This window comes from Hyaena hyaena, unplaced genomic scaffold (assembly GCF_003009895.1).
Source record: "Hyaena hyaena isolate Hyena2069 unplaced genomic scaffold, ASM300989v1 scaffold_1274, whole genome shotgun sequence".
Classification (NCBI taxonomy): Eukaryota; Metazoa; Chordata; class Mammalia; order Carnivora; family Hyaenidae; genus Hyaena; species Hyaena hyaena.
Window position 1 is genome coordinate 5,359 of NW_024081907.1, and position 72,089 is coordinate 77,447.

The following is a 72,089-nucleotide window of genomic DNA, read 5'->3' on the forward strand; positions in this document are numbered from 1 at the left end:
ATCCTGTTTGTGGTACTTTGTTATGGCATCCCTAGGAAACTAATAACTGAATCTCTGACCTAATACTGTCCTCATTACTGGTTTGTTTACTGCTAACCAAATGGCTTCTATCTGTTTCGTTTTGTAACTCTCCGTGACTTGTAATATTAGCAATAACAATACAAATAGTTACAGCTAATTTTCTGAGCACTTACCATATTCTGAGCTCTGTTTTGATCATTTCTGACCAACTGAGATGAATGGGGAATAAAGGAAAAGATTTTCAATGTGGAAAAAATAATTTTGTTACTTTATTAAGCACTAATGATTAACACTAAGTTTTATTAAGCCATTGAGTGTTTGGGGATGGGTTTCAAGGAGCTTTCGTTACTTACCCTAATATAGAAATTGTTATCTTGAAGTGGGGTGTGATTCTACAAAATCTGAAAGCCTGAAGCCTGAGGTTAATGGCATGTGATGAGGAAACTGATACTTAATGGCTGGAAAAATGGTGAAATCTTTGCTAAAAATCATTGCCTAGTCTACTTTAGCAAGAAGATGACATGTCTCCTAATCATTCTAGTTAGATGCTGAAGTGCCTCATAGCCCTACAGTGTGTTGTCTGTTATTAGACATTCAACATTTTTCAAGGTTGGAAAACCCAGCTGCTTGTAAAAATTGAACTACAAAGACTTTGAGTGACAACATACAATAAGAAAAACTTTCCAGCTGAATAGGGACAAAGGTCAGAGTAGGGTGTGGCTGGACTACAATTGTTCAAAGAACCCAATGGCAGTCACAATTAAGTTGAGAAGGAAAGAGGCATGAGGCTGAGGAAGCAGTCATGTACAATAAATTTGGGCATTATTTTTAGGAAATAATTTTGGGTATGGTAATTGGCTATCTCAAACTGGCTGAAGCAAATAAATCAGAAGTCTACAGACTTTATGAGGGAATTGTATTGTCCAGGAAACCACAAGGACACTCTTGAAAAAAGTCTTTATTTTTCGATTCAAACGCTAACATCAATTCTTGTACTCCCACATACAGAAAGCAGCCTTGGAAAGCCTCTTCCAAGGAAGGCATGGCCTCCCAAACTCTTTATAGATGCAGCTAAGAAAAATAATGATGAGGAAGTGGTTCCAAGAGGTTATTGCCAGGGGCCACGGAGAAGTGATAACGTAATTCACCTCAAAGAGTAGAATCAGGGCTTAGTCTAACAACCTCCTCCTCTCTACTTCACCCCTACATCTAATGTGAGACCTTCCCAGTTTCTTTGCAAATCACTAAAGAACAATGACTATTGTGTATCTGTTATTCTTCCTCTTCCCAATTCTTGGTATTCATTGTAGATGTCGTGGATGTGGATGTGAGGTGGGGGTACAGATAGGTTATGTTGTTCTTCCTGTGTCACCTAACCATGAGGAGCCACACGTAGATCTGATAGAGAAAATGGAGAACCTGGATTCTGAGATGGATGCAGTGAAAAAGGAGCACTGGATTATTTTCTCTGGGGAGACAGGGAACAGATGTGAATTTCTTTGATACACAGGATGAAGCATAAGGCATTTGGTTGACCAGAATTTGGACTATGGATAAGACTTTGTTATGTGTTGAACACACTGTTTTCTCTTCCTGGGCTCATGCATATGTTATTCTCCCATGGAAATATATTGGGAACTATGTGACTTATTTAGTTCAATAGAATGTATGCAGAAATAATGTAAGACATTTTTATACTCAGCCTTTAAAGCAATACTGCACAATTCTCTAATTCTGTATTTGCCTTCAATGTTAACCTAATATGTTTTTTCAGATACACTAAAAGACAGAAGCATCTTTGGTCCCTGAGTCACCACTTGGAGGGGAGCTGATAAGGAGACCTGCCTACATCTGCATCAGACTGTGACCTGAATGAAAAATAAATAGAAATTCCAAGGTCTTTTTATTATCACACAGCCAAGTCTATACAGCCTGAAACAGATACCGTAAGGACATTGCAGCCGAGGCCAAGCCCAGTTCTATTCAGGTTTGCAACTGGTAAAAGAAAGTCTAGAGAAATATAATTCAAAATGTAGTTCAGCTTTGCATCCTGAGTACAAACAAGGGCACTATGTCCCAAATTACCCTGGGTCATAACTGTTCTAGTGTGCAGTTTCTCTGCTGAAACCAGAATTAAGTTTTCTTTAAAGACTAGACAGAAGGATGTTATAATGTCTATAGAAATAAGTAGTAGAGTTTTAAAGATATTTCATAGTGTAGCCAGAAGAGTTTTATATTTCACACTTATGTTTATCTGATGTATCTCTGAGCATCAGTTTTTCCAGTTTCCATGAGTTCTTCTCTAAATTCTCATACAGAGGGAGCAGCCAGGGTTGTCCTTTTCTTTCCCTCAATTCTGCAGATACAGATATCAAAAAGACAATACAGCTAAAGAAAGTCATCAATTCTACTCCGTGATGGCCTCTCGTCTGGTGTCCTTTTCCTTATTCCCCCATAGCATTCTCTAGAAGGAGCTAAAAATTATGCTAAAGTTAGACCTGGTTACCAATCTAGCATTTGGCAAGTAGTTAACTCTCACTACTCTCCTTATTTTGCAATGGTTCTAGACAAGATGTGCTCAGTTTTCTTCTATCATATTTCCCACTATTTTTTAAAACTGATATATGAAATTCTTTATATGCAATGAGAGGAAAGCTTTTTTTCCCACATGTACTACATTTTCTCAGTTGCCTTTTTCCTTTTGATTTTGCCTATTTTTATAATTTTGGTTTTTCTTTGTGTTTTTATATGAAGATCTTCTCCCTTCCTTGATTATAAAAACATCTACCAATTATTCATGTAAATAATTTTATTTCCTCAAATTTTAGAAATTTAAATCTTTGATCCATCTGGGCTTAATTTTACTATAAAATGTGCAATGGAATCACAATTTTTAAAGTATTTATTTATTTAAAGAAAGAGAAAAAAAGAGAGGGTGAGAGAGAGTGAGCATGAGTGGGGGAGGGGCAGAGAAAGAGAATCCTAAGCAGGCTCTGCACTATCAGCTTAGAGCCCAACACGCAACTGGATCTCATGAATTAAGAGATCATGACTTGAGTCAAGATCAAGAGTCAAACGCTCAACCAACTGAGCCACTCAGACATCCCTGAATTCAATTTTTTTTCAAATGGCTAAGTGGTAGTCGCAACAATGTATTTTGGAATAGAGTTTTGCTTGTAACCCTGTCAATTTATTATTCCCCTATTAAATTCCCATTTGTACTTGTTGCTATTTCTAGAGTTTCAATTATTTTCATCCTTTATTTAAAAATATATTCTCATGTACCTTTAACTTTTTTCATGGTTTTCCTCTTACTGATTTAATTATTCTTTGTTTTGCTGATGTTTATTCATTTGCCTTGAATGTTGGTATTACCACTTTGGTCCGTTCTCCTTCCATTTTTTATGTTTCTCCTAGAAAGTCACATTGAAGTTGGTAATTTCAAATAATATTCTTTAGAAAGGACTCTAAAATTAAAATTCTTGGTCTGGGTTCTCTCTAAAGTGCCAGAATAGTTACCTACTCTGTGTGTCTCTTTATCCTATGATCATATTAAATTTGATATATCTAAAATGGGAGCTCATCATTCCTACTATCTCTCTCTTTTTCAGATTGAATCTGCTCTTTTTTTTTTCATCTTTCTTACTTTACCCAAAAGCAACACTGTACCACTGAATGATCAAAATGGGAAATTCAGATTCATATATCTGATTAATAAATAAAGTATTTTGTATCACCCTTAATTCATAATTTTCTTGTTAATTAAAGCTAAGAAACATTTCTCAAATACACATTCTACCCCATCCATTAATTCAGGATTTGCCTTTTATTTAGACCAAGCCAAAAGCCTCTTTATTAGTTTCTCTTTCTTCAATATCTGCACTTTGACCCATTCATCCTTAAGATAGTTTCCAGAGATATAATTTAAATCATAGATCTGATCATTGCACTCTCCTACTTTAAAGCATTATGTTTCTCTATAATACCAAATTTCTAAGCATTTCAACATTCTTCATTTTTGTCTTCACTCTGTCTAGTTCTGTCTTTCACTACAAACCTTGTGTTACTAGCTATTTGGGTTGCTTACTTCCACCAAACATGCAATTCATGTTCAAAAACCTCCTTTCACATTTCCCAACAATTGCCCTCAATCCAATTTTCCTTCTTTGTCTTCTTATCATGTACCTATGTATCTGTCATGGCCTATCTAATTGGTAGTTTACTTTTACCTTTCCAGGTATTCTATTTTTGTCCTTATTCACTTTAAACAAACTTTCACAATAACATCTTGTAAAAAATATTAAAGTTACTTATTTGAATGGCTGCCCTTGAGGACAATTCTTTTCTTATTCATATTCTTATCCACAGCATCTAGCAAGGTACATGCCATATAGTATATATTCAAAAATTCTCTTTCAAATTGAATTCAAACTGGAAGAAAATTTCTAGTAACATTTGACTGTATTTTTAATGCAAAAGCATACATTCCATGTACCTCATCCAAATTGGTAATCATTTCAGTGAATTATTCTTCATTATTGATTACAGTCTTGCTGGGGGAGTAATTCTAGGTCCCTCTTTGCTGTGACTTGGGATAATGGGTTCACTTTCTTCTCTGTGTCTTTTGGAACAGCCAGGGAAGGGAGACAGCATAATACAAGGACCAGAGCAAATGATAAAAAGAATAGAATGAATTATACAGTGACTGAGGAACTACCTGGAGGTCACTCATTTCCTCACCATCAACAGCATTCCAACTAGAGTGTGAGAAGGAGCTTGATTGCTTCTTATTCTTGACTACACAAAAGCTTCTGTATTGAATTAAATGTCACCTCTACCTTAATCAATCCATTTGAAATTATAATCTCTACAAACGCCTGATCCCCTTACTTTGCTCAACTTCTAAAAAATTTACACAGTACTGCTTATCTTTTAACATAGTACATCATTTATTTGTTAATAAATTTATCCACTCTAGGCTTTTTGTGTTTACTATTTTCATGGTATACCTTTTTTCCACCCATTTACTTTCAATCTGTCTGTGTCTTTATATTCAAAAGATGTCTCTCATAGAAAACATATTGTTGGAACATACTTCTTCTCTATTCTGAAAATTTCTACTTTTTATGGAAAGTTTATGTTGTTAACATGTAATACACTTATTGATGTAGTTGGATTGGGTCTACCATTTTATTATTTGTCTTCTCTCTGTCTCCATTGTTTCTCTTTGTACTCCTATGACTGACTTATCACTTAGTATATCTTTAAGATTTTTTATTTTAATTCATCCATTGGCTTTTAAGTTATGCCTATTCACATATTTTTAAGTCTACTCTAGGATTAAAGTATGCATACTATCTATTCACAGTCTATTTGGAATTGATATTGTGCTTGCTCATATAAAATATATATAGGCATACATACTAGAAACATACAGGTTCATTAATCTCCAAATCCCTTATGTATAATTATCACACATATTACATTAACATACATTATAACCCCCAAGAGAAAGTGCTATAATTTTTGCTTTAATCAGTACTATATACTTCAAAAAAAAAAAAAAACTAAATTGAAAGTAATGGTTTTTGTATGTGTCCAGATACTTAACATTTTTTATTCTCTTCATTCTATCCTGAAAATACAAGCGTTCATTGGGTATCGTTTTCCTTCGTACTGAGCAAATTCCTTTAGCAAAGGGCTAGCGACAAATTTTTGTAGTGTTATTTGCAAACATTCTTTTTTTCTTCTTCATTCTAAACAAAATTGTACCCACTGGATATAGAATTCTAGATTGATCATGTTTTCATATTAAAAAAATTAAGATATTGTTCCCAATGCCTTCTGATCTTCATATTTTACAATGAGAAGTCAGAAATAATTCACATTGTTGTTCCCCTCTGTGTAATGCGTTATCTTGCTACTTTCAGGATTTTCTCTTTATTGTTAATTTTTAGAATGATTCTGTTAATTTTGGTACTGCTTTAAGCTCACTGAGCTTCCTGAGTCTATCAATGTATTGCTTTCATAAAATTTGGGGAGATCTGAGTCATTGTTTATTTTACCTGCTATATTCTATTTCTCCCTGCATTATTGGACTCCAATTGCACATATATTCGAACTTTTCATATTGTCCCACAGATACCTTTTTCAATTCTTTTCAATATTTTTCTCTGTTTATTAGATTAGATGACTTCTATTAATATACCTTCAAGTTCAAAGATTCATTCCTCTATTATCTCCATTATCTAGTAATAACCATCTAGTAAATATTTTTCAGTAGCTGAATATTTCATCTAAAGGGTCTTCTTTGATTTCTTTATAGATTTGAAAGATTTTCTCTATTGAAATATTTTATTTTTTGTACTACAAGCATATTTTCCTTTACCTTACTAAAAGTAGTTGTAATAGTTGCTTTATAAAGATGTTGTTTACTAATTTAAACATCTGAACCATTTCAGGGCAGAACCCCATTGGCCGTATTTTCTTTTGAAAAAATGGATTCTTCATATGTTGAGTGACTTTAAGCTATAGTGTGGACACTGTAAATGATATTTTTTGGAGGCCACAGATCCTGTTATAGTCTTCTGAACAATATTTATATTTCTGTTTTAGTAGGCAATTTACTTAGTAAAAGTACAAACATTGACTTTATCAGAAATATCAGTCTCGATGCAGTTACTTTTCTCCCCATGGTAGGCTGCTTGCAATCTGTTCTGTTCTTATATAAGTCAGAGATCAGCCAGAGATTTGGGCAGCACTGGTCAAACTTTGAGTTTTCTCTTTTGCTTTTCCCTTTACAATACTGTCCACCAATTGTGGTTGCCCTAAACTCTGTGTCCTGGTTCATGAAGCTAGAATGACTATATGATTTCAGTGTTTTACCTGCCTTATATGGAGCCACTGGCCTCCTGTATCAGTTTGGTCTCAAGCTAAAGGATATGACAACAAGAAATGCATCCTGTCCGTTTTTCTTGTTTTGAGTCTCCATCATAATATATATGCTTTTCTTCTCTCTTCAAAGCCTTTAAGTAGTTCAGTTCAGTTGTTGAACAGAGTTTGTAGTCATTAGCTTTGGGAGGGACAGGTGGTTTGAAACTTACTCAAACTCATTGGAGCAGAACTTCTATCATTTATTTACCCACTTTGTTATTATTATTGCCTGTGTACTTGGGACAAGGATCATTCCTTTTTTAATGTTCCCAAATGTTTGCAACATAATACTGAATATACGTTTGTAAAATGAATGAATGCAATAGAGGTACCTAAGAGTGGCTTTAAGTAATAAGATAAATATGTATGGAAAAATATAAAAATGTATTGAAAGGTACTAAGTAGTATTGCCAAAAATGGAAAAACGCAATCTAAAAATGCATTAGTTATTCATAAATGAATTGGCACATAAAATTACACTAAAAATCATAACTGGGTACCTTTTATGGACATCGATCAGCTGAGTCTACAAATTTATAAGGAAGAACAAAAAGCCATGACAAGCAGGGACAGTTTTGGAAAAGGAAAAAGCAAACTGTACTTCATTGACAATTTAAAAACTTACATAAACCATATAATTAATTTAGTATGCTCTTTGCACAAAATAGAAAAATATTAATTAAATATAAGATAAAGACAAGCAGAGCCATATATATATATGGGTATTTCACATATGACATGTGATAAAGAATCAGTAAATTCTTTAATAAACGGTGATAAGAAAGTTAATTATCTGCACATAAAAATAATATTTCCTCACTTGTCTAACATAAATTCCAGAAAGATGAAGAACTAATTATCTACAAAAATCAAAACTTGAATTCATTAAAATAATAATAGTTGATATCTGTATAACTTTGTGGTTAAAAATTTCATAAATTAGAAAGCAAAGGCACAAATTTCAAAGAAAAAATAATAAATTTCAATTTTTTTAATTTAAAAGGGTTGAACTTCAAAAAAAATCTTTTCAGTCCCTAAGATTGTAAAAGAATTCTTATTCTGACAATTTAACAAGCTATTAGGAATCAATAAGGGAAAGACAAAGACTCTAGTATGCTAGGTGGAAATCCATATGGAAGGCAATTAACAGATGAAAAAATGCACAATCAAAATTGAAAAATATGTACAACATCACCAAGAATCAGGAAGATACAAATTTTAAAGATGTGATATCCATTCACTCTCATAAGCTTGGCAAAAATTAAATTCTGATAATACCCAGCATTGAAAAACATGTAGGGAAATGGAAACTCACACACTATTAGTAGGAGTATAAGTTAGTCACTATTAGACAGTAATTTTCAATATCTAGGAAAGTTGAAGGTGTGTATATTTTAAATCTTAGAAATTCTACTAGGACATAGAAAAACATTAGCACTTATGCACAAAGAAACAAATACAAAAATGTACATAAATATTTGCAATAAGAGATTTATAATAAACGACAAGCTCATAAACATGAGACTGTAAATAAAATGCAGTATGTTTATACAAAGGCATATTATAAAGCAGTATAAATGAATGAAACAGAGATACATGTTTTACCTTGGAAAAGTTTGAGAACACACAATTAAACGGACAGATGGATAGATGGATATACATAGCATGGTACCATTTATGTATGCATTTTAAGGTGGAAAAGCAAGGCGCTCAGTAGGTTAAGCATCTGACTTTGGCTTGGCTCTCACAGTTTGTGGGTTTGAGCCCCGCATCTGGCTCTGTGCTGACAGCTAGGAGCCTGCTTAGGATTCATTATCTCCCTCTCTCTCTGCCTCTCCTCTGCTTGCCCTCTGACTCTTTCTCTCTCTAAAAAATAAACAAACATTAATTTTTTTAAAAGTTGAAAAAGTAATATTATATATATCTTTATAGCCCTATGCCATGTCATAGATACACATAAACTGCATGGGAATGATATATAGTAAATTCAAATGAGTAACTAACTGAGGGCCATTTCTTAGGTGGATGGCATCTATGTGGATATTTATTATATTATAATCTTCGTGTTTTATAATGCATACATGACTATAATATTTAATATAAGATGGGAATAATAATACTACTTTGGAAATAGTATTGTTTGGGAATTAAGTGAGGTAATAAAAATAACTTCACTAAAATAATAAAAAAATTGATGGGGCACTGATAATTTTTCTATGAAATCACAACAGCTACAAGTAATGAAAAGATACATTATGAAAATATCTAGCAATATCAATAATGGAAACATTACAAATGTAAAGAATGAGACCCATGCTAAAATTCACTCTATTAGCAGGATAGACAAACACCAATTCAAATAAATGAAAAGATAAACTGAGTCCCTAGATAAGAAGATTCAAATTTGTAAAGGTGTTACTCCTTTAAAAATCTATTTATATGTTAATCATATCCTAAAGAAACTTAAAGGTAAATTACTACCAGAAAAGTATATTTTCAAACAATTTGGCATAGTGATAATACTAGAATAAGGGCTCTTCCTTTTATTAAGTTTATTAATTTAGTAAGAGACAGAGCGAGACAGAGCAGAGGAGGGGCAAACAGAGGGAGAGAATCCCAAGAATGGCCTGAAACAGGGCTGGGACTCACGAACCGTGAGATCATGACATAGGCCGGTATCAAAAGTCAAATGGTTAACTAATTGAGCCACCCAGCTGCCCTGAGTAAGAACCTAGATCAATAAGGAAAAAATAAGACTACAGAATTTTAAAATAGTTAAAAGAAATGAGCTGGTAATTTACAAGTGATGAAATATAAATAGCCAAAAAACACACAGAAAATGCTCAATTGTACCAGTAATCTGAATTACAATATTTAAAAAGCAGTAAATTTCACTTTATTAAATTAGCAAACCCTTTTTAAATAATCAAATAATACTGACATGGGCAAAATTTCCATAATAGTGGCAAGAAAAAGTCACGGGATTCTTCCAGAAATAAACAATTATAAACATGGGCAAAAATACTAAAAAACTACCAGTTGAAGGCACCAGAAAATATCAAAAGGCGAAAATTTGAAAAATATTTATTCTAGAAAGAGTGCCACTGCAATGGGCAAGAACTCCAACTTTGTGGTTGGTTTTCTGGACTGGGGAAGCTCCACTATGAACCCTAAGTGAGATGGTAAGAAACCACAAACTTAATAACTTGAAGTGGCGCATAACAGAATTCAGATCTATAGAAGACTTGGTAATTATATACTCCAAAATCTGAACAGACTCCACCCAAATCCCTGGCAGACTTCTAGATTAATGTTTCAAGATTGAAAAATAAATAAATAATAGTATACAGTAATGATAGAATAATATGATTAGAACATACCTGAAGAAACTTAACCTAAAATAATGCTATGTTGAAATTCTAAGGTTCAAAATTGTATGTACAGTGTGTGCTCATTTTAGCAGGGAGAAAAAAAGGAAAGGGAGGAGAGGAGAAAGAAAAGAAGGATTTATTCTCTCTTTTGTCGGTTGTCTTTTTTGTTGTCTTGTTTCTTGCTACAAGAGGACACAGTTTTTTAAGTTTCTTGCTACAAGAGGGAAACAGAGAGAGAGAGAGAAGAGCAGGGGGAGGGGGCAGAGATGGAGGGAGAGAGAGAATCCCAGTGCAGGTCTCTAACTCAGAAACCATGAGATTATAACCTGAACCAAAATCAAGAGTTGGATGCTTAACCAACCGAGCCACCTAGGTGCCCCAAGGGCATTGATATCTTTAAGAAAATTCACTTCCAGATCTTCACTTCCTTTAATGTGTATTCTCTCATAACACAGGTCTGTCTGAAAATAAGTTGAGAAATATTTTGGATTCTTTTCCTACTACCACCGTCATTGCTAAAGAAGATCCTCATGACTTTTTTTTTAGTGGATGATAGTAGGTATCAAGCTGCTATTATACTTAGGTTTTATAAGGTATAATAAATCATAGTTCTATTTTAAAATGTCAATACTTGCTACTTGTCAGAAATTAAATGTTTTTAAGCTACTTACACATGATAAAAAAATGTCTGATGTGAACCTAAAAATGCTCTCACGATCTTTCAAATAGTATTCTAAAGCACATAAACCAAAAATATGAAGACCACTGCCTAAAGAATCTTGTCAAACAACAACGTTAGTGAAAAGTATAGATTTTACTGAAGATCTTACAGGGAAAACAGCTCAGTGGACAATTTAAAAATGTTTTACTAGACATTTCTGTTTTCCCAGCATTTTTAGAGTACATGGCCACGGGCGTTTTTAATTTGCTTTCTCCTGTTCCCTCATACTTACAGATTTACAGGCTCTTTTCTCTGCTCTTATGTACTGCCCCTGCTTCTCCCTCTAGACTTTTGTACCTAAATTTACATCTATGTTTCATGCTATGGAACATTCATCCTTTTCAGAAACCATCTTTGTTTACTTGAGCCTGATTTGGGGCTGTTCCTTTGTAAACATAACAGTATCCTTTGTAAAAATATACATATGACTAGCAGACATTTCTCCAAAATTTTAATGTTTATGGGGAATTTTCATTTTCTTCTTTGTGTTTTTCTGTGTATTTTCCCCAAAATTTCCACAAGTACCTTGTTGCTTTACAATAAAAAAAGAAATTAGGGAAAACTGAGACATAAAAACTAAAAGAAATGGGATAAAGATTTATGGGAGCTTAAAAATGATAAAGGAACCTTCACAAGTCAATGGCAAAGGGATGGATTATTTTTTTAAATGCTATTGGGAACATTTAGAAAATACACGTTGTCGATTCTTACTTCATACTATATTTGATAAATTTCAAGTACAGAGTTCAATGTAACAGATAAAACAATATTTTTAAAAACCTGAAGGAAAATAAAGTTAATGTTTAATAACGAGAGGACATTCTGGATATAGAGATGGTTGAAAGAAATATACTACAGAGATACTCAAAGATTCAGCAGATCAAATGGTTCCATAAAAATTATAAAATGCTGTTGATAATAATATAACTTAAATCTCCAGATTCTATAGTTAGATGCCATTTTTGTGGTATCTAAAAAGTTGCTGCACATAAGACAAATATATTAATAACTTTAAATGCTTTAAATGTCTGGAAGTTGAAGAAAACAACCAAACATATTATTTGGAAACCTAACACAGTTTAAAACTGTATTTGTGTCCTGTTTCCCAATTCTGTGGACGCCCTTTTCAGTTCACATGTAGGAAAACTAAGTTTTAGAGAGTGGCCTGTTTTCATGGAGTGATGCGGCCCTCCCGGGAGGCCCCTGTAATCCACTGTTTTAATCCAGGGCTCTCTGTCATTAAGACCTTTGTTCAGCAAAGCACACAGTTGTCTGCCTAGTTTTGTTCAAAAACCAATGGTCAGAGAGTTGGGAAACTGAGCAAAGATGAGCCCAAGCAAAAAGGAACTACTACAAATTATATCCTCCACTCCACCTTCAATCCAAATTCATTCCTTTTGCTTGTTAAACATATAGGGGTACCAAGTCAGGTTCTGTTTGATAAGTTTGCCATTACAAATAGAGACAAGTTTGAGAAATGTGTACTATTGTAAACATTCATATACCAGTTATGGCCATTTCTTTAAAAATTATGCTTAAATTCACTAAACCAGAAGATATCTTCCTATCTTTGCAATTTGATGTGAATCAGAAAGTACAAAACAATAACTGTATTCCCAATTAAGTACTCAACAAATACATAACAAAAATTTCTTAAGTGTGCAGAGTTCCAGAAGGCTTTCCCAATAAAAGGCCATTTAGCCTTTGTTGAATTTTGCCAATGAGAATGTAATTCCGTAGAGAATATTTTTTCCAGTAGTAGTTTCTACTGCAACCTAACCTTGGTTTCTCACAGAGGAAATGGATGTATGCTGAGCATTTAGGCAAATAAGTAAAAGCCTTTTAAAATTTGTCCGTAGTAGGTTTCAATATTTCTCTTATAAGTGATAAGCCTACCACTACAGTATTTCATTTAAAAGTATAGGTTTTCCCTGCGGTGCCTGGGTGGGTCAGGCGCTTAAGCATCCGACTTTGGCTCAGGTCATGATCTCAGTTTGTGCGTTGGAGCCCCGCGTCAGGCTCTGTGCTGACAGCTCAGAGCCTTGACCCTGCTTCAGATTCTGTGCCTCCCTCTTTCTCTGCCTCTGCCCTGCTTGCACTCTCTCAACAATAAATAAATGTAAAACAAAAAACCAAAAAAAACCCCAAAGGTACAGGTTTTCCAAAAGCCAAAGTTATTGATGGGAAGTAACTCTTTCTTTCTATTTTTTAGGGGGGGGGGGCAGAGGGAAAATTGACTATTTTAATATGTTTATACAATTTTTTAAATATTGTAACATATAACACAAATAGAAATAAATCTAAGTAGTGCCAAATTCTTTCAGCAGAGAGCTTACCCGAATTTATCATTTTAGGACATAGAATCTTAACTCAGTCAAGGTAGTCTCTGTTCAGGTGTGTGTATTTAAATAACCCTGGGATTCTTTCCCTTGGACAAGAGGTATATTGATGTATGAAAGCCTAAAAGTGAGTATAAGGACACATTACAGTAAAATTCATATAGCCCTTACTATATGCCAAGCATTTTAGGCCATTCATAGGTCATCTTTACAGCAGCATTAAGAGAAAGGTATCATTCTTATCTCCTGTTGAAAGATAAAGACACTAATTCAAGTGAAGGCTGATAACTTCTCAAGTTCACATAGTTATTTAGTGCTGAAGTCAAGATTTAAAGCCACATGGCCAAACTCTAGTTCTGTCTAATAAGTACTTTAATTTACTGCCTCAAATGGACATGGACACTTGGACAATAGAGATAGTTTGACTTTCATTTAGGAATTTATAAAGTACATAAAGATATTCTGATATCAAAATCCTGAACTTAGCTGAAGAAATCTTGAACAAGAACAAAGCTGGAGACCTTATACCTCCTTACTACAAAATATATCACAAAGCTTTAGCAATCAAAAAAGTGTGGTCCTGGCATAAGAACAGATACATAGACCAATGGAACCGAATTGCGAGACTGGAAATAAACCTCTGAATATGCTGTCGACTAATCTTCAATGAAGGCACCAAGAATACAAAATAAGGAAAAGATCGCCTTCACGTGTTGGAAAAACTCAAATGGATTAGAAACTTAAATGTAAGATCTGAAACTATAAAACTTCTAGAAGAAAGCATGGTAGAAAAGTTCCTTGGTATTGGTGTTGGCAATGATTTTATGAATCTGACACCAAAAGCAAGAAAAGCAAAAATAAACAAGTGGGACTGTATTAAACCAAAATGTTTCCCCACAGGCAAAGGAACCATCAATCAAATGAAAAGACAATCGGTGGTTTGGGAGAAAATATTTGCAAACCACCTATCTAATAAGAAGCTAATATCCAAAATATATAAAGAAACTCCTCTAACTCAATAGCAAAAACAAAAAAAACAAAAAAACCAAAAACCCCAAACCAACAAACAAAAACACCCCTCATATTTGCTATTCCTCCATTTAAAATGTGAGCAAAAGACCTGAATAGAAATTTATGCAAAGTAGACATACAAATGGCCAATAGGTACTTGAGGAAGTGCCCAAAACCATCAATCATCAGTGCAATGCAAATCAAAATTACTATGGGATTACCTCATACTTGTTAGGATGGCTATTATTAAAATTAAATTGGAGTAAAGGATGATCACTGTTGATAACCAAATTAATGACCTGGAACATCAAAAGATTAGTGTCAGAAGAAAAAAGGCAAAGGGGCACCTGGGCGGCTCAGTCTGTTAAGCCTCTGACTTCGGCTCAGGTCATGATCTCGCAGTTCATGGGTTCAAGTCCCATGTCAGAGCCTGGAGCCTGCTTCAGCTTCTGTGTCTCCCCCTCTCTTTGCATCTCCCCCACTCATGCTCTGTCTCTGTCTCTCTCAAAAGTTAATAAATATATTTTTTTTAAAAAAAAGAGAAAATGCAAGAGGGGCTTACTGATTGTTATGGGCATATTACATGAAAAAAGATGCATATATGTCCTGGAAGCACTTTGAAATCCAAGAAAAAGAGAAAAATCTCACAAACAAGTAATCCATAAATGAAAAGCATCACACTTTTCATCTGCAAAATTTGAAGCTAAAAGACAGTGGAATAATGTCTACTAGTACTTGAAAGAATGACTGAACCCACCCATGATATTACTTAGCAGTGAGAGTAAAAGAAAGTTCAGAGTTTCGAATACATTGTTAGGTGAGCTTTCCAGCGAAAATAATGATGAAATATTAACAAACTAACCAAAACAAACAAACAAGCAAGCAAAACACCAGAACCAAAACTGCATAATAAAAGATGGGAAGAAAGAGCGGTGATCAACAAATAGCTATAAATAACATAGTTAATTAAATGTCTGGGAATGGTCAACATGGATTATACTCTATACTGAAAGGGAATTTTTGATAAATTTTTTGATATAATTTTTGATAAAAAAGTACAGACGTGAGCATTAAATTTTCTGAAATAAAATATTGATGTGAAGGTGAAGGCAGAGAGAGGAAAGAAGTCAAAAGATGCCAAAGTTCTCACTTTGGGTAAAGATGGGGGGAGGAGGAGGAAAAAGAGAACAGAAGCAACATTTTACAATAGTTTCACTTGAGAGCTTTGCTGAATTCCTTGGTACTTGCTTTCTGATACTGTTAGTGACTGGACTTTTCAGCTGTTTCTCAGAAGGTTACAGAAGAATCACTTCATAACCAATAGTGCGTGGATCACAACACTAGAAACTACTATTATACCATTTGCCTCACCAGTTTCTCCACTTCTGGAAAGCACCTTGGAAACTTTAACAAATGAAGAGCTGTTTTATTCAGTAAACCATGAATGAGTGACAAAGCCTTCTTATATTCAATGGGTTTTCCCTACATGCTTTGTTTCTTTTGGCTGTTACCAAAATTGCTATTGTTGGTGGTTGTAACCGTGTGGCCTCCAAACTCCTAAGAGCTTCTTCCCAATAGAGGGAAGGCTGGGACTGCAGCAGCCCAAGGAAAGTACCTGTGATGACCCTTTAGTGCTGCGGAGCACCAGGTAGTGTCAATTCTCACAATCCTTAGCCTTCGTGTTGTGATCTGTGTTCTCTGGAGTTCTGGCACTTCTGCCCAGTGTATGTGTTTCTCTCTGCCAACTGTTTTGGATCCCTGTCTCCACTACAGCTGTGTAGGATGTGCAGTAACTCTTGGCTCCTGACTCTTTTGCCTCATCGCTGTATCCCCTACATACCCGCAAGGCTGTAGCCCTGGCCAGCGCCTCAGTCTCCCTTTTGCCCTGAAAGTGAGTTCAGACAAATTGCAACTACTACCAAATAGCATCAACAACTTTATCAAAGCCCTCTAGATCATCTTTTCCCCTGAGGGATTACTTTCTCAAGCGGAATCTTATTTAGAATCTTGAAAACAGCATGTTTCTTATTAGAGAAGTCCAGGGCAGCAAGAACCCAAGGACTCATCCTTCTAATCTTCTGAAGACCTTCAGGAGAATATTTTCCAAACTTAAACCCTGTGTGTATACCTACACTTCTAGTTTATTTAGTGATATTCTTTAAGTAGGATGATTTGTATTCTTAAATAAATTTAAGTTAAAATAAGTTAAAAAATAAAAATGTAGATGTGAAAGTAGGAAGGGCCACAACTCCAGATGGAAGAGTGGCTCTTAGAGCTGAGGGAGGAAGATTTCAGTTGTCAAAGTGGAACCTAGAGAGGTGGTCTGGGGCTGGCCGTCAAGATTCCAGGGCCTAGAACACCAGAAAGGAAGAAGACATTAAGAGAGGGAGGTGCATGAGCACTGGGTGTTATATGGAAAGCAACTTGACAATAAACTATTTGTAAAATAAATAAATAAATAAATAAATAAATAGATAGATAGATAGATAAATAAAGTATATAGAAAGGTCAAAAAAAAAAAAGAGAGGGAGGTGCAGCTGGCCCTTCTAATTATCCATTCAACATCTGGAAGAGACAAGTTGGGAAGGGAACATTGCATAAAAGAGAAGAAAGAAGAGAGGAAATTGGAGGCCAGGGAATCTGAGATCAACAGGGAGATAATGAAGCTGCAGGATCTGTAGACTCACAGAGACCATCCACCACAAATACTGACAAAGGGATTCTGGAAATGCGGAGGAGGTAGAAGCTGTGTGAACGTACATGGTAGGGGGTGGGGGGTGGGTTGATGAAATGGGACCCTGTGCACTAAGGTTCAGGCTGTGCAGTTGTTTGGGAAAGACAAGCAGTTTTCTCTCAGTTCTACCTCATCTTCTCTAGTTGGCTTTGTGATGCTGGGCTGATACTCTGCAAATTACATTTCTCCTTTGCCATATGGCTCCCTGTTACGCTTGGCCAATTGTTGGGTACCATGGAGAAGCTAAAAGACAGGAGAGGGAAGAAAGAACTTGCTCCTTTCTATTTGCTTGCTATTCCTGTGTCTGTCATTCACCAATGGCTCTTCCCTCTGATTCTAGAAACAATATGTTCCACTTTTAGGATTCTTCTGCCATTCTTAGAATCAACCTCATGGATTCTAAAATGTGAGCACAAGCTGAATAGTGTCCATCCCTCAGAAGTCTGGGTCTCAGCTCTGGTTGGATCCCTGAGAAACCTCTTGTAGGCTTCTAGGTTCTAAAAATCTCATCCATCTCCCTTTGTTAAGAATGGACAAACCTAGGGCTAGTGGCTGTTTCTAAGCCTACTAGATCTGTGTTGCTTCGAGTTCCCATTTGAAGCTGCCGGTCCTCAAATACCTAACTAATATTTAACCTCCAACAATTTAACCTTAATTGATTAACCAATTTCTTGTAGTAAGTTATCTGATTAAAAAAACTAGTGTGATTTTTGTGACTGAATTCTGGCTAATTTAGAGAGGTAAAGGTCTGCAGTGAATTATATGGAAAGCTTCTTACAATGCTCTTTTAAGTCTACCTCTTTCCAAATGGTTCTCCTTGTGGTTGTTAAGTATCAGTCCATCCATGGCCAGTCAGCTATCCTGTCTCATGAGCCACCCTTGAGAGCTGTCACCCCACTCCCAACCCACCACACTCACATATGCATTTCAAAAACACAGCTGTATGACTCTTTCCCTTGGGAAAATCATATACGGGGTATTCATCTATCTCTCCCTTTGAATGTTTATCTCCTCTTTCTCAAAAATCAGCCACTTTAGAATTCTTTTGGAAAAGCAACATTGTCACCTCGTTAAGTCTTTTGCTCAGTTAAATCTTTGTGGTCTTTCATAAAGACATACTTTATATTTTCTTTCAATATTTTATAGTTCAGGTCTTACATTTAAGCCTTTGATCTATTTTGAGTTGAATTTTGTGTATGATGCAATGTAAGGGTCCGACTGCATTCTTTTGCATATGATTGTTCAGTTTCCTCAAATCCATTTTTTAAAGAGACTAACCTTTCCCCATTAAGTATTGTTGGCTTCCATGTCAAGTATTAGTTGGCCTTATATGTAAGGGTTTTATTTCTGGGCTCTTGATTCTGTTCCATTGGTCTGTGTTTCTGCTTTTATGCAGTACCATACTAGTTAGATTACTATAGCTTTGTAAAATAGCTTGAAATTGGAATTGTGATACCTCTAGCTTTGTTCTTCCTTCACAGGATTGCTTTGGTTATTCAGAGTTTTTTAGGGTTCTGTTTGAACCTTAGAAATTTTTTTCTATTTTTCTAAATAATGACATTGGAATCTTAATAGGGATTGTTTAACATCTATAAGATGACCTTAGGTAGTATATACATATTAACATATTAGTTTTTCCAACTTGTGAACACAGGATACATTTCTACTTATTTGTGTCTTCTTCAGTTTTTTTTTCACCAATGTCAGAACAATTTTCAGTGTAGAGCTGTTTCACCTCTTGAGTCAAATGTATTGTTTTTTTTTTTTTTAACGTATATTTATTTTTAGAGAAAGAGAGAGAGAGAGAGAAAGCACAAGCAGGGGAGGGGCAGAGAAAGAGGGAGATATGGAATCTGAAGCAGGCTCCAGGCTCTGGAGCAACACAGGGCTCAAACTCAGGAACTGTGAGATTATGACCTGACCTGAGCCGAAGTCAGACGCTTAACCAACTGAGCTACCCAGGCACCTTCAAATGTATTGTTTTTGATGCTACTGTAAATGAGATTGTTTTCTTTATTTTTTCTCAGATAATCCATAATTATTAGACTTCTATTAATTTTTCTATGTTGATTTTGTATCCTATGAATTTATTGAATTTTTTAAAATTAGATCTAACAGTATTTGGGTGGGATTTTAGTACTTTCTCTATATAAAATCATCTTATCTGCACATGGAATCAGTTTACTTCTTACTTTCTGAATTGGATACCTTTTATTTCTTTTTCCTACTTGATTGTTCTAATACTTCCAGTACTATGTCGAATAGGAATGGTGAAAGTGGGCACCATTGTCTTGTTTGTGATCTTAGAAGGGAAGTTTTCAACATATGTTGAACCATCCTTGCATCCAGGGATAAATCCCACACGATCATGGTGCATAATGCTTTTAATATTTTGTTGAATTTGATTTGCTAATGTACTGATGACAATATTTACTTTTATATTCACAAAGGTATCAGTTTATTGTTTTTTTTTTTTCCTTGTAATGACCTTATCTGGCTTTAAAATCAGGGTAATGCTGACCTTGTAAAATGAGTTTATAAATAATCCCTCCTCCCCATCTTATTTTTGAGGGGGCAGGATAGTTTGAAAAGAATTGTATTATTATTCTTTAAATGTTTGGTATAACTCACCAGTGAAATTATCTGGTCTTGGGCTTTATGTCTTGGGAAATTTTGATTGCTGATTCAATCTCCTTACATGTTATTGGTTTGTTCAGATAGTCTATGTCTTTATGATTCAGTCTTGGCAGGTTATAGGTGTCTAGGAATATATCCATTTCTTCTATGTTTTCTAATTTGTTGGCATATAATTATCTGCAGTAGTCCCTTAGGATCCTTTATTTCTGTAGTATCAGTTAAAATGTTTTCTCTTTCATGTATAATTTTATTTATTTGAGTATTTTTTCTTAGTTTAGCTAAAGGTTTATCAATTTTTTTTTTATCTTTTCATGAAGTTAGCTCCTCAGTAAAATACTTCCCAATCTTATTAACCAGCTGCTTCTTGGTGCTTGAATACATGGTAAGTCAGTCAATCCTATGGATATTAACCCATTGCCTCACTATTTTTTGTTATAAAAATACGTTCCTTGATCAGAAGCAATGTTGAGTGGGACACCATGTCAATAGATAAAGCTATCTCACATGTCCACAAATGACGCTGATGGCAAAAATTTTGCTTGTAGGAAAGTCAATGGAGATTAGTCTCTGCAACCTCTGTGATAGGCAGGGTTCATTGTAATCAATCTTCTGTGATTAGCTGGCTAGTCTACCTAGAAAATGATATCTTAATGGAGATTTAACATTGGTCTGATTTGGGTAGGTTGGGTACTCATCTAATGTTATTATTAGTACATCACTGGCAAGGGGAGGCCCATGTTATTCAATACAAAAATAATTTACATGCTGTCATCATGGCATTTGGTTCATAAACCCATTTAGTTAGCACTGTAGTGAATAGGGAGAATGACTGGCCGACATGTATAGCATGCTCCACACTGAGCTCACACGAGACACAATTATCCTCTCACTTTGTGTCCAATGTATGAGAGCCATCCACAAAAATTTTCCCACATTTCCTTATTACTTCACAATTGGAAGAGGCATTAATGTGCAGATTATTATCAGAAGGTTATGATCCACTCTTGATAAGTACAGTATGTATATATGGGGGAGCTAAGGTTGAGAAACCCTTATTCTGTTTTTCACTGAAAATCTATGCTATGTTTGTTAATTCTTTGTCAGCTGGATATAAACAGTAAACGTGGTGTTTTGATCAGTACTAATGGAACAGCAGCTATGCATGTAACAAGAAAGTGCATCACTATGTGAATAAACTATTTGGCACCTGAATACTAACTTACGTATTGCTTTATGCAAATGAACAAGCAACATATTTCATTACCTTAATTCAAAATTAAAAACAATAGTGAAAATCAGGAAAACAATCAAATGATGGTCACAAATTTCTTCCTGTCATTCCGTTCTCCATGGCGTGAGCAGAAACACAGAGCACTACTATTCCATATTGAAAAAACTATCTACCAAGTACAAAGGGAAGTACAAGTAAAGGATAAAATATAAACATTTCATCAAGATTCTACAGTGTTCTAGCAAAATCCATTTTCATTATTTCAAGTAGCTTTGACAAGTGGAGTATGTCCTCAGTACAGTCAGTATTTTAAAAGCTTCAACCTATTATTACTTGATGTTATAAAATATCAAAATTTCTAATGTTGAGGATATTCAAATTTTATTAAAAGACTAACTTGTTCTATTTTTTAAATTAAATTAAAGATTGTATAGTCTTTTAAACATTAATTTTTATTGCAGACAAAGCTGTATTTGTTAAAAATGTAATTTATGTGATATCCCAATTTGTCCTCATTTTAATTTTTAATAAATTTTCTATCCAGAAGTAAATTTTCTACAACACTGCCATGGCTGTGGCATAGTTTTTAAGTGAGTCCCAAGCTTGACAGTTGTTCTGGCTCTGAAGGGTACTAATATCAGGGTATAAAAAGGCAAAGGTGGTTTTCAATGTCAAGTTTGCTAAATCACTTGGACTGTACACACACTTTACTAGTATCACATGTATAAGTGTATAACAGTGAGATTCTGGAAAGAGAAGCAGCAGAGCTCACACAATCTCATTATCCCACGAAGAGTCAGTCTTAGGCATTTAGGTATATTCTGACTAGAAATACCATGCCATGGGTTCCAAGAGATGACCATACTCTTGGAATGGTCTGCACATTTCAAAGCACAAGAGGGAAGGAAATATCTGGGGGGCTCAGTGTATGGGGATTGAGGTATTTGGGGGCTGATCAAGGAAAAATATATGATCATGTGGTGATAGTAGCACACACAAACTTGAGCTGGACAGGACTTAGACAGGGTTGCGTGTGAGGAAAGTCCCTTGCAGCATAAGGCTGTCCAGAGGCTATGGTAATGGGCCCACCATCTAGAAGTGGAAGAAGTGAAGGGAACTTCTGGGGAAGAGAGGACAAGAAAGGGGACTTCCATCACTAAATGCTGGCAATGGTATGGAAAAACTAGTCACATATCTGTTCTTGGTGGGAATGTAAAATGGTGCTTGGGGAACTACTGTGAAGGGAACATTTAGTTCTCTTTAGTTCCCTGCCCAAGATCCATGTTAGCATAGAGTCTTGGCTATTTAACATCTCAGTTTTGAGATGAGTAGAAACTGCCTCTTCTTCATCAAATAATGTCGTTGACTCATGTTTCTTTTTTTTTTTTTTTATTTTTATTTCTAGGAGAGAGAGAGAGAGCGAGAGAGAGAGAGAGAGAGACAGCGTGAGCAGGGGAGGGTCAGAGAGAGAGGGAGTCACAGACTCTGAAATAGGCTCCAGGCTCTGAGCTGGCAGTCAGCACAGAGCCCGACGCGGGGCTCGAACCCACGAACCGCGAGATCATGACCTAAGCGAAAGTTGGACGCTTAACCGACTAAGCCACCCAGGTGCCCCGACTCATGTTTATTTGAGCACCAGCTCAAGCCTTTCCAATGAGGTCATGTTTCTCTAGTTATTCGATACCATGACCAAAAAATAACATGCACCTATTCTTAAATTGTTCTTCAACCAACACAGTAGAGGAGGTGTATCTCCTCTTTCCTAGAGGGAATCTTTCTAGAAATGCTAGAACCTGTCCTTTCCTATCTTCTTAGGAGCTTTACTCTATCAGTTATGTTCTATCTCTGGTATTTTTTATGTCTCCCTCTCTCATAGCCTTTTCCCTACAAACTGTATGTTTGCTGAAACCTCTCCCTAAATTTCTTCTCTTTTCTGTCAAATCCTATAAGAGAATGATTTACTTTCACTGTCCCACTTTTCTCATTTTAAATTAACTCCTTAACTCACTACAGTCTGTTTTCTGCCTCCCAACACTCTGCTGAAACTGTTGCCACCAAGGTCACCTACAATCTCTGAGTTGCTAAATCCAACTCTCCGTTCTTATCTTACTTAACATTTAACACTTACTTAACAGCAGAATTTGACCTGTTGACCACCATCTCTTTCTTCAGTCTCTCTTCCCTGGCATTTGTGATCCCTTTTCTTCTTGGTTTTTGTCTGCCTTCTTTGGTCCTTTCCTTCTTTGTCTCCTTCAAAGGCATCTGTCTCTCCTTTTTTCCCCTTGAATATTGGTGTTTCCCAGAATTATTCAAGATATACTTCTTTTGCTCTCCATATTCTACTTGCTTGTCCTGCTCACACCATAGACTTTGATTGTCATTTCTGCTATGATGGTTCCCAAATCTATCTGTCTAGATCAGATATTTCCTGAACCATAAACCCATAGGCCATTTTTGTGTTACTTAAGCATCTCCAACTAAAATCTCCAAAGTGAATTTGTCAACCTCCAAAGTAGTCTTCCTTCCGCATTCCTCACCTTTCATGCCACCACTCCTTCCAAAGATCTTAAAAATGATACAGGACTCCTTTTTCTCTTACCATCAAATCCTGTTGATTCAAGCCCCTTAATATGTTTTGACATTATATCTTCATTTCTAATACTACTCTTTTAAATTAAGCCATCTTTTCTTTCCCATAGTTCAGTGCATTATTCTCATGACAATGAGCCATTTTCCAATGAGGAACTTTTGGCAAGTTCCACAGCCAAACTCACAGCTAAATCTGGAAACAAGGGTGGCTCGGGAAAGCAAAATCTCAGGGTCTTCCTTTGGTTGGACACACTGGCCAGCCAAATTGACCTTTGACTGGTCTAAGCTAGTCTTCAAAGGAACCTCCTTTCAGACTGTCTAATATGAAGTAGAGGTGTGTATGGCGGCGGGGGGTGGGGGGTGCAGGTAGATGAGTACAGGGTTGGGTAGGAGAGGAGGAAGAAAGGGTTCCTTTCTACCCTAAACATGACTCTTACTATCACATAGCCCAGAGAAGGAAAACCTTAATTATTTTCCATTGCATTCCTATTTCCTTTTTCTACTCCAAATTGAAAATCTCCAAAATTGAAAAGGGTGGGCTTTTCTTTTCTTACCCTTCTTTTCCCATACATACATTAAGCTTTAATGGTGGCCAGAGATACTTCCTCTACTCTGGGAGAATTCTATGAGCATAGGTCATACAGGCTTGGTTGTTAGACAAAGTGGGAAATAAACAAATCTGTAAAATTGTCTTTCAAGATAATAACCTGTCTTACTGCTTAATTCTATTTCAACTTTCAAAAGCTGGATACACCTCTCTATCCCTATTTTCTTTACATACAAACTGAGAGAGATGGATGCCTTAGGCCAAGAGAGTGAAGGTCATGTACCAAGCAAGGAAAAAAAAAAGTAAAATCACATTAAAAATTTTAAATTATTATCCTTGTTAGAAATGATTTAAACATATAGCATATAGTTTCATATTCCCACTTTTGAGATTGAAATTTTCCATACTATACTTAACTCTAAAAACACTCTCCTATTTCATGCCCATTATTGAAAATCATCTCCTCTCTCAAATCCCTCCTTAAAACTTCTCTGAAACCTTTTATAAGAAGGGAGCCTGAAGGTCTTTTCTTAAAGACAAGAAAGCAGGTTGAATTTAAATAAAAGACAGAATAAGATAGACCAAGCACATGGGAAGAAAAAAATTAATAAGCTCACCTCTTTCAAGTAGCTTTGCCATTGAGTTTTTACATTTTAACTCCTTGTTTTATTTTTATCTCTAGTGTAGAAATATTCTTCATGGATTGTAATGCTTTTCATTCTGAAATACATCAAATTCATTTCAACCACTACTAATAATAGTAGTAAATTTAAAATAAAATACCAGTAAATGTCACATTGAATTTCCTTCTTACTCAACTAGAGATAATAATGCCTTTTCCCAGACCTTCTCAAGGAATCTATGAGGATAAAATGGATAAAGTTTTAGGATGATTTAAGCTTATTAGGGAAACAATATGAAGTATAATAATTCCCATCTTTTCAGAGTTCACACTTCCTTGAAGTAATTTCTAATTCACCATAGTTGGCTTTTTGGGTTTCTCTTGTGTTCAGAGATATTTTATATCTATGCAAAATGAAGTAAGATAAATTATTTAGGTTATAAATAGGTTTATTAAGTGGTTAATAGCATACAAGCAGAAAGTGGAGCAAATAAGTACAAAATTAAAGATTGTATAGTCTTTTAAACATTAATTTTTATTGCAGACAAAGCTGTATTTGTTAAAAATGTAATTTATGCGATATCCCAATTTGTCCTCATTTTAATTTTTAATAAATTTTCTATCCAGAAGTAAATTTTCTACAACACTGCCATGGCTGTGGCATAGTTTTTAAGTGAGTCCCAAGCTTGACAGTTGTTCTGGCTCTGAAGGGTACTAATATCAGGGTATAAAAAGGCAAAGGTGGTTTTCAATGTCAAGTTTGCTAAATCACTTGGACTGAACATGAATTACATCTTACTTTTTAATGATAGAGAAATATGGACAGTTTGCACAGTATATTTTAGGATACATTTATTACGCTGTATCTCAAGGAGTTTTATGTAACTTCACAAAACTACATAATGCTCCTTTAACATCTTAACAAATAACACAATCATCAGTAAAGAATGATGAAATGAAGTACACTCAGATGATACTCCAAGTGTCCTTTATAAGTAGACTTATGACACAGTTCCAAAAATTATACATATTTTGTAAAGTCCCCAAACATACATAGCATGAAATTTTGTTTTCTCTGTCTTCTATTTAACATGGTTTAAATGAAATTCAGTGAAGCGAATGTAGAACTGTAATCCCCACCCCTATATTAGAGAAACAAATGTTAAAATCTGTTTCTCTTTCCCTGACTGGTCTCATGTTCAGATAAAAGTACTGAATCGAGTGTATACATACTGGCAGCTCCCAGGGTTATACTTCATTCCGAGCCCCGGATGTGGAGAGGAGTATGTTTGCAAGCCTTTCCAAATGAGCATGGGGTGGGGCTGTTTGGCAGGGTTCAAATCTCCAGTGAATGACCGGCTGCAGCTCTGATGAAAATAAAAGTTAAAGAATCCCTGACTTATTTAGAAATATATGTCTTTTTTCTCTAACACCAGTGTCTTTGTGTCTCCAACTGCTGTGGAGATGTCTCACTTCAAAACTGTCAGATGGCATGTGGGCATTCCTCCCTTCCCGTGCAGCAAAATCTTAGTCAGGTGTATACCTACTGTGTGCACCAGACTATATGTCATAAGTGCACCATGCTACATGTTGGGAATGATCGTTTGAGCATGGTGAGAATAAAACACCCATTATTTATATGTCAACTGCACCCCACCTCAAGAAATACATAAAAGCATGAACTTTTGCTTCTTTGAGAATACTTTTGTATCTAATGAGAGCTCATGTGAAACATTTAAGGAGTTTTTTTTTTTTAACTTTTTAACGTTTTATTTATTTTTGAGAGAGAGATAGAGACAGTGTGAGCAGGGGAGGGTCAGAGAGAGAGGAAGGTACAGAATTGGAAAACAGGCTCCAGGCTCTGAGCTGGCTGTCAGCACAGAGCCCGACACACGGCTCGAACCCACGAATCATGAGATCATGACCTGAGCTGAAGTCGGACGCTTAGCCGACTGAGCCACCCAGGCGCTCCAAGGAGTCTTATTTAAAACATAATAATATAGGGGCACCTGGGTGGCTTAGTCGGTTAAGCGTCCAACTTTCGCTTAGGTCATGATCTCGCGGTTCGTGGGTTCGAGCCCCGCGTCGGGCTCTGTGCTGACTGCCAGCTCAGAGCCTGGAGCCTGTTTCAGTCTGTGACTCCCTCTCTCTCTGACCCTCCCCTGCTCACACTCTCTCTCCTAGAAATAAATAAAAAAAAACATTAAAAAAATTAAAAATAAATAAAAATAAAACAATAATATCTATGTAACTTACCTCACATACTCTCTGTACTTACCTGTTCTTACTCTCCCTCCCATTGGCTCTACTATAGACAGTGTGGTCTACTTCTCTCAGTACTTTTGAACTGCTATTCCTTCTGCCTAGAATATTCTTCCTTCACATTACATCATTCAGAGCTCTACTCAAATGGCACCAATCAGAGAGCTCTTCCCTGACCAGCTGGTCTTTCTCCATCCCTGACATTCTTTTCTTCACAGCATTTGCTACTTAGACTGTATTTATATAGCTTTTAGTGTATAGCTTCCATTTTTTCCTACCGCCACTAAAATGTTAAGTGCCATGAAAGCAGGGTCTTTGTCTCTTTAATTTGTTACTACATCCCCTATGCATATGATATGTGTTATATAAACTACTTTATGATGGATGAATGCTCATTTTCAAAGTACAGATGAACTGAATTTGGTTATGAAGAGCTAAGAGTACTGAATAAATGTAAAAACAATAAATGAGATATTGTATACATTTTGAAAATGTCTATAAATATCACAAAAAAGAAAAAAGCCCAGAGACGTTTCCCATAATACTAGTTTTACATGTATTCTAGGGTTTTTATTAGAAAATTTCAGATGCAGTGCAAGATGGATCTACTTTGTATTGAATTAACATATTAGAAAAAAAATTGTAAAGCAAATATCTAATGCAGCCAACAAGGACCTTTCAATTTTGAAATAACATAATTTAAAAATACTTCTTCAAATTGAATTCCTATGTTCTTTCCAAAGCCTTGAAATGTTTTCCCACATAAGTTGGTGCAGAGATAATGAGTGATGCATCTGGAGTGAACCTTACCTCTGTGGTGTGTGGATGCCATGTCATCACTGATACAATGAAGGGGACCGTTGAATTACAGACATGGAGTTGGCCTGGCAAACATGGCAGATTAACCAGAAGGCTTGGACGCCTTTTACTGTGGTTGCTCTCTCCTTCTTATTCTCCTTCTTTGAAGACATAAACTTAAATCATGTATGGGTTAACATTTCAGCAACATAGACCAGAGTTTATTTTTGCTAAGGAGAACACCAATACTCAAAAGATTTCCATCAATTCATAGTACTTACTTGTAGAATGCTTTCTTCATTCCTGTAGAAGTTTATCTAAGCTGCTACATTATTGTCTTTCCGGGATACTTATTCTGCAACCCTCTTTCTCAAAGCCTCATAGAAAATGCCTTATTGATGATCATTAAGCCACAATGACTTGACATGCTAAGATTTAAGGGATACGTTCAAGTAGGTTATCATCAGGCATTCTCTATATTTCTGTCAGTTCAAGGTTATTCAGAAAAAAATAATTATTAATATATTCAGATACAGTTCTTACATTTGGAAGAAATATTCTATGTAGAGTGCTACTCACACAGGTGCATCCATACCATATGCATAGATTTATATAATTCTGGATATCAGATTTTATAATTCTGGATATCAGCAATACCTTTATATTTACATATTTTAAATATGAAGACCATATAACCCTAGTAGAGAAATCTTTGAAAAATGGAAAAGATGCCCTGAATACCACCATCTTCATAAATTATTGTCAGCATGTTTTTATATTTCCTTCCAGTAATCTGATGCATCTTATACTGTTTATCACTATGTATACAATTTTACATCTGGTCTTTAATCACTTAAAATCACAACATAAGCACTTTTTATGTTTCCTACATAGTCTTTTAACTATCAAGTAACTTCTGGAATAATATCGCATCAAGAGAATATACTTCACTTTCCCATTATTGGATATCTAGATAAATTCCAATATCATGCCATCAGAAATACTACAGCTTTTAATATCTTCATCCTTGAAGATTCTTTCCTAGACTTTGGATTACTATTTCTTTAGGATAGATATCCAGATAGTTTATTATTTGGTCACTAGTTAAAAATATTTTTTAAATTTTTTAATTTTTATTTTTTTTACAAATAGTTTATTGTCAAGTTGGTTTCCATCTAACACCCAGTGCTCATCCCCACAAGTGCCCTCCTCCATGCCCATCTCCCCACTCCCCCTGTACACCCATCAGTCCTCAGTTTGTTCTGTCATGGTTTGCCTCTCTCCCTCTCCCCCACCATTTCCCCCCTTCTTCTCCCCTACGGTCCTCTGTTAAGTTCCTCCTAATCCTCCTATACATGCAAACATATGATATTTGTCCTTCTCTGCCTGACTAATTTTGCTCAGCATAACACCTTCAAGGTCCATCCATGTTGCTACACATGGCCAGATTTCACTAGTTAAAAATATTTTTATCAAACTTGATACAATATTACCAAATAACTTTCCAAAATGTAATGACACCAGTAATGTTTTAGTGCCATTTCATGACACTTTTGCCATGCTGATTTTTATCATTACTACCTATTTTTACTAATGTAAATTTCTTCACATGGAAAAAATTAAAAAGATTGAACATCTTTTCATTTGCTTGGTTTCTAGTTTCATTGTGTGTGTGACATATCTGCCATGTCCTTTGAATGTATTCTTAAAATTGTTGTGTCGACTACATTGTGCATATAAAGTTGTTTCCTTGGATTTCCACATTAAAATCTCTTAATATTAAGTACATATACACTGAAAGTAATTTATGATCAATTTCAAGAATTTCTTTATATAAATAATGATCAAATATTTCTCCAGTATTTCTCCAGAATATTCTTAAATTTGTTTTTGATTATTTTATATAAGAAAGCCTAATTTTTTGTATATTAATATGTTTTCATGCATGAAAATCTTTTCATAATATTTATAACCTTATGTACAAAATGTCAATGCTTCTCATAAAGTTTCATCTTCTAGTTCCTAGCATTTAAAATACAATTTAGGGGCATCTGGGTGGCTCAGTCAGTTGAGTGTCCAACTTTGGCTCAGGTCATGATCTGACGGTTTGTGAGTTCGAGCCCCATGTTGGACTCTGTGCTGACAGCTTAGAGCCTGGAACCTGCTTCAGATTCTGTGTTTCCCCTTCTCTCTGCCCTTCCCATCCTCATGCTCTGTCTCTCTCTAATAAAAACATTAAAAATTTAAAAGAAATAAAACACAACTTAATTTTAAATATGTACCTAGAATTTTTCCTGGTGTATGATGTAAAGTGAACATTTTCTTAGCCACATCTTCAGTCAGTTCTTAGAACATAATTCAAGTTTCCCGCCAGGTTGCCTTGCCTCTGTTATCAGCTATTAATTATTTATGAACCAAAAGATCTACTTCTGACCTGTCTATTCTATTCCAGTGTTTTAAAATTTCATATTCTAGGGATAGAACTGCAGTCCTTTAACTATTACAACTTATAATAGTTAATCCCTTCTAATTTTACATTTCTTTTAAATATTTTCTTTTATATTTTCTCAAATTATCTCTCTCAAATAAAACTTATGGAATCTTTGCAAACATATTTTACTTTTTAACAAATAGAATCCAATTGTTCTATAGAAAAAGTTAGATATTTCTAACAATATGTGTTGTTCTTTTGTTATGTTACCTTTTATCATGAAACATATTATTTGTACAATGGAGTAGATAGTATATATGTATATTTAAATAATAATAAAAGGAACATAAACACACTCATCAATCTTAGGAAATAGAACAATGCCATTACCTTGCAAATACTATGTCCTCTTTCTTAAATGTCTTTCTTTTTCTCCAGCCAGAGATAAGCATATTCTGACTTTAGTAATATCTTTGTTCTTCCTTAAAGTTTTATCATCTAGATTTGAAATCTCAAATAATATATTTTAATCTGGACTATTTTAACATTATATTTGAATTTTCTTGAGTCTTGTTCTTTTAATGTAGCCTTAGATTTGAGAGATTCACTCATGAGTCTGCACACTGCTGTGGTGCACTCATTTTTAGTGCTGTTTACTATTCCATTTGAATAAACACTATTTACTTATCTAGTCTTAATGAGATTTTGATTGTTTTTTTTTTGCAGGAATTATAAACATGCCTGCTATAAACACATTATTTTGCATGTCCCCTAGGGCATCATGCAAGATTTCTTAGGGGTATGCATATAATAAATTCCTGGATCATAAGATATGATTAATGGTTATTGGCAAATTGCTTTCCAAGCATTCAAATATTTCCACTGGCAAAATTGTCATTGAGTTCAAGACCTGAGCTGAGATCAAGAGTCAGATGCTGAATCATCTGAGCTACCCAAGTGACCCAAAAATTCTTTGTGTATTTTAAATGCTGGCCTTTCTAGGTATAAAGCTGATGACTTTTGAGGAATGGCAGATCTTCATTTTAATGTAGACAGTTTATCAGTATTTTCCTTTATGGGTATTGTCTATTAATGTCTTAGTCCTTTCTCAGTCTCAAGACTTGATCTTTAATCCATCTGAAATTATTTTTTGTGTATAATTAAAAGAATTTTTTTTCTTTCTTCCCCCTGGATCATTTAATGTGAAGACTTTCCTTTACCTACTTCTCTTAAATGCTACCTTCATCAATTATCAATAGTCCATACACTCATTGGTCTGTTAGTGTGTTCAATATATTTTTTCTATTTGGTATATTTTTCTCTTCCTGTATTAACACGAACCTTTCATAATTTCTATAGACTTAGAATAACTTTTGATCAATGTAAGCTTTACCTACTTTTCTATTCTTCCTTTCTAAGAATATGTAGGTTAAAATTGGCCCTTTGCCTTCTATATAAAGTTTAGAATCTCTTATAATTTTCTGCCTCTTAAAATATGGGAATTTTATTGTAATTATATTGAATCTATATAGTATATAGATTATATTTTATAATATTGAGTCTTCTAATTTAAAAACATGCCTATTGGTCCATTTATTATTCTCATCTTTAATGACTTTTAAATATAGTTTTGCAGTTTTCTCTGTGTCTTGTACCTCTTAGCTCATGGAATTAGTAATGAAGGAGATGTGAAATTATCATATTCTGGATGTATTTTAAATATAATCCAATAGTATGTCTGATGGGAATTAGAAATGGGGACCAAGAGAAAGATTTTGGCTTAACCAATTCCACAGATGAAGTTGCCATTAACTAACATGGGGAAGGCTCTGGAAGAGATAATATTTGGGGAATTTCCAGTTTTGCATGTGCTGATTTTGAGGTGTTTCTAAAATGACTTCCAAGAGGAAATAACAAATAAGTGTTTTGTGTGCAAATCTTGGGTTCCTGAGAGAGGTTATAGCTAGACATACAATTTTGGGAGATGTATCAGGAAGATTTCAAGCAGAATTTATTTATTTATTTTAAATTTTTTTAATGTTTTATTTATTTCTAGGAGAGAGAGAGAGAGAGAGAGAGAGAGAGACAGCGTGAGCAGGGGAGGGTCAGAGAGAGAGGGAGTCACAGATTCTGAAACAGGCTCCAGGCTCTGAGCTAGCAGTCAGCACAGAGCCCGCCACGGGGCTCGAACCCACGAACCGCGAGATCATGACCTAAGCGAAAGTCGGACGCTTAACCGACTAAGCCACCCAGGCGCCCCCTCAAGCAGAATTTAATACAAAGTATTTTAAAAAGAAATTTATAGTATTTAAGGAAACTACAAGGGATGTTGAAGTATTCAGGGGGCCAGTAACAATAGGCCACTATGGACCCCAAGATCTGAAAGGACAAGGAGAAAGAAAAGTTACCAGAACCTTGAAGAAAGACATGCTTGCCTCTATCTTTCTATCTGCTTATATCTATCTATCTATCATCTCTTTATCTACTTATCTATCTATCTTCTATCTCTAGGCGTATGCTATTAGTGTTACCATTTGGTCACTTCAGTTATAGATGTGTTGTATCTCTTTTGACTCCCTTGCATATCTTTTGCATATATTATTTTCTCTCTAAATATTTTCCTTCTTCTTACTTTTTCTTCATTTTCTTCACCTGTTTTTGCACTATTCTCAATGATATCTACTGAAGTTTCCATAGTGTCTATTCTCCTTTGGGCTCCTTGGAGTATAGTGTTCATTTCCTAAATAATTTTGCTTGTTGCCTTTTTTTCCTGTAACTATCAGTTCCATTTTTTAAATCTTCTTTGTTAACTGGTCATCTTTTCTCACATGTAATTTTGTGTTTCATGTTCCTGAATAGCAATGACTACTTCATATTTTTGTTTTGTTTTTAGCTCAGACTGGGTGTTTTATATTGCTTTTTTATTTGAAAAAAAAAATCTTTTTTTGGAAAGATTTTACTGATGAGTTTTCATCATACGTAAGAAGCATATACTTTTTTTCTTTTCTTACTTTTTTATATTTTCTTTGTATATAGGCAGACAATATTTCTTTCCTCTAACTCATATTTTAAAAAGACAGATTTTCCTAGACTACCAGACAGTGATGTGTAAGAGATAAGCAAGGATAGTTCTCCAAGCTTCAAAATTGTACTAGATATCTCCCCCAACTCAGAGACTTCATCTTTCTCCACTCTATTCTCTTTTCAGTATGTTTACCTGTACTGACTTTATTAATGGCCTCCCTTGATTTTGGCTATCCATAGGATTTAGCTAAAGCAAAGCTCCTGTAGAAGTATGGAGTGAGGGAGGACAGTGAGGTCAGGCTTATTCCCTGACTCCTTCTCTGTGGTGTCACATGGGTTGGTTTGATCCCTGGTTGAAGTCACAGTTCATCTCAAGGCAGCTCTCTCTATAAGACTCTCTCATCCAGGTTCTGGGGACTGTTACCTTTAATGGCATCTATTAGATGACAAGAGTCTTTATAAAGAGTCCACATCTTTCAAAATACTTCATTATTAACCCCCCCTCAAGTTATCCATTCCCAGTAAGACCCTTCTGATTTAATAACGCTGGTTCTCACTCTTAATAGAAAAGGACTTCTAATGTGGCTCTTTCTGTTAGGCACTTGTTCCAATGAGTTATCCTACATCTAGCCATGAGTATCTCATATTTCCGTAAAATGCAATTAGTCCCACTAAAGGTACCCTAAGTGCATCCCTAGTTCACACTTGCTTTCTTTCAAATGCTAAGATACCTCATCTGTTTCCAGTAAATCCCATGTTGCTTAAAATAGTTATGCTCAATTTTTCTCACTTGCAACAAATAAACACTAACTTTTATATGCACTAATGCTTTCAATACTATATTTTCTTATTGAATATAACAGACATGTAGAACAGATATGCCCTTGTCATAGGATCCAATGATTGTTATATCACAGAATATGATTGTCTGAGTACATTAAAACTTTTACCAATGCAGTACGGTTAAAAGAGAGAAAAATATTAATGAATGCTTCTTCTTATGATGCTGCTGAGATTTTTTTAAATGGGTGGTTTCAGTCACAATGAACCAGATAATTTAATTCCACACTTTCCTAAATAGTAGATAATAAAGCTGATACTGAGTTTATCAAACATATCACCGCTTTTACAATTTTTATGTACCTCAAGTCATCCTGGCATATAAGTGCATGGTCCGTTTGTTAACACTTGTTAAATTTTGAATGTATCTATCCTTTTTTCAATCTTTTCTTTTTTCTTTCCTTTTTTTTTTTTTTTGTTCAATGTTTATTTATTTTAAGAGAGAAAAAGAGAATGCAAGCAGGGGAGGGACAGAGAGAGAGGGAGACACAGAATCCGAAGCAGGCTTTAGGCCCTGAGCTGTCAGCACAAAGCCCCACGTGGGGCTCAAACTCATGAACCACGAGATCATGACCTGAGCCAAAATTGTACATTTAACCGACTGAGCCACCCAGGTGCCCATATCCTGTTTTTTATCTTTTAAATATAATCTTACTCAGTTGTGGTGAGAAACATTTTTAAAGTTTCACTCATTTTGTTTTCAAAGTATTTTCCAGTTCCAGAGTTTTCAGAAGAGATTCCCTGTAGGTAAAGAAAGAATGAAATGTGTCTGTTAAAATTAAATGGCTCAATATTTTAGAGAACAGTATTATACCCACATTAATTTTTTAGATTAATTCCTAGGCAAAAGTAGCTAATATTGCCTTCCATGTGATTATTTCTCAAGGCATGACATAGTACATCAAAAATATCAACCTGGAAATGATCAATCTAATTAAAATGCCATAGATGTGTGGTACCAGTAATATTATCTCAAAATGATGAGTTATAATCTTTTTTTTAAGGGAAATGTTCTCTGAAACTTTAAAAGTATTACCATGTATAGTCCTAGGTTGGGTGTGTGAGTATGTTTGTATGTTTACGCACACATGCCATGAACAATAATTTGAATTTAAACAATTTTTAAAGAACTGAGTAAATTGTTATTTACATATGATGGAACAGTACTTTATAATAAAAAGAAAGGACGTATTGACACACAAGAACATAAATGAAACTCAAAATAATTACATTAAGTGAAAGGTAAGAGTACTTATAGATGTGGTTTATCTATACAATGGAATACTACATGGCAATGAGAAAGAATGACATCTGGCCATATATATCAACATGAATGGAAATTGATGGTGTTATGCTGAGCGAAATAAGTCAGGCAGAGAAGGACAGATACCATATGTTTGCATGTATAGGAGGATTAGGAGGAACTTAACGGAGGGCCATGGGGGAGAAGAAGGGGAAAAATAGTGGGGGAGAGGGAAGGAGGCAAACCATGAGAGACACTTGAATGCCGAGAACAAACTGAGGGCTGATGGGGGTGTGGGGGAGGGGAAGGGGGGTGATGGGCATAGAGGAGGGCACTTGTGGGGATGAGCACTGGGTGTTATATGGAAACCAACTTGACAATAAACTATTTAAAAAAATAAAATAAACATTGAAAAAAGAGTACTTATAGTATGGTTCCATTTACATAAATTCTAGAAAGTTCAAACTGATTTATAATTACAGAGAGTAGATCAGTCATTGTCTTAGGAAGGAGAAATTACAGAGATACAAAAGGAAACTTTGCGGGGGGGGGGGTAATAGTTATACTCATTGTATTGATTTTGATAATTCCTTCTCAGAATAGACATGTGTTGAAATGCATCAAATTGTACAGTTTAATTATATATTTGTGTATATCAATCAAACCTCAGTAAAGCTGTTAAGAAGAAAAAATATGAAAAAGGGATTGCATTAGTGAACACACTGGTAGCTCATAACAGACAATTTCTTGCTGAAATAAATATGTATCACAGCAGGAAAAATATATAAAACATGAAAATATGCTCAGCATCACTGATCATCAGGGAAATACAAATCAAAATTACAATGAGATATCACCTCACATCTGCTGAATGGCTAAAATCAACAAGACAAGAAACAACGGGTGTTGGTGAGGATGTGGAGAAAGGGGAACCCTCTTACACTGTTGGTGGGAATTCAAACTGATACAGTCACTCTGGAAAACAGTACAGAGTTTCCTCAAAAAAGTTAAAAATAAAACTACTCTATGGTCCAGGAATCTCACTACTAGGCATTTACCCCAAAATACAAAAATAGTACTTCAAATCGATATATGCCCCCCAATGTTTATAGCAGCAGCAGCTACAATTGCTAAATTATGAAAACAGCCCAAGTGTCAATCAACTGCTGAGTTGGACACACACACACACACACACACACACACGCAGACACACACGAGCAAATAAAAGATACAAGAAAGAATGTAATATAAAAAGTAAAGTAGACTAAAAAATAAGTGATTAATTTAGGAAAGCAAAAAAGAAGGAATAGAAGAACAAAATAACAGATGCTATAAGTAAAAAAAAAATAGCAACTTGGTAGATCAAATTTCAGTAATTGCACTGCATGTATATTGACTAAATATTCCAATAAAAAGATCTGTCACACTAGAACTGTTTTAAATGCATCTATATGCCACTTAAAAAATATTTTTTAAGTTTATATATTTACTTTGAGAGAGAGAGAGGGAGAGTGTGAAGGGTGGAGAGAGAGAGAGAGAGAAAGAGACAGAGAATCCCAAGCAGGCTCTACTCTGTCAGCACAGAGCCCAAAGCAGGGCTGGAACCCACGAACTGTGGCATCACGGCCTGAGCCAAAACCAAGAGTCAAAAGCTGAAATGACTGAGTTACTCAGGCGTCCCCACGAAATAATTGTTTAAGAAATGCTTTTATTTATCTTTGTATGAGAGGGGGATAGAGGATCAGAAGCAGGCTCTGTGCTGATAGCAGCAAGCCTGATGCAGGGCTTGAACCCACGAACCATGAGATCATGACATGGGCCAAAGTCAGATGCTCAACAGACTGAGCCACCCAGGTGTCTCTTACAAGAAATAACTTTTAAATTTAAATATGACAGGTTAAAAGGTAACTTATGGAAAAGGTATGCCATAAAATCATTTAGGAAAAGCTTGTGTGAATATGTTAATATCAGTCAGAGAAGACTTCAAAGCAAGATTTATTAAGGGAAATAAAAAGGGATGTTTTATAATTATAAATTATGAAACACTTAATTCAGCAGGAATATATTACAATTCTTCATTTGTGTATGCTTGAAAACAGCTTTAAATGATATAAATTAAAAGTCAATAGAATTAGAAGCATAGACAATCCAAAATCTCAGAGATTTTTAACATGTATCTCTCAAAAACTCTCAATAACTGACAGAAGAGGCAGACAAAACAAAAGGAGAGAGGACACAAAAGTTTTAAACAATATTAACAAACTTGGCCTAATTGGCATATCTAACTACTGCATCCAATAATTGCAGAATGTACTTTTTACAACGGAATGTGAAATATTTATTAAGTATATAGAGAAAATAAATACAGAATTAAATGAGATAAACTTCACACATTCAAAGTTTGATACAGTATGTATTTTCCTGACACTGTAGAACTTAAATTATAGGGGCACCTGGGTGGCTCAGTTGGTTAAGCATCTGTCCTTGGCTCAGCTCAAGCCAGAGTGCTCGTACTCTGTCTCTCTCACTCTTTCTCTCTCAAAAATACACATTAAAAAAATTTTTTTAAGAACTTAAATTACAGAAAAACAACTATTGGAAAATGAAAATTAGGGAACAGCAAGTATATTAAAAATCAACAACAGAATACAGAACACTATGGAATAATGCCTTTACTTCACAGTGCTAGTAGTAAAAACTATTGTTTTGTTTTTAAATCTATTTTTTAATGCTTTATTTCTGAGAGAGAGAGAGAGACAGCATGAGCAGGAGAGGGTCAGAGAGAGAGGGAGACACAGAATCCGAAGCAGGCTCCAGACTCTGAGCTAGCTGTCAGCACCAAGCCTGATGCGGGGCTCGAACCCATGAACTATGAGATCATGACCTGAGCTGAAGTTGGAAGCTTAAACAACTGAGCCACCCAGGCACCCCTAAAAACTATTGTTTTGAATTGTTCAAGAAGGCGAATGAAATAACATTTTCAGAAAAGAAATCAGAATGTCTAAAGACATACATTTCAATGTACATTGAAAGAAGGAAAATCGTTCTTGAAGGAAGGATTTTTATATTAAAAAATTATAAACAATGTAATGGACTATTTTAATCTATAAAATCATATCTTCCAGTACTGGGAATTTTTCTTGTATTATTTCCTTGATAATTTCCTCTTTTTAAAATTTTTTCTATTCCTTCTTTCTGGAACTCTTATGCTTTTGATGCTTACCTTCGTGGACAGATTCTCTAATATCTTCTTTCTTTTTCACCTCCTCATTTCTGTCTGATAGTTTTTCAGAAATTCCCTCAACTGTATCTTTCAAATTTATAAATTTTCTATTGATTTAAAAATATTTCTGCTTTTAATTTTGAATTTTCTGTATTTCATTTTCCTGTGGAGTTTCCTTTTTTTAAGTACAGAATTCTATTTTTCTGAAACAAATGAAGTAGCTTGTCTTATTTGTCTAAGGATTTTACATGCATGTTCTGTTTCCTGCATTGTCCCTGTCAACTGCTTTGTCAAATTTGTTCATAAAATGTTACCTACACTATATTATTTAGTGACTAAACTATTTTTGCCTATCTTTCTCTATTCCAACTCTATGAAGACTGGGATTTTTGTTCATTTTATTCTTTTCTGTAACTGCAGCAACCATAATACTGTGCTTAGCACATTGGAGGAACTCATTAAGAGTATAGTGAATGTCACAATGGATGTTATTAAAGATCTTCATTACTATCTGTTTCAAGTGATGCATATTTAGGAATGAAACTCTACAAAATGAATTAGAACCTCTATGTGAATGGTGAGGCTTGTCAAAGGATAAGATTTGCTGAAGGTGATGGGGTCTACACCCAGCCAAAACAATTTGGGAACTCCTAATGTTATTATCTATAGATCTTCTTTATGAACTGGTCTTATCTTCAGACAAAAATCAGCCAGATCCCTTCTTCAGTGACTTAGACTGGCTACCAGGAAAGTGAAGCTAAGAGATTGAGAAGAGTTGGAACACCATTAATAATTATGTACATTTCTACTTAATCCATTTTTTTGTCCTAAAACTCTTCTGCTCTCAGCTATGCCCGATATCTTCAAGATCAGAGTCACGCTCTTTCAGCCTTTCCATAAAGTACACGTGATCTTTTGCTCAGGTGAGTGAAGGGCCACTGTTAGGCTCTGTGACATGGGAGCAGTGATAAGAGAGGTGTAATTAAGTATTTATAGCCTATTTAAATTTTTTTCTGATCTACCACACACCATCCATTTTCAGAGGATCTCTTGCTTCCAATTTTCTCAGTTTTTCCAGAGTTTTGCTCTGAAAATTAGCTTGCTTCTTGGCAAGGCACTTAGTTTTCAGTTTTCTGTGATTTGCTAAATCAGTTATCACTCATCCAAATGATTTATATCATTTAGAATTTTGTTATCACCTTTCATCTGCTTTCATTGTCTCTTCCCTTGACCTTTGAAGGTTGAAACCTCACTGTAATGGGTTTATGGAGGAATCAGAGATAAATATACCTGCTTAATATTCAATAAATTTACTGAAATCCCCCCTTGTACTTTAAATGCAATTTATGGAGAATAGCCAAGAACTACCACAAAACTTTCCTTAGCCAAATATCAAAGAGAGAAAAGTTGGTAAGACAAATATGGTATAGAATTAATTAAGGGTCACATATACTGTTAGGCTGCATCAAATTCAAAGAGTAGCATAACATATATAACATGTGCATAGCTCCAGTCTTATATCACTTCCCTGACCGTACATACAGAATTACTTTCTATAGTTCAAAATCAAGTGTAGAAACTAAGACAATCAGTTGCAGAGACATTAACAATAATAATCATGATACATAAGTATTAAACAAACTCCATAAATATATTTCAGATATATATTGAACAAATCCTCTAATATACACACGACACAAAATTAAACAGATTCTTAAAACAGATATTATATACAATCTACTCTATAAAATGTATAAAAAGGAAAACTCTTTCCCCAATAAAATAAAAACATATCAAACACATAAAATTAGATCTCAGGTCAATTTGATTCTAGGCAATGTAACCAAGATATTTTGTTCAACGTCATGTTATGTCAGAAGAGGAGCCATGACTTAAATTAAGGTCCCTTGAATCAACATCCCTCAAGTCATTTTTCTCTAAAATTATCCTTCTCATTAAACTGGAGTTCTGTATACTCTGTTGACAACAGATTGTGCCTCAAAGCAAATGCTATCTTGGTAATAGGCTTAATTTTACATAGACTATATACAGCTCATAGGACAGAAGACTGTATCCATGTCAGATGGGAGATGTATCCTGAAGATAGAATGAAGCAACTAAATGAATAAAAAAAAGTAGTAAGTAGTGGAATAAAAGGAGAAATCAAAGAAATCCCTGACGTTAAGAAAAACGTACCCCTGTAACAAAATGACTCTTGCATTTCATGTTTGGACATGGAGTCTGAGAGAAACAACTAAATTCATAAGGAACTTTTTCTGAGCCAAAAGTGCTCAGGCACAGAAGCAGACCAAAGCCAGGAGGAAACCCCTCTCTGAGGACAGCTGGCCAAGTCCAGGAGAAAAGACAGATCTTGAGATTCTGACAAGTCCAAAGGGAGGGCCGAATAGAAAGTATTTGTGGAAAACTTTAGAGAAACCACAGATTGATGAAAGACTCAAAGAAAGAAAGAGAAAAGAAAACAAAAGCCTAAGTTGAAGAAGTATGCATTCTATGAGTATAGGACCATATAAGGAAGTCTACTTTGATACCTGCTTTGTAGAACTACCCATAGCAATTAGTGGTGAAGTGACAGTCTTGAAAATACTTTAGTTTCTTTAATTCTGCAAGTATAACCTGAGTTTATAGCCACAAATCCATTACCTTCAATCATTTGTTTTTTCATTTAGTGTATCAGAGAAAGCATTATTTTTTCCCTTTCATTCGTTGATTATCCTCAGTTGTTTGGCTTCCGTATCTCCCCACTCCACCATGAACATGGTCAATATGCTGCTAGTTACTTCCTGGAATTACACAGACTGCAGAGAGAAGCACAGTACATTGATGGCCACTATTCCACTCACATCCCTAAAGTAAGATTGAACACACACGTCACCTTTGTTCCCCCTTAGGCATCACAAACAGAGGACTTAGTCCTATGTAAGACTTTCTAGAGACACAGGGAATGAGTATAATGAAAAAGACAAAAAACTAGTATCAGTCCTCAGTGTTTTAAATTTTCAAATCATGATAGAGAATTCTTTACTCGCTCCCCCCCCACCCCCACCCCTTGATTCTATCATGCTACCACTGCATCTAAACCAAATCTTTCAGATTTTTTCCTTCCCATCAGATCTCTCTGCATACCATCTACACTCACAGGAATAAAAACAAGATAGCTCATAATGAGCATAGCTTCTTGAATTATGCAGAACAACTTAACTTTTCTCACTTTTCATGTCTCTACAGTCTTTTCTTGGCTTCGCTACTTTCTGCAAAACCAAAACACCCTTTATCAGCTTTATTTTCTGTAAAGGAGCAATATTCTCTTCAAGATGTATCTGATTGTGTTTCCCTAGAACTATTTATTCAAACTGCCAGTTGCTTTTATCGGCTCTCCAGAATATTGTAATTCTATCAAGCAATACACATATGTAGCCAAAAAATATAAAAGAATAAAAGTTTGTAATGAAGAGTAACATTTACCTAATTCACACCTCCCCTTCTCAGTCTCACCTTCATGAAACAAAATCTTCTACCTGCATCATTTCATTAAAAAATTCTAATGATTACTTCCTTTACTTTAAATATTAATAATTAATAATTTAATACATTACTAGGGCACCTGGGTGGTTCAGTCAGTTGGGTGTCCAACTTCGGCTTAGGTCATGATCTCACCATCCATGAGTTCAAGCCCCACATCGGGCTCTGTGCTTAACAGCTTAGGGCCTGGAGCCTGTTTCGGATTCTGTGTCTCCCTCTCTCTGTGTCCCCTCCCCTGCTCATGCTCTGTCTCTCTCTGTGTTTCAAAAACGAATAAACGTTAAATTTTTTTAATAATTTAATACATTATCAATTGATGGCCACACAAAAATGATAAGGATTTACTTACAAAACCTACCCCCTTTTCTTTTTAAACAAAAATTTTTTATAGATTCTGGATATTAACCCTTTATCTGATATGTCATTTGCAACTATCTTTTCCCATTCCGTTGGTTGCCTATTAATTTTCTGGGTTGTTTCCTTGGCTGTGCAGAAGCTTTTAATCTTAATGAGGTCCCAACAGTTTATTTTTGCTCTTGATTCCCTTGCTTTTGGGGATGTGTCAAGTAAGAAGTTGCTGCGGTGGAGGTCAATGAAGTCTGGCCATGTGTAGCAACATGGATGGACCTTGAGGGTGTTATGCTGAGCAAAATAAGTCAGGCAGATAAGGACAAATATCATATGTTTGCACGTATAGGAGGATTAGGAGGAACTTGACGGAGGAACAAGGGGGAGAAGAAGGGCGGAAATGGTGGGGGAAAGGGAGAGAGGCAAACCATGAGAGACTCTTGAATGCTGACAAAAACTGAGGACTGATGGATGTGGGGGGAGGGGGGGATGGGCATGGAGGAGGGCACTTTGGGGATGAGCACTGAGTGTTATGTAGAAACTAATTTGACAATAAACTATTTGTAAAAAAAAATAAAAAAAAAAGAAGGAAAAAAAATTTTTTTAACGTTTATTCAGTTTTAAGAGAAAGAAAGAGAGAGAAAGAGACAGAGCAGGAGTGGGGAAGGGGCAGAGAGAGAGGGAGACACAGAATCCGCAGTAGGTTCCAGGTTCTAAGCTGTTAGCACAAGCCAGAGGCACGGCTCCGACTCATGAATTGTGAGATCATGAGCTGAGCCAAAGTCAGTTACTTACCCAATTGAGTTGCCCAGGCACCCCAAAACCTACCCCCTTTTCAACTTTTTTCTCATTTTTTTTGTTTTTACTATTTTATTTTCTCTATCATTTATCTTTAAATTATAAATTTAGTTGTGTAATATTGTAAATATTATCCATTGTGATTTTTCTCTCAAAATCTTTTGCTGCCTTTCTCCATCCTCTCTGTGACTCAGTATTATTCATTGCTTCTGAGGTATTCATTTCATAAAGAAAAATATAAAAGAACATGGAGAGAATAAAAAAAGACCAATTCTTAGCTTCAAATTTCATCATAATCAAGATAACTAATCCTTTTAACTGGCAAGAGCCATGTTTTGGAACTCAAAGGAGGAAATGTTAAAAGAAACCAAAGATAGGGTTTACGCAGAAATAGAAAAGAAAGTGCCAGACACCCCTGCCCTTCTTTGGGGAAGGGAAGAGATTCAACACTGACCAGAGGCCACCAACCTCCAGAGCATGAACAAGATGTGTTTTGTCTACAAGCCCAGTTTACAGAGAGGAAGAAGAGAATGAGGAGATGAGGGAAGAGGGGCGGGGTGGGGGGATTGGAGGACTTTGCATGTCACAGATTATCCCCTGTACTGTAATCTGATTCACTCTAACATGGCAAGGCTAACACCCCGTACCCTTTTGCATTTGTCATCACTAACTTCAACCTTCCAGTATTTACACAGTTTTAGACAGCACCTTTCCACTCTACACCACATTAGAGAGAAGTTTCTCTCCACTTCATCTTTCCCCTTCAACCTCCCAACGTGTTATGAGCTGAAAATTAATGTTTACATTATCAAAGTTGAAAATTTTAACTTCTGCTCCATGATATTGTTTTCTGTGTTTTGTCCATAACTTAAATCAAAGTTGAAAAATCAACAAATACTGTAATTTTATTATTATGGCTACAAATAGATTTTAGCACATCGTCAATTAGTGAGCAAATACTTAGTTCCTTTACTAGAGATCCAATAGCAGGGTTCTCAAGCAAATCAAAGGAGAATGATTGTGACGTATAGGTGAACTGGATTTTTCTACATCTCATAGTTTTTCCAAATTTGCACTATTTAAGTTTGATTTGCTTAACATTTGGACCATGAATTTCCCATATGTTTTTATTGTCCCCAGACTGTCTGATTTCTTGTAATTACTTTCATGATTTTTTTTTTTGTTTAAGAAATAATTTACCTTCACATCGGTCCTATCAAGCAAACCTTTATTAATTTATCAATTGCTTATAAACTACTTTACTCTTATTTTTAAAATTGTGTTGAAGGACACTTAACATGAAATCTACCCTCTTAACAAAATTGTAAGTGTATTGTAGAGTCTTGCTAACTACATGTACATTGTCATACAGCAGATCTCTAGAGCTTTCCATCTTGTATGACTGAAACTATATACCCATTGAACAGTAACCTCCCATTTATCCTTCCTTCCAGCCTCTGGCAACTATCTTCTTTTGACTTCTATGGGTTTGACTAGATACCTCATATAAATGGAATAATGCACTATTCATCCTTTGGTGACTGACTGACATATTTAATTTAGCATAATGTCCTCAAGATTTATCCATGTTGCATATGGCAGCATTTCCTTCTTTGTTTAAGGCTGAATAATATACCATTGTATGTATACACCAAGTGTTCTTTATCCAGGCACCCAGAGATAGACATTTAGGTTGTTTCCATACCTTGGTTATTATGAATTATGCTGCAATAAATATGGAAATACAAATATCTCTTTGACAGCTTATCTTCAATTCTTTTGGATAAATATACAGAAGTAGGATTTCTGGATTATATACTAGTTCTATTTTTTAATTTTTTAAAGAACTGCCAGAGTGTTTTGGATAGTTGCTTCACCATTTTATATTTCTTCTAATAGTGCATAGGGATCCAATTTCTCCATATCTTCACTGATACTTGTTATTTTCTGGGTTTTGTTTTTGTTTTTGTTTTATATTGGTCATCCTAACAGGTATGAGGTGATAGCTCATAGTAATTGTGACTTGCATTTTCCTGATAAAGAGTGTTATTGAACCCATTTTTTTCATTGGGTTATTTGGCCCTTTGCTATTAAGTTGTAGAAGTTCCTTATACAGTTTAGAAGTTAACCCTCTCTGACACAAATAGTTTGCAAACATTTTCTCCCATCTTTAAGTGTCTTCTAATTCTATTGACTGTTTCCTTTGCTTCACAGAATTCGTTTGATGCAATCCCATTTGTCTACTTTTGTTATTGTTGCCTGTGCTTTTACTGTCATCCAAGAAATCATCACTGAGACTAATGTTATAAAGATTTTCCTCTGTGTTCTTTTAAGAGTCTTATAGCTTCAGATCTTACATTTGAGTTTTTAATTCATGTTGAGTTTACTTATGTGTATGATGCGAGATAAAGGCCCAACTTCATTCTCTTACATGTGGATAACCAGTTTTCATCAGCACCATTTGTTGAAAAACCTATCTTTTCCCCATTGTGTGGTCTTGGCACTTTTGTTGAAGATCATTTGACTATATAGGTGTGGATTTATTATTGTGTCCTATATTCTGTTCTATGGTGCTCTATGTCTGTCTCTGTCAGTACTACACTCTTTTGACTACTAAAGCTTTGCACTATGTTTTGAAGTCAGGAAGTGTGAGGCCTCTGGCTTTGTTATTCTTCCTCAAGATTGTTTTGACTATTCAGAATCCTTTCTAGTTCTATATGAACCTTAGGATTTTTTTTTCTATTTCTGAAAGGAAATACCATTGGGATTTTGATGAGATTGAACTGAAACAGTAGGCTGCTTTGGGAAAGTGGACATTTTAACAATATTAAGTCTTTCAAACCATGTACACAGATGCCTTTCCACTTACTTGGGTCTTCCTTAACTTCAGCAATGTTTCATAGTTTTCAGTATACAAGTCTTTTGCATCATTGTTTAAGTTTATTCCCAAACATTTTATTCTTCTTGACGCTATTACAAATGGGACCTTTTCCTTAATTTAATTTTTAGATGGTTTGTGGTTAGTAGATATAAACATGACTGAGTTCTACATGTTCATTATTATCCTGTAAATTTGTGGAATTTGTTTACTAGTTCTAACTTTTTGAAGTGGAATCTTTAATCTATGTCATCTACAGATGACTTTACTTCTTCTTTTCTGATTTTGATGCCTTCCATTTATTTTTCTTTCCTACTTACTCTAGTTAGAATTTCTAGTACTGTGTTGGGCAGAGAGACAAGGGTGGGCATCCTTACTTTGCTCTTGGTCTTAAGAAATATTTCATTTTTTTTTACCATTGGGTATAATGTTAGCTATAAGCTTTTCATATAATGTCTTGAATGTGATGAGGTAATTTTCTTCTTGTGTTTTAAAATGTTTAAATTTTTGAATTTTCATTTTTTATTTGAGGGAACAAGAGAGCAAGAGCAGTGGAGAGGGGCTGAGAGGAGAAAGACAGAGAGATAGAGAGACAGAGATAGAGAATCCTAGTCTCCATGCTCAATGCAGAGCCTGACAAAGGGCTCCATCTCAAGACTGAGATCATGACCTGAGCCAAATTCAAGAGTCAGATGCTTAACCAACTGAGCCACCCAGGTGCCTGCTATTCCTGCAGGGTTTTTTCTTTTGTCTGTTTTTGGTTTTTTAGTGTTTTTATCATGAAAGTGTGTTGAATTTTGTTAAATGCTTTTTATCTATTCAGATAATCAGTGATTTTAATCCTTTTGTTTTGGATTAATCCAGTGTATTTAATCCTTCTGTTAATGTAATATATCCTACTGATTGATTGTTGAATCATTTTCGCATACCAGGGATAAATCCTACTTGGTCATGGTGTATCAGTCTTTTAATGTGTTGTTGAATTCTGTCTGCTAGTATTTTGCTGAAAATTCTTGCACCAACATTCATCAGAGACATCACCTGTATTTTTCTTGGTGTGTTTTTTGCCTGGTTTTAGTATCAGGGTAATGTTCTCACCATTTTATTTGGAGACTGTCTTTTGGATTCCCTCTGTCACACACTGTGCAGCTCTTGGCTTCTCCACCTTTCTACTGTACTCAGCTGTGTTTTTGAGAGCACCTCATCAGGTCTTATTATAGTTTGGGAAAGATTTATAGTGCAAATTGTCCAAGGTCACAGGTGATAAAGCTAGTTTTAAAACTCTGGGCTTCAGATTTCCCCAGAAAATCTGTATTACATTACGTAGGTTGTCACTCATTTATCCTTCAGTTAGAACTTCTACAAAGCTCTTAAAAATTTCTCTAATAGTAGCTATTTACCAATTGTTACAATGATTAGAGTGATAGGCAGCTTCTAAAATGGTTCCACATGATCTTTGCCTCCTGCTATTCATGTTTCTATAATTTCCTCCCTTTGAACATGTGCTGGACATAATTAATATGAATATAATGCAATAGTTACAGTTTATCACTATTGAAATTAGGCTACAAAATCTTCTAGACTCTACCTACATGCACACACTCTCTCTCTTGCTCTTACTCCCTCATCTCTTGCTCTGATGTAAGCAAGCTGCTATGTTGTGAGTGTTCCTATTGAGAGGCCCATATGGCAACGAATTAAGGAAGACCTCTGGCCAACATCCAGTAAGGAAGGAATTGCAACCCTCAGTCCAATAGTCCAAGAGGCACTAAATCTTGCATTGCTGGGACTCAAACAACATTACTGAACTTGGAAGTTTTGATCTTCTTCCCACCAAGCCTTGAGATAAGACTGCAGCCCCAGCTGACACACTGACTGCAGCCTATGAGAGACCCTGAGTCAAAGGGAACTAGTTAAGCTGCACCTGAATTTCTGACCAAAAGACACTATGAGATAATAGATATTTGTTATTTTAAGCATCTCAGTTTTGGGCCAACTTGTCAAAGAGCAATAGATACATAATACCATTAGTAAGAACATAATTATAAAGAAATTTTGAGAGTGCACAGTAATGTTTTGAAACAAAGTACAGCACAGACGAATAACCATTAAGAACCTCTACCCTATTATTCTAAAGTCAACCTTAAAAAGAAAATATTTAGAGACTTAAAATATAAAATTTATGAGAATTAAAACTTTAACCAGAATATATATTCAAAATATCTGTCTATTAGTATACCAGACTTCTCCTTGTGTTTTTCAATGTTGGAAATACAATATGTATGGTTTTGTATATGTTCTAGCATGTATAAACTAAGTACAACAAATATTCTTAAAAATAAAATAAAACAATGTAAGTGTCCTTTGATATAGTTCAAGATTAAATCACTGTAGTGTATAATTTAAGAATATTAAATTTAGCACTCAGAAAAGGGGATAAAAATTGCTCAAAAGAAAATTGAGCTATTTGTCATCCTTTGGGGAAAAAAAAAGATTTGTAGTGCCTTAGTGCCTATGAGAAATGCTTGAGAGAAGTATATAAGCTCTTATTCAGAAATCATTTGATAATCTATTTTTTAGTTTGGAACTAAGAAAACATTAAAAGAAATTATCTTATATAACAAATATTAAAATGTAACCTGATTTTGTCTCTTGCAGGATTTAGTAAACAAACAGTGAAACCCAAAACATAAAGAAAATTTTGGTCTCCAGCAAACATATGTCTATATAATTACACTACAACGTGATATCCTTAACTTATCAAATTCTGCATGCAAGTTTTTATGATTGAAGAAAAGAACAATTGCTCATGTTACAGAATGTGACATCGAAGCAGATGATTTGATTTATAAATGGCATTTATCCCGAGGTCAACACAGAGGGATGAAGTGAGTTAATCTTTGCCACAATGCAATAGTACAAAAAAACTTTATATATGTATATATATATTGCCTGTATTGACAACAAATCTATGGTAGGGGAACCTGGGTGGCTTAGTTGGTTAAGCATCTGACTTTAGCTCAGGCCATAATCTCATGGTTCATGGGTTCAAGCCTGCATTGGGCTATCTGCTGTCATCATAGAGTCTGCTTCAGGTCCTCTGTGCCCACCCTACCCCACCCCCATGGTTTTGTTCGCACTCTCTTTCTCAAAAATAAAATAATCATTAAAAAAATAAAATCCTTTATGGTAGAGTTTATAAAATGCCAAGCATAAAATGATTAGACAGTAAAATATCCCCTCAGGCAAATCCTTTTTCTTAAATAACATATCTTACCTACCATTCCCAGAAGGCTGTGCTGACCTTGATCCTAATGGCCAAAACTTCGTAGGTCAGAGTTAGATTTTTGACCCAAATTAGATCAATCAGGTTTCTCTACAAAGGATTTTAAACTGTAGTATCATACGTGTGGTCATCAAATAGTGCTGGTACTGGGGCTTAATAAAATTCAAAGTGTGAGCCTGGGATAAAAACAGGGCAGCACAAGTTGGCAAAGAGAAGGGAAACCGATGAGCAGAAATGGAATGAGGCAGAGATGGAGATCTGTCTGCCAATCTCTAACCCTTTGGTGGGATTGTATATGTGTATGCCTTTCCTGTGGTCTTCTAAGGATAAGGCACATTTTCACATTCTTCCATTGCCAACCACAGGCACTCTCCTCATCTTTACAAAAAGTTCCCATTGACTAGTCATGCTGCTCTTCTTCTCACTCTTCTTCCTTAGAATCTGTATATCCAGATAACTCCCAAGTACCCAGAGTACTGCAAAATGAGATTTTTTTTTTCTTCTTATTGATTGGCTACTTTTCTCCCAGTGCTATCCTTAGCTTTATCTGGTGAGTATTGGGGTAAGTAGCCAGTTTTTGTTTGTTTGTTTGTTTGTTTGTTTGATTGATTGGGTTTTTGTTTGTTTGTTTTTGTTTTCTTTTGGGTAGCATGCTGTTGTGATGCATACTTTCGGTAGGGCTCACCTCCTCTCTGCCCATAGACTAGAAAGGATACCTGATTGTGGGGTGTGAGTAAGACACTGAGAAGGATGTGAAGAAAGAAAAAAGTCACGAGACCTAAGATGAATGAATCTAGAAGATAGAATTCAAGATGGAATCTAGAAACAATCAACCCCACTTGAGCTATTACTACAGTAAGACTCATGGTTCAAAAGCACCTGGGAGCCACAGAGTGTACAGTCTCCTGAGTGAACAACATACGTGGTCTTCATTGGTGTGTTATTAGTTATTCCTCTTGTCCTGTTGATCTGGCTCCTCCCAGACTGTTCTTTTTTATTTTTAATTTTTTTAATATTTATGCATTTTGAGACAGAGTGTGAATAGGGGAGGTGTAGAGAGAGAGGGAGACACAGAATCTGAAGCAGGCTCCAGGCTCTGAGCTGTCAGCACAGAGTCCAATGAGGGACTCAAACCCACGAATCATGAGATCGTGACCTGAGACAAAGTTGGACACTTAACTGAGTAACCCAGGAACTCTACACTGTTCTCAACATAGCAGCAATTGGGATCCTGGCAGATAATATCATTATTCTGCCTAAATCATCCTACAGCTTCCCATCTCACTTAATAAATCCAGAGTCCTCCACTACCTTCTTTGACCTCACCTTAAACTACTCTGCCTTCATTTATCTTCTCCAGCTACACTACTCTAGCTCACTATTGTAGGCCCACTTTCCCTTCAAGGCCATTGTACAAGCTGGCTCTTCTGTCTGGAAGACTTTTCTACCATATCTCAGTATGGTTTACTCCTTCATTATCCACAGGTCATTATTTGAAAGTCACATTCTCATTTGGGACTTTCTGATTAACCTGTTTAAAATTTCAAACTTTACCCCTCCAACCCTCCTACACACATATATATTTTCTATCCCCATTCCACTCTTCATTTTTCTCCTTAGGATGTATCCCTTAGTTTATTTCCTACTTTTGTTATGTTGTTTATTTTTTGGCTCTTCTATTAAAGGTAGGTCTCATGAGCGGAAGAGGTTTCCCCCCATTTCATTTAATATGTATACCCAGATCCTAGAAGCAGGACTAGCTACATAATTTATGGGGCCAAGTGCAAAATGAAAATGCAGTGTCCCATGATCATAAACTATTAAGAATCTTTAAAAAAAATTAGAAATGCAAACTGATGAACCAAACTTGTTCCCACAGATAGGGCTTGCCAACTTGTATATGTTAAAAGAAGAAGAAGAAAAATCATCATCATCATCATCATCATCATCATCATCATCATCATCTTAAGACAGGGCCCTGAGTGATTACAGAAGTTACAAGCTGTGAAACCAGCCCTGTCTAGGACTTGGTAAAGCAGCAAACCCATTGTACATTGATCTTCCAGCAGGCGAAACTTTGTTCCATTTATTTTTTACATAGCCTATGAGGATAATCCCCATGTTGTCAACATCCAAAGACTTTCATAAGCCCCTGTGACAACAGATGGATCACTGAACATCTAGAGAGCTTTCTCTAAGACCTCTCTCTAATTTTTAGACCTAATTTAAAATGAACCATCATGCAATTTCTTCCACATACAAAACCAATACGTAACCAGAAAATAAAAGTCTCCCTTACACCATAGAAGGCAACAAAAATGGTCTCAGGTGAAATAATTGCTGCTAAAGAATCTAAATTTATGTATATGTTCTAAAAATTCTATTACTGAACAAAAGTATCTTTGAAGAAATTAAATCATTTTAAAGTTAAGCATAGAAAGAATGAAAATATCTAAAGCAAATAACTTATTCTGCATTTTATAATATAATATGTCAAAAAATACCCATTCTTTGTATGAGAACAGTGCTTTGTTTCTTTTCATTTCACATAACTACTTAAATAGTAGGAATGAGGTGAGTTAGTTCTTAATTTTAAGCAGAGCATCAAATATATTCCAATAATTTTTTATCCCAGATTATAAAATTCTCATTTTCAAAAGTAAATTATAGCTAAGAGAGCAACACAAATTTAATATTTTTAACTCATATTTGGCAGTCCCCAAAATATTCACCTATTTATTCTTGAAAAGTTCACCTCAAAATTGTGTTTAGAAATTTACAATTGTCAAATTTACTTTAAATCAATCTAATTTCCATTGCTGTTTTACTTAAGAACTATTGAAGTTTGGTTGTTTATTAACATCTTCCCTTTGTTAGCCACATATCCAAGTGCAGTATGAACCTGTGATGCTGACACATGGAATAAGGTTTCTCCAAAAACTTAGAACCATAAACTCAAATTCTCAAATAAAAACTATAGGTCAATACACTATATAAGGTGAAAATGTTGCCTGTGTAGCAAAGCATAATTTTTAACCATCCTTAGTTCATGCTGTGGATAATCTCTCATCAGACACTTTGAACCATTTACAAAAGACACATAAAATAATATCAAAACATAAGTATGTTTAGTGCCTTTCTTATATATTAAGGATTTTTTTCACATGGCATTTATTAACATTTCACAGAACACTGGTGTTCCCTGAATCACAATGAAAGAAATGCCAGCCTAGGGTAAAACTCAAACTGATAGCACAGTGTACTGTACAATGAATAGAATTTATAGTTAGGCAGACCTTTGTGCTAAGATACTCTCCTTCGGTTTCCTAGAATACTGTGGACTTTACTTAAAAACAAGAAAATAGCAGCATCCAGCTTTACATGGTGGGGACAAACTAGTTGCTTGATAAATATTAGCTTGTTCCCTTTCACCCTGCCCCCCACCTCGATATCTTCCTCTTTGGGGACTACATCAATTAGAACTCTTGGTTGCAAGTGAAAGAAAATACAACCAAGTCACTTAGGCTAAAAGGGAATTTATTGGCTCACATAGAAGAGCAAGCCTGGATTCAGGGCCCAGAAAATATAATTAGGAGTTGGTTTTTCTCCATCTCTTTACTCTGCCTTCTGTCATATTGGCTTCAGCATCAAGTGTCACATGGTAGCAAGAGGTTGCCTGGAGCTCCAGCCCCAACATTCTCGCAGGTTTCACAGCCTAACAGAAAAGAATAAAGAGTTCTTTCCTGGGAATTGTCAAGTAAGTTTTACTTTAGTTCTGATTAGGTCTTATGCTGGAGATGTGACCAATGACTAGTGGTGGGTCCAAGATTCCACCTCAGGAATGCTGTGTGTGTGTGTGTGTGTGTGTGTGTGTGTGTGTGTGTAAATGACATGTGTGTCAGAGGATGAGCTAATTCCCCAAATAGAATTCAGATTATAGTTCCCAGAAAAAAAAAAAAACAGCGGATATCCACTATAGATTCCCCTCTTACTAATCCAGAGTCATGCATGCTTCAAATAGAAATCTTCCCTACCCATTATAAACAACGATCTCCCTACAATCTTCTATCTGGTTGCCTCAGAACCTTTAGGGGATCACACTTTGTCAATTATTTGGTTATTTAAAGTCTCTTTTATCTTTCTAGTATAGTTTCCATGCTTTAGATTCAGTTCAAGGTTGCTTTCCTGATACACGCCCAAACTCTCCCCCACCCAGCCTTCTCTACAGTCTAGAATTTGTGTCTTCTTTCTGAGCTCACAAAGCATCCAGACATCCCAGGACACCTCACACTGCATTATATTAATTGCCTGGTTAGTTGCGTGTCTCTCCTCTATACTGTGTTTGATTTACTGTTGGACCTTATTGTCTAGCAGGAAAACTGCCACAGAAGAATCACTTGATAGAGATTTGCTAAAGCAATAAAGGGATGAATCAAATAACCAGGGAACGAGTACATAGGTATCACAGAAGAGACCTCCAAAATGTGACCCTCTTGGATTATGTTGTAGACAACTAACTTCAGTTTCAGTGTTAGATAAGTGAAGGTGCAAATTTCAGTTTTATGCTTCAGGTCGTTTCTCTTGGGAGTAAAAAGATCTAGAATGGCCTTACAGAGATAGAGTGAGTCTTTTTCTCCTTCTGTGTCTGTCTCTTTGTCTCTTTCTGTCCTTATCACTAATACACACACACACACGCATACACGCACGCACGCACACATCCAAGCACTACTACACTACGTAAAACTAAATTTCCCTAAGAGCATAGTTAATTCAAAATTTATATAAGGCAGCTTTTATTTTTGATGAGTTTTAAAATATAATCTCAAATGATGAGCTACTCTGAGAAGGCAGTGGTCACATTTTTACTACAGGAAAATCTCTAGATACAGCAATTTTTCTGACAATTTATTTGACTACAAAGTATCTGGCTGGCTTCAGAGAGAGAAAAATCATCCAGAGTTTTCAACAGAAGGAACTTCTAAAGGTAGATGAAGCCAACGCATTTCAAGGAAAAAAAAAAAAAAGTAGATTAGCCAACGGTGAAATCTCTGCAGTCCCAGGGAGATTTCTCCTCCCTTGAATTTTGCTGAAGTGAGTTTTTCATCAATTATTCCCATGAAAGTTTAAAAGTGCTGTGGGCATATAATGCTCACTCTTAAAGGCAAAAGCTCTTTTTTAAGTATAATTTTAAAACCTATTTTTAAAAACACACAAGCCGTGCCTGAGTGCAATTTCATCGTTAAAAAATTGTAAAACCATATGTAAGTACGTAGAGTTTTCAAAACACTGTTTAGTCTATCTCTTTACTTCCACACTGGTAATTGCTTCTAATTGTTTGTATCTTTCCAGACATTTAAAACAGTCTCACATATTATTCTTCATAAAATCTCCCCAGTTTCCTTTCTGTGAATTTCCTCTTCTCCTCAATTGATCATTTGGCCAGAGACTACTTCCTAGCACCTGCCTCTCTCCTGGAATCCAAGCCTTCGCACAAGTCTCATCTAACAGCCAGGGGCAGCATGAGGCACAAGCTCAGTCAGCTAGAAGTAAGCTCCCGGGACTCTGAGCAGGAAGTGAGGAAACCAAGGCATCAGGAATTTTGAGGGTCGGAATCCTCACAGTAGCAGCAACAGAGGTGATGACAGTTGTGGGAGCTGTGGTGACACACTGGCCAGGCTACTCCTACACAAATGTGTTACAACATTCTTGCTTCCCAGTTTTTTTCTGAGCTTCCTTGTCTCCTGGTGTTTCTACTGCCTTCCTCCTTCCCCCATTGATTCTGTATGCTGTCATTCTTCCAAAGCATGAAGACAAGAGTTCTGTTAATTCTACTGTGCCTGTTATTAAAAATGTAAACCAACTTTCTTTGGGTCATTCTTTTTTTTTTAATTTTTAAGGTTTATTTATTTTTGAGAGAGAGACAGAGACAGAGTGTGAGTGGGAGAGGAACAGAGAGAGAGGGAGACACAGAATCCAAAGCAGCCTCCAGGCTCTGAGCTGTCAGCACAGAGCCCAATGGAGGGCTCGAACCCATGAACCATGAGATCATGACCTGAGCTGAAGTCATATGCGTAACCAACTGAGCCACTCAGGGGCCCCTGAGTTATTCTAATACATATTTTTCCATCTTTTAAACTTGCTTTTTAAGTATTTTAAGATGTGTCCTTTATGAGTATAACTATGTAGTGTTGCTTTCTATTGAATTTTTGAAAACCACATCTGAGAATTCCTAACTTTTAATAGAAAGTCTCTCAATCATCTTCTTTATTTCTCTTCTTTTTTGAATATACTCAAATACTTTCCTATTTTTAAAAGTCAATGCATCAACCTGACAAAGGGCATTTATGAAAAACCTGCAGCCAACATCTTACTTAATGATGAGAGACTGAAAGTTTTCATACCAAGATCAAGAAGAAGACAAAGATGCCTACTTTCATCATGACTCTTCAATGTTATATTGGAAGTCCCAGCTAGAGTGATTAGACTAGAAAAAGAAGAAAGTGTATTCAAATAATAAAAATAAGAGAAGGAGAAGGAAGGGGAGGAGGAGGAAGAGAATTATATAGAGAGATGTCACTGATCCTATACAGTATATGGAAAATCTCAAAGAACCCACAAGAAAGTGCTAATAAATGAATTCAGCAAAGCTACAGGGTATAAGAGCAACACATGAAAATCAGTAGGTTTTTTTTTTTATATACCAGCAACAATCAAAACAAACAAAGAATGAAATTTCACTACAATAGCATCTAAATGAATAAAATATCTCAGAATAAATTTAGCTAAAAAGGTGATATTTTAAAACTTACTACAAAGCTATGGTAATTAAACTAGTATGGTACTGGCACAAAAACAGACACATAAATCAATGGAACAGAATAGAAAACCCAGAAATAAACTCACTATTATATGATGAATTAATCATCAACAAAGCTGGAAAAAATATGCAATGGGAAAAAGACAGTCTCTTCAACAAATGGTTTTGGAAAAACTGCATGCAATTCATGCAAAAGAATGAAACGACCACTTTCTTACACCAGACACAAAAATAAAGGCTCAAAATGAATTAAAGACCTAAATGTGAGACCTGAAATTATTAAAATCCTAAAATGGAGCACAGGCAGAAATGTTGCTGACATTGGCCACAGCAACATTTTTCTAGTTATGCCTCCTGAGGCAAGGGAAATAAAAGCAAAAATAAATCAACTACAAATAAAAAGTTTCTGCACAGTGAAGGAAACAATTGACAAAACTAAAATGCAGCCTACTAAGTGGGAGAAAATATTTGCAAATGACTTATCCAATAAAGGGTTAGTATCCAAAATATATACAGGACTAATACAACTCAACACTCAAAAAACAAAACAAAACAAAATCCAATTAAAAATAGGCAGAAGACATGAACAGACATTTTTCCAAAGAAGACATACAGATGGCCAACAGACACATCAAAAGATGCTCAACATCACTCATCATCGTGGATATGCAAATCAAAACTACAATGAGATATCATCTCACATCTGTCAGAATAGCTAAACAAAAAACACACAAAACAACAAGTGTTAGTGAGGATATGAAGAAAAAGGAACTGTTGTACACAGTTGGTGAGAATGAAAACTGGTACAGCTACTGTGAAAAATAAGAAAGAACTTCCTCAAAAAATTAAAAATAGAACTATATTACAATGCAGCAATCAACTACTGGGTATTTATCCCAAAAATACAAATGCACTAATTCAAAAGGATGCATATACCCCTATGTATGCCCACATGCTTACAGCAGCACTATCAACAATATCCAAATTGTAGAAAGAGCCCAAATGTCCATAGACTGATGAATGGATAAAGACGTGGTATCTGTCTGTCTGTCTATCTATCTATCTATTATGGAATATTACTCAGCCATAAAAAAGAATGAAATCTTGCCATTTGCCATGACATGAATAGAGCTAGAGACTATTATGCTAAGCAAAATAAGTCAGTCATAGAAAGACAAATACCATATGATTTCACTCATACGTGAAATTTAATAAATCAAACAAATGAACATGGGGGAGATATAAATACACTATATGTTAATTAACTGGAATTAAAATAAAAACTTAAAACTAACTAATAATAATAATAACAAATGTCAATTGTACCTCAATTTAGGCAATTTAAAATAAATAAATAATAACTCAAAAAGAAACAAAGAAGCAAAGAAAAAGAGAGAGAAACCAAGAAACAAACTCAACTATAGAGAACAAATGTGGTGGGGACTAAGGAGTGTACTTGTGATGAGCACCGGGTGACAAATGTAATTGTTGAATCACTATATTGTATACATGAAACTAATATAACATTGTATTTTAACTGTATTGGAATTAAAATTTTAAAAATAAACTAGAATTGGAAAAGAAATAGAATTGAGAGTCTCAAAATCCATTCATACATCTATGGTCAATTGTTGTTTGGTTGGTTTTTGTTTTTTTGGTTTTGTTTTGCTTTTTTCTTTTGTTTTGGTTTTCTTTGATGAGTACCAAGCCCATTCAATGGGAAGAGAATATTTTCCAACAGATAGTGTTACAACAATAATTTAAATATGAGATCAAAAACCTGAAGCTTCTGGGTGAAAGCATAGGGGAAATCTTTGCAATCTTGGGTTGTGGTGGCCTCTTAGAAAAAATTTGCTGATTTGAACGTTGTCATTGGTGTATTTTTTCCTTAGTAGGTAATTTTTTATGACTTTGATGTTCTATAGTTGATCATTAGTATAGAGTTTCTTAAAAGAATGATCTCTCATCAGAACCATTAGCTCCATGAGGAAATGAAAAATGTGCTATAGTTGAGAATCATTTTAACAAGTGATTAATGCTCATCTTAAACATCTTAAACTCAAATATATTAATTTGTATTATTTGGTAAGTCTTTGATGTGGCACAAGGCCTCTGTTGACGTGGGTCTGCTGGTCAGATTTTCATGTTATCATTCATGAATGATACATGATGGGTTATCTACCTTTTCCAATTTCAGTGTCTTCATAGTTCAGGTAAGAACTTAAAGACATTGTTGGAAGTGTTTGTGTTTACCACATTCCAGATATTTATTACTTTTAACCCCCGCTTTACAGTTCTTGTGCCTAATCCTAATTTTACATCTACTTTTTTAAGTAGCATGTCTTTATGGAGTCTCCCCAAAGCATTCAATTTAGTTCTTCTTGCCACAATTCTTTGTTTTATGTTGATATTTTATTGGTTTGGATAATTAATGCAACATATGCAATTCCCTTTATAGTTATAGGTGAAACACAACTCTCTAAGAACAGAATTGCATTGGTGGGAGTCAGAGTACAATGATACAACATGTGGTCACTTCCTAGTCGAATATGTGTCACACTGTAAGAATCATTTAAAATGAACAGAAGCACATTACTTTGCTGAGTCAGTCAAGAGAACTGATCCAGTTAAGAAGACTTCTACTTCATTTCTCTTATTCAGAACTGACTGTGCCACTTGGTATACAGTCTGAATAGTCACGTCTTTTTCAGTTCTGGACCTTTTCTGTTCTATGTTACCTGGAGATACTTCTTCTATCTTTTCTCACAATCAAGGATTCTAGATATGTGTTGTAGATTTCCACTTCTTCCCTTTTCCTTATTCTCCTTCCACCTGTGTCCGGCTATCATTTAAGTCATTGACTAAGTTTTCTATACATATTTTTTTTACTCTCAGATGTTTGACTATTCTTTTGCAAGTCTAATGATTTATTATGGTATCCTTGTTTTTATCAAGATTTCTATTCCTTCTTTTCTCTCTTTAATTATTTAAAATAATTTAAAAAATAATAATCTTTTTGAAATTATTTCATTTCCTTCTGTTCTTGAGGTGCTAATGCAAATTTCTGTTAGATCTACTTACTCCCCTCATTGTAGTTGTTTCCGTAAGTGACTAAGGTTTCCGAAACCAAACCTGCCAGTGGCCTTAGCCTGTCCATAGGATTCTATAGAGTTGTTAAAGCACAGTGAGAAATTTGTCTATCAACTTTACTCTCATTTCCCCCAAAAATGAAAGAGATATTGTTGGCTATATGGCTATCAATTTCATTTAAAAAAGGTAAATTAATCAATAAAGTAGAACTTAAAACTGAAAATATTTTTAGGTTGCCTCCATTACTTAAAGTGCAGATGATTAATAGACTTCACTCACCTCCATGCCCTTACAATAGACTTTTAAAATATGTATGTATGTACATGCACAACTGGACAGACAGAAAGCTCCTCGGATACTTTGGAAAGACAATAAATAGAATGTTCCTGATCCCTTTTTCATGGAGCTCCTTTTTTTTCCCTAGAAACTTTCTATCCAAAGCTCAGTTCCAGTTCTTTGTCTCACTTAGTCACAGGCTGCCCCGTGCATCTTAAAGCATGAAAATATTGGTGTTTTTAGGTAAAAATCCATATGAGTTATTACCAACTTCATGTTGGATTTTAGCTCTCTATTTCTAGAAACTGATTATTTTCTATTTCATGTGTGTGAGTCTCCTTATTTTTTAAGTTGATTAGTATGTATTTGTTATTTTGTATCAGCATGGTTTTTTGAGGAGGGTGGAAAGGTGAAAGGGGATAGCTACATCTGTTCACCATTTGGCTAAAAATCACTCTAGGATAGATTTCTAAAAGTAAAATTTCTGGGTCAAAAAACATGTGCCTTTGGATTTTTGAACTGCTACTAAATTTCCTTCCCCCCCAAAAGATGTGCTAGTATACCCTCCCTCCTATTGTGCCTAAATGTGTCTACTGCCCCCACACTTTGAATAGCACCACAAATTAAAGTTTTGGAACAAAATTCTCTTGTGCTCTGCTATTTAATTTTACTTTTCCTTACTACTACAGCTTTGAGAATCTCTTCACTTTTATTTGCATTTGTTTATTTTGTGATTGCCTATTCATATTCTGTCTGAAAGGCTAAAATGCTTTTTAACTCCTCTATTTCCTTTACCTCACTGGATGAGCCATAAATAATAATTACTGATGATCGTGAAATTACCTCATTCTATACTGGTGCATAATTAGCAAGAGGTAAGCAGTGCCATTTCCATTTTATAAGGATGACTTTATACCTTAGAAATAGAAGTTAAGTGATTCGAAAATTATGTTCAAGGTCACACAGCTCTGTAATTCAGAAATCAAACCCAGAAGTGTGGTGCTAGTGTTGATGATCTAAAAATATTACCCTGAATAATGAAGCTAGCCCTAAAGCTCATCCTAAACTATGGGTAAGGAAATACAAATGATACAACTTAAAAAATAAATGTAAATTCTGGGGGCACCTGGGTGGCTCAGTCAGTTAAGCGTCTGAGTTCGGCCAAGGTCATGATAGCGCAGATCGTGGGTTCGAGCCCTGCATTGGGCTCTGTGCTGACAGCTAGCTCAGAACCTGGAGCCTGTTTCAGATTCTGTGTCTCCCTCTCTCTCTGACCCTCCCCTGCTCATGCTGTGTCTCTCTGTCTCACTGTCTCTCTCTCTCTCTCAGAAATAAATAAAACATTAATTTTTTTTAAATAAATGGAAATTCTGAATTAGGGGTAAATGGAATTTCATAAGAGAATTTCCAGATCTTTTATCTCCAAGGAGTTGGAACTTGTGGACATGGAGACTTCGCTCTAGCTGTTAAGAGAACATGGTAAACTAAGAAAGTTTGATGACCGCTGTTCAGTGTTATTTAATGAAAGGTTTAGATTAATCGGCTATTACAGAAGATGCCCCCAAATGAAAAATCTAATGCTTGTCCACATTTCCTCGCAATAAGGACTTCCCAGCCCCACCTTTTGTGCTCTGAGGCTCTGAAGTCTCTGTTAGTAAGAAAACTTTGGTAATATGAGGTATTAAGCTACCTAAATAAGCCAACCAAAGGAATGGTTAGTAGCAAAAGCTAAGCAAGATTCTGCTCATCTCCTTCTCCAACATGTAATTCATTAATATTTTTCAATAAATATTTATTAAAGCCAGAAGTTAAAGTGGAAATATAAAAACCAACCAGGTGGCAGGTTACAGCAGTTTAAAAGGACAGATGAAAGGGAGTCCTTTGGTGCTGAGAACAGCATCCATTGTCATAATTAGCACAATGTTAGCCTGGGAGCTCAAAATTTAAATAGAATATGATCTTTCCTATGATGACCCCCGCCCCCATCTTTGAAGGTACTCTCGGAGTCTGACCACTGCCAGGCATTAGGTAGACCAATTGTCTCAACCTTTTCAACCGAATAATCTTTTCACTACAAGGCATCTACAATATGCCTTTTATGTGTAGAAAGAAAATTTGTGCTCAACCTGTAAAAACGTAGCAGATGGTACAGTAATTTGTATATACATACATGCATGCAGGATATATTCTGGAGAATGAATCAGACTCATGTTATACCTATTTAAACGTTTGATTATATTTAATTTAATTCATTTATTCATAGTTTTAACCTCTGTAAGAACATCCATTATTTAAATTATTAGGCAGGTAAACTGCGTCAACAAAACTGCAGCATTTAATGTGGAAGATAACTGACATGCATGAAGTCATTGTATTAAAATATCGGTTTTCCTATTGTTTTGCACAGATGGTGCTAGTAATTAATATTATGCTATTTTTTCATCAGGGGGATTCCCCGTTGACAAAATTCACATAGTATACAATAAATTGCTACATTATACCATCTGAATAGATGATGTGTGTGTGGTTTATAGATTTATTAATAGTAATATATTATTTCAGATGCAAATTATATAATGCTCCTAATGGTCAATGTATTATTAAATTTAATAAATCGGGGAAAGTCATCTATCCTAAAAAATTTCCTTAACTGTATATTTAATCATAGTTGTGTAACAAATGTGCTCCATGCCATCTGGTCTGAAAACAGTGGCAATTTTGATATAGAGGTACTTACATGATTAAAAGTAGCAAAGAAAAGCATAACCTAACATTTTAAAATAGGGCTTTCTGAAGGGGGTATCTTTCCTGAGTGGCCAATAGATGCATTCCTTCCCATACCAGAATGCTAAGGAACCTCTGTAGTATGGTTATATATGAATACATAACTTTTTTTTTTTAATTTTTAATGTTTTATTTATTTCTAGGAGAGAGAGAGAGACAGCGTGAGCAGGGGAGGGCCAGAGAGAGAGGGAGTCACAGACTCTGAAACAGGCTCCAGGCTCTGAGCTGGCAGTCAGCACAGAGCCTGACACGGGGCTCGAACCCAAGAACCGCGAGATCACGACCTAAGCGAAAGTCGGACGCTTAACCGACTAAGCCACCCAGGCGCCCCTATATATGAATACATAACTTTTAAAACAAATTAAAAAACCCTTCACTTTATAAGCCAGACTCTATTTAGCAAAAATTCTTAATAAGCTTACTTATCACATGAGGAGAGAGAAAGTTTCTATCATTTCCATCTGGATAAGTCATTCAGCAGGACCCTCAAATGGAGGCCTTGAAAACATATATGAGTTTTACTAGCACCTCCTACAGAGGGATCAAAAATGGAAAATTGATGTTAATGAATATCTCCTTATATCTCTTTTAAAGGGATGAAAATATAACAAGCTTGTTTCATTTCTGAAGGATTTTAAAATAATCAGTCCTTTTTTCTAAAGGGCCCAGAAAATGCTGTTTTAAATTTACACTCAACTCTCAGAATAGTAATTTAGTGGCCAGAGAAGTATCCATTAGCAAACAAGATTTTTAAAGTGAGGAAACCCAGAGGCAAATAAAAGTCACAGTTTATTCCAGGGCTTTACCCCTACAATTAAGATTGGGTTAGACTCCTATGAGAACCTTCCCATCTTTCAAAGGGTTGTCTCTGGTTCCTAATATAGAAACATCTTAAAATAGCAGACTAGAATACAAGCCCAGCCTCAGAGCCATCTCTTTTGAGGAGATCTTGAAGGATAATACTCTTTCACATTACTGAGTGTCACCTTTCTAGGTTTATTATTATTCACTTTTGTTTTATGAGGAAGCAGACTCATGTCATCTAATGTGGGGGACTTAACACATGAGTATCTCTTCTTGTCTGAGGAGCAACCTTGGCAAATTCCCAAAGCCTGGAAAGGGTCTGGGTTTCAGAAGCATAGCTTAGGGCTCAGTGCCTGTGGAGACACAGACTTGGAAATGCAAAAGGAACTGAACAATGTGGACTATCATTCTTTCTTAAAAATCAAGTGCTCGCCAGTATTTACACCCTTCCTCTGAGTTCTGAAACTAGTGGGGGATTCTAGAACTTGCTGGCCCAAAATGCAGTCAGTCTTACCCCTGGAAGAAAAGTGACTCCTGTCTATAGACTCCTCCACATCCTGGCTGGGTTTGCTAACCTGAAGGGGCTTTTTCTCTTTAAAATGTTCATTCTAGGAGTGTCTGGGTGGCTCCCTTGGTTAAGTGGCTGACTCTTGATTTTGACTCAGGTCATGATCTCTCAGTTGTAAGACTGAGCCCTGAGTTGGGATCCGTGCTGAGTGTGGAGTCTGCTTAAGATTCACTCTCCCCCTCACCCTCTCTCTGCCCTTACCCCTCTCTCTAAAGTTTTTTTTTTTTTAAAGGTTCAATCTATACTCATCATGAAAAGAAACTAAATTCCTTTTCATTTCTAAACTAAATACATGCTGTGCCATATAACATATTTTTTTTAAAAGTCAGGGAAACTTATAATTACAAATATCCATGTCCTGATTCCTAGTCTGTTTCGTTATTAATAAACCAGGCCTTCGGCATTGTTTGCTGTGGCAAAAGAAGAAGAAGAAAAGAAGAAAGAAAAGAAAGAAAGAAAGAAAGAAAGAAAGAAAGAAAGAAAGAAAGAAAGAAAGAAAGAAAGAAAGAAAGAAAGAAAGAAAAAGAAAGAAAAGAAAAGAAAAGAAGAAGAAGAAGAAGAAGAAATGCAATTGATCCCTTGAAAATCCCCTGACTTGAGAGTATGAAATTCCACGTGAGGACTTTAAAATTCAACTTGTGTGCAAACCCTAAAATGCCTTGTGGAGAAATAAGTTGTTTCAAAATTCATAATAATACTTCATGCAATAGAATGCTTTCTTGAATAGTAAAAAAAAATCTCTTAAAAGATAATTTATCATTAAATAATTAAAACATCTTCTTAACTTTTGATGTTTATATATATTACACATATATACATTATATATATACATATATTATATACTATATATATATATATACACATATATATGTAGAATACCAGTTCCAATTACAAATGAGTACATAGACTACCACCTCTACTTATGAGAAAATCTTTCATTTGTCAGTCATGTTTGGTAGTAAAAAGAAAAAACGTCCATATTTTAGTTGATAGACTTTACGGAAATAAGGCAGCAATAAATTCTATGACCAATGTAAACTTTGAAGTGTCTTTCTAAATTAATTTTTATTCAAAAAATACTTCAAATAATAGTTTTGTGTAATTCAAGGATATTTGGGAAAAGAGATATTATTATGAATAATCTGTGTCTGTCACTTTTATATCAGAATTAATATATGAAAGAACAAACTAGGAATAGGGCTGAATTGTATGTGAAACCACACGTATGAGAAATCAGGATGAGGTTTCTAATAATCCAGGAATAGACTCATCGGAAATATTTCAGGCAAATCTCTATTGACCATTCTTTTTTTTAATGTTTATTTATTCTTGACAGAGAAAGAGAGACAGAGAGACAGAGCATGAGCAGGGAAGGGGCAGAGAGAGAGGGAGACAAAGAATCTGAAGCAGGCTCCAGACTTAGAGCTGTCAGCAGAGTCCCACACGAGGTGTGAGCACACAAAGCACGAGATCATGACCTGAGCCGAAGTCCGAACCTTAACCGATTAACCATCCAGACACCCATCTCTATTGTCCATTCTTAATGAGTCTTTCTTTAAACATTCACCACAGTTCTTCACTCAGATTTCCTGATAGAACCTACTGCCCTTGGTTTAATCGTTTGCATGATAGGAAAATTATTTTATTAACCATTTATTAATCAGGCCTTCTATGTAAATACTTATACTGTTGACATTTCTTTTTCCCCCTTCACATTTCTTGTTGTTCTGACTTAGATTATGAACATAGAAATTATTTTAAAATTCCTTTTGTTTTTGAAACTTTAAGGGACTTTGGAGACCATCAAAACCCTTCTATTTTCAAAAGAGAAAAAAAAGTGTTTTGCCCAAGTTTCACACAAATAAATTGTAGCCAGGAGCCCTTTGAAACTCAAACACCTAAGCTCCTCTTGTTAAGCTGTATATTTCTTAAGCACCTATACACAGCTCATGGTTTCGGTCTTATATGTGTTTATAGAAGCACAAATGAATTAAGCAACAAAGAAAAAAGGAAAATGGAATGGGATGGAGAAAAGGAAGAAAGAAAGGAGGGAAGGAGGCAGGGAAGAAGGAAGGAAGGGGAAGGAGTGAGGGAAGGAAAACTAGATTGAGAAAATATAGCCTATAAAATTTAACACCAAAGGAGATCTGATAAATTAGAAGAATGAGGTCTAGATGCAAAGAACATTAACCATTCTCTACCACATTTCAATTCAGATGTGAGTTGGCTAAGCCTTCATTATTTACTTTGATTGAACACATATACTTAATTCTATGTGTATGCACATACGTATTTTTTATAAAAGAGTAGATATAGGACCCAGAAAACATTGGGCAAAAACAGGAAGGAAAAGGGGCATTTTTATATTTAAACAATTAATTAATGATCTGACAATTTTTTATAAACTGGAGTTATAGCCAATTGTAAAAATAAAGTACAAAGAATGAATGTATTTTGAATTATATAACCACCAGGATTTAATATATTGACGTAAGGAAATGACTCGTTTTTAAAAACCACCGAGAACCTTGTCCAGTTATTCTCTTATAGATCCCCTAAGTTTTTGTCAACCGTATTGTTTTCTCTAAATTTTTAATTTGTATAATTTATAAAACATAATAAATATTGCAGCAGAAGGAAATACCAAAACTTATAGATGCTAGAAACCTACATTCAAATGTTTTTCCTACGCAGAGCACGGGTCTGGAACCAAACTGCCTTGGTTCAAATATTGTCACAACCATGACTTTAGGTAAGTTCCAGGATTACGCTGGCTTCAGTTTTTTCTTCTCTAGAAGGGGAATGATAATAGTATCCATTCTCTAGAGCTTGTGACGTTCAATTAAATTAGACAAGTATAGCGCGTAAACTCACCAGGCATGTGACCTGCTATCAATAGACGTAAAAATTACTATTACAGGTTTCCCCTTGTATCCAAAAGTAGAATGTTCCTAAAAAAAACTTTTGTAACCTGAAATGACAGAAAGCAATGAAGTAATTACCATTAATTTACATGAAAACTTTTGAGGGTTCCCGGACCCCCAAAATAAACTCTCTTAGGCTTTTGGGATACCTTAGGACACATCTTGCTAAAAGTTGCACACAATAAGTCAAGACAAAGCACAGATGCTCACAGACAGAGTTCAAAGCTATGGCTGCTTTTGCTGAGATTCTGAGTGGGGTTCCTGAGGGCGTAGCTTGGCGAGGCCACTCTCGCTGCTCAGGGAGCACGCAGCCTCTATAACCGCTTGCTACAAAGAAATTCTGAGCACCACTTCTACCTTTTAGGTCTTTGAGTTTCTTTCCGTTAGTGAAAACAGGTACTAATGTAAGTCTTTCCTAAAAGCAAAGTGGCATAACGGGAACTTTTGAAAAGTGGGGACTGCCTGATTGTGATATAATTTTACTACAATGGTTCTTTAAATGAAATCGTTTAGAGTGACCAAAATTATGATAATTTACATGAATTCAAATGAAAGTAAGAAGACTTGTTTAGATGCCTCAAGTAAACAGAGGTAATGGTCTTAAAGAAAGTTGATCATAGTATCATTTTTCTTAGTGTTTAGGTAAGAATACCTGGCAATAATATTTAAGTTGTATGCAACACAATATATGTAAAAGATGCAAAATAAATGATTCTTTTGCCTTGGCACCTATTGAACCCAAACTACTTTTTCATTAAAGTGTCATGATAACTTGCCTTCTGCTTGCAGTCCTCTTTGCCTAAGTTATAAAAGAAAGGCATAAAATTGTGTGTTTTCCTTCAACAAGTATACTCATTATAATCTAGTTGACTTGTGTTTCAAAAAGTTCTTCGAGGAAATAACAGATTTTAACGAACAGTGTATCTACACTGAAAAATAACAGGTACAGCCAGAGTAAATGTCTCTATCCATACAAAGAGTAATATAACACTACTTCTATTTCTTTTGACCTTTACAATTGTGTTCTAAGACATTTACTTTGGTCTTACATTTAGAAGTAAGCTATGTCTCCATTAACCACTAACATGGTTAAAGGCAGTGGACTACTTACTATTGTAGCCAACCCTGCTAGTGCCCCGGATCCATCCATTTTACTGGCTCAGACGCTGTTCCTTCAACTCCTGTGGGTGTTACTGCTGTGGACTTGCTGTACGCCTCTCAGGAGGACTACCCTTGGGCAACTGGAGCCCCTTCACCCTGAGGTGCCTGGGAATTCCCTCATCCCCAACCCCCTCTTGCTATAGGGCAACCCACACCCAACAACGAAGCAGTAGGCGACACAAAAGCCCAGATCCTTGCATCAAAGAAGGGCAAACTCTATGATGCAACTTATGCTCTTGTGCTCCCTTTGGGATCAAGCTGAGGTAAGACTTCTCCTGGAGCCACTTCCTTTTTAAAATTTATTTCCTGTCTATTTTGCTACCCTCACTGCTGTACAGATTTCTCCCAAGAGCAAAATTTAATAAACCACTTGCACATGAATCTCATTCTCAGACTCTACTTCTAGGAAACCCCCTTAAAACAGTAGCGTAGAGGTAAAGCAGTACAATGAGAGTTAGAAATTCAGCACTACCCCTTAAGAGTGAGACTTTAGAAAAATTATCAAACATGCTAAGCCCCAAAGTTCTCATATACAAAATGGTGATAATGACACTTTATCTCTATCATGCATTGTTGTGATTCACAAATGAACATAAAGATACTTAAAAGGGTATGTGCAAATGTAAGCATTTTTAGTTAGTACTCCTCATTTTTTAAAAAAAAATTTCTTTAAGATATAAAATACTTATTGAGGAAAGCAATTGTCCCCACTTTGCATAGCAACCACTTTAAATTAGTTTCTATGTTTTCATACAATGTTAAATGTGATTTTTTTTTCTATTCTGATGGAATTGTGGTTTAAGCCCCAGAGCTGAATAGAAGAGATGTTAAATCACACGTGTTTTTAAAATAGTCATTAAGCTACTGAACTGGAGCTAAAACCTTTCTCCACAGCTCACAGAAGATGCGGAAGAATCAACCCACTAAATATCTCAATTCCCCATACCTAGCCTCCACTGCCTGGGCATACAATCTGGGGGTGCAGAGGCAGGGGAGTGCAGAGGTTAGCTGAGAAACCTTCTCCCCCAACCCCCTCTCTTTGTCAATGGTCCACTATGTCTTCATGGAAGCCATCTGAGGTAGAGAATTCTACAGGTTGATACTGTGCCTTGGTCCTTATCTGGGTGTTTGCATATTTGGCTGTTCACTCCATTAGAGGGGTGCTGAGCAATCTCCACTAGAGATCCCTGAGAAAGTAATATATGCCCCATATCTAGATAGTTCCAAAAGTAGATTTACTGATGCAGTCCTGCAGCAAGTGGCAGAGGAGCTGGAATGCAGTGTAGAAAAGCAGATGAAGGTCTTTGCTCCAGGTAGAGAGGTGTATGGTGAAAAGTCCAATAGGAGATACTGATTCTCCATGACATGGGTAGACCAGATGGAAATGCTGGAAGGGGCCATCAGGAGAAAATGCCTACCTTTTTCTGAAGGAGATTTCAGTGAAGAAAGGAGCTGGATAAAAGCTAACCATGACCTCAAAAAATTATATGTCACATCATCCCTACGCAGGATCTGAAGGTGCCAGAGTAAGGCAAAGAAAACTTCCACACAAACAATTTAGGGCCAGTGATACAAGAGAACCCCACATCACTCCCTCTCCTTCCTTGCCATCCCCAACTGTGTAGGAGCTAGACTCAAAAGAGAAGTGATAGGTTGGAAAGAATGAAACAATCCCCATTCCTTGAGAATCCTATGTGATAATGACTTATGTGATCAGCATGGGGCACATGAACACTCTGAAATGGATGGAGAATGTATAAAATGCACTGGACTCAATTTTAATAACCATGAATGACCAGAAATGTATGAAATCTGCCCAAATTTTCACTAGAGACATAGGACAAGACAATTCCACAGAGTACAGCTGAAAATGATGATTAAAAAGAATGAAATCTTTCACAACTAAAACATACAACGTAGGGAACATGGTCAGCGGTATTGTGATAGCATTGTATAGTGGCAGATGGTAGCCACATTTGTGATGAGAATAGCATCGTGTATAGAGTGGTTGAACCCCTACGTTGTAAACCTGAAACTAATGTAACATTGTGTGTCACCTATACTTCAATAAAAAGTTTTACATCAAATCATTTCATACTCTACTGAGTTCAAACTCTTAAGAAAACTAGCTACACATCAATTGATAATTTGACCCACCAATTTTTGAAATTTAGTAAGACTGAAAAATATAACCAAAGTATAAGAAGGTATATGGTAAAGAATCACAATGGAATAAGAAGTCCATTTAGGGGTTAAGAGAATGGCTTTAATGTCACACCAAATTGAACTGTAATCCCAGTTTTTGACTTACTAGCCAAGTAACCTGAACACGTGTTTTACACTAATGGAGCCGTGGTTTGCTGATCTAAAATTGTGCACCAAAGGGCAGATTGACAAATGAGAATTCATCAAGGTCTGCCACTCAAAGGCTGCACTCTGGTTTCATCCTCTCTCTTGCTGTTAGGGGTTTTTTTCCCCTCCTGTAATAAACTATAGTTCAGATACTAGGGTTTCCCTTCAGCTGATGGTTTGCAAGTTGTGCAGATTCAGGGTTTAAAAAAGAAAGGCATATTCATATTCTTCAGAACAGAAGCTATTGTCATTACTGCCTAAGGCTCCATCTAGCACAATCCACAGCTTCTAAGAGCACACGGTGCTGCACAAAGGCAGGAGTGGCCAGAACAGGCAGGGCTACTTCTGGTGACTGGACAGACAAGGCAGTGAGAGCTTAGAGATGGCCTGCCTGCACCTCTCCATGCCTTACCCCTGCAAGGCTGTGTCTGTCCAGAATAGGTAGACTGACGGTGCTGAATGAGCTAGCAGTAACCCTAATTACTGCCCTAAATTGCACGTACAATTATAGACTGCTAAGGATGAAGCTGTGTTCAGCAATCCTCCTTGACTTCTGCGGTGACCCTCCAAGGAAGACTTGGAAATAGATAAGTAAGCAGGAAGTAAACAGGATAAGTAAAGCAGCACAACTGGTGGGACAAAAATCTGGATAAAGGGCCATAGAGAAAGAGCTGTATATGGTTCTTGAAAACTCCTCATTCTATGCCATCAAAATTACCAAATCTTTAAAAACCTGGTTTGTCACAATATCTACTTAACAACTTGCTGTTTCTGCTATTATTAGGATATTATATTCCCTTTAGATAGATTATGGCACTTGCCATAGAGGACCAGTCACTATTTTTGAGTCAAGGTAATTGATCACTCGGTCCTCTGTAGTTCTCAGTATGGAGTGAAGAGGGAAAGCTGCTTTGTTTACTGTACACATTTTATGGTTAACTTAAATATGAACAAGATAATATGGAGAAATGCAGATAACTGTTGTCTCCTAAGGGAGGTATATTTATAGAAAGGATGATTTTTTAAGAGCAAAATAGAAATATTTATATATGAGGAAACTAAAAAGATTAAGTGGATTATTATTTAGAAGAATTTCAATTTGAAGAGTGATTTAACAAAAGCATGAATTCCTATGCCATAGATAACAGTTATAATCAAGAAAAAATAATTGAGGAGAAATTTCAGGACAAGTCACTTGGATTTGAGTATTTACATTCCAGTGAAAAGATACAGTTAGTAAATTCACAAAAACTGCTATTTTTTATGAGACAAAATATGATCTAATAATATCATTATTAGAAGGGATTCCTTGTTCAAAAGCTCTTTAATGTAAGAGGTCAGACAGAAGTAAACTCTCTGAAGTGAGCTAGCTATTCAGTCTTTATCATCTTTGCGTCTCTCCTTGTATCTTACAATAGTAAATATAGATTTCATATTTATTGGAGAAAATTACCTCCATAATGCAAAAGGTAGTAGTGCAGAGTCATAAGTAGCTTTTGGAAGAAAATAAAAGGACAAAGAAACATAAGCAAGTTGCACGAACATTCTTAGGTATATCATTGTAGCAGATGTACATTCTGAAAAGGACCACAGGAATATGGCTAGTTTCATTTGATCTTTCTCACAAGCTCTTCCAGAATCTTACCATTTTTCTACTAAAACTCGGAATCTGTCTCTCTTCCTCTTGGGGTGGTTCTTTGTAGCTGTTTCAATTAATAGAATGTAGAAATGATGCTGTATGATTTCTAAGGCTAAGTCATAAAAGGTAACTGTCTTCATCTGACTATCTCTTTCGGGAAGTTCACCACTGGGGCTCAGTGGTCACATTAAGAGGAGGCCCAGACAACAAGGAGAGGTCATGAGTAAATGTTCTGGACAATAGCTGC

At 35.5% G+C, this 72,089-nt stretch overlaps 1 long non-coding RNA gene across 2 annotated transcripts; it reads right to left on the reverse strand.

Annotated features, from left to right (window-relative positions):
• Positions 1–3,333: 3,333 nt before the first annotated feature.
• LOC120224857 lies at positions 3,334–34,846 on the reverse strand. 2 transcript variants are annotated; one of them, XR_005526683.1, is made up of 5 exons: positions 34,767–34,846; positions 27,829–27,977; positions 25,990–26,123; positions 24,752–24,854; positions 3,334–3,434 (listed from the first exon to the last, which is right to left on the reverse strand). It is a non-coding gene; the product is annotated as an uncharacterized LOC120224857 (long non-coding RNA). The 2 variants fall into 2 exon arrangements; XR_005526684.1 differs by lacking the exon at positions 3,334–3,434 and adding an exon at positions 8,783–8,820.
• Positions 34,847–72,089: the final 37,243 nt, after the last annotated feature.